General features: G+C 36.8%; 7 protein-coding genes and 2 non-coding genes across 13 annotated transcripts; 5 read left to right on the forward strand and 4 right to left on the reverse strand.

Annotated features, from left to right (window-relative positions):
* Window positions 1-5551: 5551 nt before the first annotated feature.
* Window positions 5552-8147, forward strand: IAA29 (indole-3-acetic acid inducible 29). The gene is made up of 4 exons (XM_059604360.2): window positions 5552-5944; window positions 6803-7050; window positions 7135-7225; window positions 7846-8147. The coding sequence occupies exons 1-4, from the start codon at window positions 5640-5642 to the stop codon at window positions 7895-7897; spliced, it is 696 nt and encodes a 231-aa protein (XP_059460343.2). The 5' UTR covers window positions 5552-5639; the 3' UTR covers window positions 7898-8147.
* Window positions 8148-9960: 1813 nt separating this feature from the next.
* Window positions 9961-23122, forward strand: LOC132189861 (uncharacterized). Of its 3 annotated transcripts, XM_088510352.1 has the most exons (21): window positions 9965-10145; window positions 10291-10492; window positions 12179-12376; window positions 12467-12623; window positions 12706-12777; window positions 12866-12937; window positions 13093-13164; window positions 13278-13349; window positions 13435-13506; window positions 13618-13689; window positions 13797-13868; window positions 15084-15155; window positions 15259-15330; window positions 15544-15615; window positions 16323-16391; window positions 17234-17299; window positions 17418-17462; window positions 19114-19178; window positions 21336-21712; window positions 22337-22532; window positions 22706-23122. In XM_088510352.1, exons 3-21 carry the CDS (start codon window positions 12292-12294, stop codon window positions 22885-22887), a joined length of 1962 nt encoding a protein of 653 aa, XP_088366478.1. In that variant the 5' UTR covers window positions 9965-10145; window positions 10291-10492; window positions 12179-12291; the 3' UTR covers window positions 22888-23122. The 3 variants fall into 3 exon arrangements, with proteins under 3 accessions (XP_088366479.1, XP_088366478.1, XP_059460660.2); XM_059604677.2 differs by having other exon boundaries at window positions 9965-10492; XM_088510353.1 differs by lacking the exons at window positions 21336-21712; window positions 22706-23122 and having other exon boundaries at window positions 9961-10492; window positions 22337-22419.
* A 610-nt stretch (window positions 23123-23732) lies between these two features.
* On the forward strand, window positions 23733-23813 carry TRNAL-AAG (transfer RNA leucine (anticodon AAG)). The gene has a single exon. It is a non-coding gene; the product is annotated as a tRNA-Leu (tRNA).
* A 69-nt stretch (window positions 23814-23882) lies between these two features.
* TRNAR-CCG (transfer RNA arginine (anticodon CCG)) lies at window positions 23883-23955 on the reverse strand. The gene has a single exon. It is a non-coding gene; the product is annotated as a tRNA-Arg (tRNA).
* A 4874-nt stretch (window positions 23956-28829) lies between these two features.
* Window positions 28830-31585, forward strand: LOC132189838 (ENTH/ANTH/VHS superfamily protein). The gene is made up of 2 exons (XM_059604646.2): window positions 28830-29249; window positions 29368-31585. The coding sequence occupies exon 2, from the start codon at window positions 29383-29385 to the stop codon at window positions 31324-31326; it is 1944 nt and encodes a 647-aa protein (XP_059460629.2). The 5' UTR covers window positions 28830-29249; window positions 29368-29382; the 3' UTR covers window positions 31327-31585.
* Window positions 31586-35825: 4240 nt separating this feature from the next.
* Window positions 35826-37575, reverse strand: LOC132190314 (Core-2/I-branching beta-1,6-N-acetylglucosaminyltransferase family protein). The gene has a single exon (XM_059605266.2). It carries the CDS (start codon window positions 37130-37132, stop codon window positions 35939-35941), a length of 1194 nt encoding a protein of 397 aa, XP_059461249.2. The 5' UTR covers window positions 37133-37575; the 3' UTR covers window positions 35826-35938.
* Window positions 37576-43810: 6235 nt separating this feature from the next.
* Window positions 43811-46171, forward strand: LOC132189003 (histone acetyltransferase). Of its 2 annotated transcripts, XM_059603468.2 has the most exons (4): window positions 43811-44271; window positions 44353-44467; window positions 44771-44885; window positions 45023-46171. In XM_059603468.2, the coding sequence occupies exons 1-4, from the start codon at window positions 44153-44155 to the stop codon at window positions 45895-45897; spliced, it is 1224 nt and encodes a 407-aa protein (XP_059459451.2). In that variant the 5' UTR covers window positions 43811-44152; the 3' UTR covers window positions 45898-46171. The 2 variants fall into 2 exon arrangements, with proteins under 2 accessions (XP_059459451.2, XP_059459450.2); XM_059603467.2 differs by lacking the exon at window positions 43811-44271 and having other exon boundaries at window positions 44278-44467; window positions 44698-44885.
* Window positions 46172-51646: 5475 nt separating this feature from the next.
* LOC132189522 (uncharacterized) lies at window positions 51647-54900 on the reverse strand. Of its 2 annotated transcripts, none has more exons than XM_059604264.2 (4): window positions 54511-54900; window positions 54231-54383; window positions 53639-54013; window positions 51647-52888 (listed from the first exon to the last, which is right to left on the reverse strand). In XM_059604264.2, the coding sequence occupies exons 1-4, from the start codon at window positions 54838-54840 to the stop codon at window positions 51770-51772; spliced, it is 1977 nt and encodes a 658-aa protein (XP_059460247.2). In that variant the 5' UTR covers window positions 54841-54900; the 3' UTR covers window positions 51647-51769. The 2 variants fall into 2 exon arrangements, with proteins under 2 accessions (XP_059460247.2, XP_059460248.2); XM_059604265.2 differs by having other exon boundaries at window positions 54231-54429; window positions 54511-54593.
* Window positions 54901-56138: 1238 nt separating this feature from the next.
* Window positions 56139-60492, reverse strand: OTP86 (Tetratricopeptide repeat (TPR)-like superfamily protein). The gene is made up of 3 exons (XM_059604908.2): window positions 57375-60492; window positions 57092-57148; window positions 56139-56456 (listed from the first exon to the last, which is right to left on the reverse strand). Exon 1 carries the CDS (start codon window positions 60487-60489, stop codon window positions 57628-57630), a length of 2862 nt encoding a protein of 953 aa, XP_059460891.2. The 5' UTR covers window positions 60490-60492; the 3' UTR covers window positions 56139-56456; window positions 57092-57148; window positions 57375-57627.
* Window positions 60493-60948: the final 456 nt, after the last annotated feature.

Genomic DNA, 60948 nt, shown 5'->3' on the forward strand with positions numbered 1-60948 from the left:
CATATGTTCTTAAAAAAATGTAGACAAATTTAACACAACATCTTGTCAGTGCCAGAAAAAAAAAAGTTCAACTGCGCAAAATTTAGTGTTAAGGCAATTGTGATAATGAAATCGTGTGTGAATGAAAAGAAAAGGCATCAACTTTGGCAAACACTTGAAATTTGTGGCATCTCAAGGACAGGCAAAGTTCAAAAGCTCAATCATAATCGTTGAACATGCAACAAAAACAAAACTATTTAGTAGTAAAAGAGAGAAAGAGAGAGAGAGAGTCGTTCAACGTACGAAATAAGGAAAGACGACTGAGAATTGTACGAATTTAGTAAAAAGTGGCACATACAAATATGATTATGTTCTGGCCTTGTGTCCTGACAACCCCTCAGCGACATGACGTTTTTGCGGCTGCTTGCGAGGAATTAAGCGAAACCTTTGATGGAAGGAATCTTTATACAGTTTCTATTGTGGACTACAATTTCAACTTAGACGATTAATCTTGACTTTCAAAATCGGAATCAAAGCTAAATTGAAACACTTATAAACATGGTGGGTCTTTAGGTCCCTAAAGAAGGAGGCATATGCTTTTTCTTTTTGCTGTTGTTATTGGTTACTTTGGGGTAAATAAATAGACCCGCTAGCGAACAGGCCGGCTTAAGCTCGGTTAGAATAAATTTGACTTAGTTTCGATCGGTTTCATACACAAAGAAAAATTTAAAATTAAACGATGTGATAGATCTGATATACAATTAATTGTACCTGATATGTATCAAAATGTTTTGATAACTATCTAGCGCGTGAATAAATAACAAATTAATTATTTTACGCTATCAAAAAAGTTGACAAATTAGGTTAGTATGCTACGTCAAAGCTATTAAAATCATGACACGTGCTATTCATAATAAAATGTCGATAAAAAGTACTCTATAACATAGCCTAAAACAACATGAAAAGAAAAGAAAGAGAAAATATAAACAAAGATTTACGTGGTTTAGCAATGTGCTTATATTTATAGAAAAGTGCGTCTATATTTCATTATTAATGAGCGTTACAACATAGCATACTTATAGGAGAAGCCTAATTGTACGAATGTATTTTGGAAAACCTCAAAATACCCCCAAAATTCCCACTTCGTGAAGCTCCATTCACTCCGCTTAGAATATTAGCTAGGCCAACCAATAGTATTTTAGTATTACTTTTTATGCCTGAAAGAATATGAGCTACTAATTCCAACATATATGCATATCTGGATTACTCTCGTGAAGCCAATAGGATGCCTCCATCTCTTAAAGAGCTTTTACTAAGAGTCTGTTTGGGATTGTTTTTAAGAAATAGAGTTTTTAAGTAAAAAAAAAAGCTTTTGAGTAAAAGCTTCGTTTTTAAGTTTTTGCCAAAAACAGGTTTTGACAATTTTTAGGCTTTTTAGACCCTTAAAAGCGCTTTTAATTTTTTTACCAAACAAAACTTTTTTCTTTAAACAGACTTTTTGAATATTAAAAACACTTTTAGGCTCCTTGAATACAATCCCAAACATGCCTTTAAGTCTTAGAAGTTATATGCTGCATGTGGCATCTTTTGGGTATATGTACAACCTGTATAGTTTAAGTTTACATATATAATGACATTATCTTTCACTTATGAAATAAAAGTTTTGGTATATAATTAGTAAATGTGACTTTGTAGTTTCAAAAAGAAAAATTATACATGATAATATTCCGTTGTGAGGGTATGAGATACTCAAAAGGGGAGACCCACCCCTCCATTGAAGGGATTGTCGTGAGGGTTTATAGGCCCTAATTAAAGAGTTCAAATATGACTTAGAAAATTAAGAAAGTAAATTGAAATTGCGCGAAATTTCATTATGTTTTATGTGTGCACTTATTAAGGAAATTAGGAACATGCAACATCAATGTTCCAAAAACATAGACCGTTGGATTGGAATAGGACGTGTCATATATAGTTGAGTGAATGAGGTCCTGTCACAACGATGTGTATGTTGAAAGGTTCATTGGATCGTGTCTATACAAAATTGGGTAATATTTGACTTATAGAGACATAGTTCAATGGTTCTTTACCACGTGCCCTACGTACGAAGAAAAACCCATTAGAATTCAATGAATGAGAAGGATGTTTTACCTATATATATATATATATATATATATATATATATATATATGTTACCAATTGTATTTGCACCATAGTTGAGTGTCGTATCCTCAAAGGCAATCCTCGTTTCAAAATAAAGTTGCAATTGCTTGTGATGCATCCATCTTTGTGATAAGACCTTACGAGGAATGTCTAACTTTTAAGAAGAGATGAATATAATCATTTAATTAATATGCTTAAATTTTCTTAATACGTAGAATATTTATTGAAGTAAGATGATGAATATTTGAAGGAAACGGAATTTCTTAAAAGCTTAAGCTTATATATAATAAGAGATTAATTTAATAATTTAATCAATATTTTAACATATTTCACTTTACACATTACAAGAATCAAATTTTTTGGTCATGGACCATTAGTAACGTGTATATGGTGTTAACACGTTACTAAAGTTTAGCAACGTGTCTATGGTAATGTGTCTGACGGGTTGTGAAATTGGACGTAACCAATTCAACTTTTGTAGCGTGTCATATTCTGACACGTTACCATTTGGTAACGTGTCAGAATATGACACGTTACAATTGATTGTAACGTGTTGTTTTCTACCACGTTACCATGTGGTAACATGTACATGTCAATTAATTGCTTCATATTAGTTGTGTTCTATCCACTTACGCTCTATTTGTTAATATATTTTAGAGGGTGTATATATAAATGTTTTGTAATAATAATAATAAAAATAAATAAATAAATAAAAAAGGTCTTGAAAACACATTAACAAGCACACCCGGCCCTACAAAATAGGATTGAAAGAAATTCATCTAATTCAACTTATTAAATTAACATATATATGTCCTTAAAGTAAAGTATATGACTTTTACATATACTTTTGATTATAGAATTAGCAAATCATGATTAAAATATATATTGATATGCATGTGGGAATCATGTATATAGGAAGACAAATATTATTACCATGGGGGCATGCATGCACTTTATGAATCATGATCTACTCACGCTGACAATATGGGGATGAGCTAGCTACATTGTACAGTGTTTAAATTGATGATGAACCGCCAGCTAAGGGGTTCCTCAATAATTAGCTTCATTTTTGAACAATATTGCCAGTTCGATCCAGTCATGGGTTCCACCACACGAGGGTGCATGAAACAAGCAGCACTGCAGCAGCTAGAACCAAAGTGGTCCAACTTTGTCTCACTGTATCTCGAACCACTCTGGTCTCGGTCTCCCTTCCGGGGCTACAACGCACGTGCCCTTCCCCACCATCACGTGCACTTCACAAGCTCTACTACAATTTACTCGATCTCCCATGGCGCCATTGCTGCGTCCTGCAATGTTGGAACATATACCAAACGTATAATTTTGCTGTTGGGTGTTCTGTCTATATATATATACGACATATATATATATAATATTCTCTCTCTCTCTCTCTCTCTCTCTCATATTATTGGGTTGGAATTGTAGAATCAACGTCCGACAAAAAGCATAGTTATTAATTTAATCTAAAAACAAAGAGTGCTTTAAAGTATCAAAAACCATTATAATAAAGAAGAAGATCAAAGGAATGTTTTAGTACCTATTATCATGGAGGTTCTTGAATGATAAGAGTGCATGCATCATGACGCTTGACGGGGGTCTGCCGACATATTGGGCATGTTTCTAGTTTGAACTATTCATGTGCAAACATGTAATAACTAATTATATTTATTTATTTATGTTTATATATATATATAATAAACGTGTTGTGCACTTGGGTTCATGTATATATAGGTTGAATTCATGGTCAACTTGCAGTTCTACAACTGCTTTAGCCGTTTTATTAACAGTGGATCATACCTGATTTAATTTTCATTGTTTATTAATTTTTGTGGATTTGATTTGGGTCCAATTAGCTTAGTTAATTAAAATAAGATCGGTTGGGATTAGAAGACGTGTCTCTTGTGTCTTGTTTTGGGACAAGTTCAAAGACCAATTGGTTTTCATTAGTTTTACCATATATATATATATATATATATATATATGATATGCTAATCGGAAATTAATTAATATATGATTTGCTAGCTAGAATATATTCTAACAGGCCAGGTTGCTTGTATTTGTAGAAATGACTGAAGCAAATCCATTAAATAGTTGGATATTGATCACAAGCACATATATATTCTCAAACCTTTTCAAGCTTTAAAGAAAATCTGAGTGTACATGTTTTATCATCTTATGTTGTTCGATCGATCTGTTCTAATTAATGTAGACGACTTCAGATGATCATAATTAATGTTCATATATATATATATGGCTAGCATGAGCCAAAAGATTAGAAATGTTAACCCAGTCCATATATGTCTTTTAGCATCCCAGTCATACATTAAAAAGATGAATAGTCAACATAAAGTGGGTGAGTTATAAAGAAGGTCCTGGATATAAAGTTCCAAGTTGATTTCTTATATATATTAGGCAAGACTGGAATTTATAAATAATTACAGGAAGCTTCAACTGCAACTTAGCTAATTTTTTTGGAGTGATAATACGGTTGTACGTGACCAGCGTTTTCCTTAGGTTGTACAAATGGTATCACAAAGACATCATAGATTAAAGGGGAAGAGACTGTGACACCCAACAATCTAATATTAGGAAGACGAAGAGTGCGCTTACATAGAATTAGGGTATGTTTGAGTGTACGTTTGAGAGGCTTAAAAGTGTGTTTAACACTCAAAAAATTAATTTTAAGAAAAAAAATACCCATTTGGTAAAAAAAAAAAAATTGAAAGCATTTTTAAGAATCCAAAAAGTCAAAAAATGAAACTTTTGCAAAAAAAAATTTCTTGACTTAAAAGCGTTATTTCTTAATCCCAAACAAATTCTTAGTGAATTACAAAAGAGCTCATAGGTGTTATTCAACACGATTATGACTCTAAAGAGGTCTAATTACAACTTGACTAATCTAAGTAATTGGTTAGTGTAAGTTTTCTCTTATTGTAAGAATGAAAATGAATAAAATTTGAAAATTAGTTTTATGAGATCTCAAATCCAATCTGCCTATTCTGTCAAGCACATGCGAAGGCAACATTAATTTGTTAATTAAGATCATATTGATCTACTAATCTACTCCTGGGGCAAATGATTTTCCCAAACTAAAATCACATTTAATTAAACAAAACATAACACAAGAGAGAGAGAGAGAGAGGGGTTGGGGAATCCGGAGGCAGAGTAGGTTAAGAGTTAAAGAGAGGGCGAGGTAGGCACGTTTGGTGTACCCTTTCCTCCCTTGTCTATATCACTGCCACTCTTTTACCCGACCCAACTTCCATGCTGTCCCCATCTTCCACTCGACATTCGTCATTTTCATCTCTCTCTCTCTCTCTCTCTCTCTCTGTGTTATAGACACTCACATATATATATATGTAAGTAGTATACTTCATGATCCCCAATAGGAGCTCCATTTACATTAAGCTTCATAGCTCTAGAGCTTAATTTCGTGGCTCCATATATATTTGATTTATTGTGTTTCCTTTTTGGTATATGAAATGGAGCTCCAGCTTGGCCTGGCCCTTCCAGTTCATCACAGCAATCCAGTAAAGGGTTTCGACCTAAATCATGAGTTTATTAATGGATCCAAAGAAGCGGCTCTACTCCTCAGCTCGGAGCCATGGAGCTATGGGGGTTGTTTGGGTACCCAAAAATGCTTTAAAAACAAACGTACTTCCGATGAGGCCTTTGGAATGATTGGAGACTTGCCACCACCATTCCCCCTCATGCTGTGGAATGGCCACCCAAACGAGGACGATGATCGCAAAGCCCAAAAGCATAGAACCTCTTGCACCATTCACAAGTAAGTTTATATATACATAAGTACTATATATCTTTATTTAAAGGACTCATTAATATTAATCAATATTAAAACTCAAATATAATAGAGACTTTGAGGAGTTCTGAATCTCCATATTCCATAATGTTTGCAGTAATTATATTTTTCTTTCTTTCTTTCTCTTATTGGAAATACAGCATAGATCTAGAGCTAGGTTTGTTCCTAATAATTAATCATCCATAATTTGGTTTTCTCTTGTTTCATTTTGTTGGTCGGATTAAATAAAATGGAGATGAACAATTTTATAGTTTAGATTAAATTTTACAGATCTAATAGTGTATATATTTCCCTGTGATGTTGCGCCATTCGCCTTAAACACAATTTTTCCCAAATAAAGGATATTATGTGTGGAATTGAACATATCTAGCTTGCTAATAGTGAATAGTGAATAGTTTATTAAATTTAATGAATCAATTGCGTTTGGTGAATTTATTTATTTATTACTTTCAGTTTAATTATTAAAAAAAAAAGAAAAAAAAAAAGGAACATTTGAATGATAAAGAATTTCTAGGAAACAGAATTGAATGCTCATTAAAAATCATGGAAAAGTTTGAAAAAGAATTCAAGCTGAATTTGCTTAATTAGACTAGTCTAGTTAATGCAAGGCACCCAACAAATAACAAGAGGCTTAATTAGTTTTTTGATTTCATGTTTACTTCTCATGATTTTGTTAATTAGAGAACGTAAAGCTAGAAATTACACTTTTATCCCATCAGTATTCCACGTACGGTGAGCCATTGGATGGTTTAGATTGATATATAGAACCTGAAAAACCCACATATGCATGAAATATTATTGACAATTAATTGTTTCAAAAATTAGGAAAGAATTGGAAGAAAATCATGTTGTGGGGTGGCCTCCCATTAAATCATGGAGGAAGAAACAGCTCCATCAGCATCAAGGAGGGCAGCAGATTAAGAATGACCCAACGGCTAGGAGAACTGGTGGATCAAACTCATTATATGTGAAGGTCAAGATGGAGGGGGAGGCAATAGCAAGAAAGATTGATCTAAGGCTCTATCACTCCTATCAGACGCTCACCAACACCTTGATCAGCATGTTTGCTAAATGTAAGTGAGCAAATCTCAAAACACAACGTCGTCGTTTAGTGGGTTAATTTGGTACTGATCTTGGGTTTTACTATATATGCGCAGACCCAAAAATGGATAAAGATGGTGCAACCTATACACTCACCTATCAAGATGATGAAGGCGATTGGCTGCTTGCAGGAGATGTTCCTTGGCAGTACGTATTTTCTCCGACTCAATCTATTAAAATAACATGTACACGTGTAAGGTTAATAGAGTAAATCGGAGGAATGAGAAAAACTCTGTACAAAAGAAATTATTTGTCTAGCATTTTCTTACCTGAGATGTGTTTGGTGTCATTTTTCTACATAATTTTCTTTTTTTTAAAAAAAACAAAATCCACCATTGAATCAGTTCTAGCATTTTCTTACCTAAGATGTGTTTGGTGTCATTTTTCTACATAATTTTCTTTTTTTTAAACAAAATCCACCATTGAATCAATTCTTCAATGGTGAATCTCTTGTACGACGAAGATGGACAAAAGATGTGTACTTAGGATTTTTATCTTCTTAGTTTCCTCTAATTATTACTTTTAAAGAACGAAATGGAGCCATAATATGAGAAATGCTATAAATTTCATTTTTATTCTAAAATGCTGACGTTGCAGTTTCATTGGTTGAGATTGTCAAGTTACCATTGTGGGATTGTTGTAGGAAAAAAAAAAAAATATAGTATTTAGCATTACTAGGTTGTTATTATTAATTCTGTGCTGGTTAATTTGTTTTTTAAAAAAATTATAAGGTTTATAACCCATTTTTTTATTATTTTATTTTGCAGAACTTTCATTGAGTCAGTGAAGCGTTTGGAAATACTAAGGACTGGGGGTTGAGGTGGATAATAATAATATTGCTATTGTGGATTTGATTTTTCTTAATTATGTAATAGTTTAGCAAAAGCATATTATGGAGATGTTGTAATAATTAAGTGATTGCTAAAAAATATATATATATATAGCTTCTGCTATATATCCAGCAGAAAAGGAAAGGAAAATGGAGAGACGAAGCACAATTGCTTGTTTATCAGCCATTTGTATTAATTGCTTGGATTTTAAGTAACCAAAAGAAAAACTATATGTGATGTTGAATGTATTTTTAGCTGTATTGTTAAGTTTGAATTGAATTCTATTCTCTTATATATATGAACAAAAAGAAAAGAGTAGAATGATGCTATTGTTCGAATTTTGTTATATGGACCTACATAAATCATATAACTATATATTTTATATTGCCAAATATGGTATGAGCGGTGTCAATAAGGTCGTTCATTTGCAATAATATGACCGAAGCATTGACACATCTCTGAAAGCACATTTTTGGTTATGTCACGTGCATAAAGTGGTGCGGGCTAAATATTGTGTGTAGAGACCGATTTAAAGGAAATTATTTATTATGATGGGTGAAAATAAAATTTGAGCTTTATATATATAAAATATGTGCAAGACCCCATTTTTTTTTTTTTGTTGGAAAAAAAATCTTATGAATTCATGTCACCATGTTATATGATTAAACCAAATCATCTAAGATTTAAGATGATGTGGTCCACAAATGTAGAAAAAAGAAATTAATATTGTTATTCTAATCATAATTGATGAAGCCTTTTTTTTTTTTTTTTTTTTTAATTCATTGGTAATTTTTGTTTAAAAAAAAATGAATTATAAATAAATAAAAGATGAAAAAATAACATTTATCTATTATAATATGATACTTCGCACAATCAATTTTACTGCATCAATCATGAGTAATGCTGAAAGTTTTTTTTTTTTATTATTGAAATTGGAATCCAAACTTGTATTACTCAAAAACGTTCTTGCTCAACAAGAATAATCTCCTAGATACATGTAAGGCATTCCAGAAACTAAGATTGCTCTTCATTACAACTCAAAGCAAACCTTGCAAGGTGGTGGGCAGCCTCATTGCCTATTCTTCTGACATGTTTTGCTTCCCAGTGACCTGCCGTATTGAGCAGGAACTTGGCCCTTTCCACTAAATGACCATAGCTCCCATGCAGGTCGAGTCTCATTGTAGAGCTTATTAGGTCTCTCTTATGTCTCTCCAAGAATGATGTAACTCTTAAAATAACTATTAAGCTTGTAATTGATCATTATTAGATTTTAATCAAAATTTTAAAAGCTATCTCATTTTTAAAGGAACACAAGAAAAACTTTTAAAATTACTCATCAATCATATGCCACGGTGGATTACATTATTAATGCCACGTCATTAAAAAAGAGTTTGGTGTGGGAGAGGTCGCCGCCCCCTTCTGGTCCTAGACCAGAGAATCAAAGATTAGCAAGGACTTTTCATAAAGATGAGTTGGGCCAAAAAGTTAGACCCGGCCCCAAAAAGATGCCATTTCTCCTTTTGCTTTTGAAAAAATTTGTATAATATATTTGGGCCATAAAGTTTCACTTGCCCAGTTGCCCTTATTAAAACAAAAAATCTTAGCCTATAACCCACTGAATAAGCATTTTTTTTTATTTTTACATGTCCACACAAGGAAAGTGAGAGCGAAGATTTGAATTAGTGACCTCCGCTTCACTAAGACGTGATCAACAGATGATTGAACTACTCCTTAGGAACACACAACTTTAATCTTAGCCTATAACCCACTGAACAAGCTTTTTTTTTTTTTTTTTTTTTTAAACATGTCTACACAAAGGAAGTGTTAGCGGAGATTTAAATTAGTGACCTCCGCTTCATAAAACGTAATCAACAGACTATTGAACTACCTCTTGAGAGCACTCAACGAGCATTCTAACTATAAATATGATTAATTTAAAACTAAACTTTACAATAGAATTGAAAATGTGTGTTTACAGGAAGTTTTTAGTTTTTTATATATTAATTAAATTTTAAATATTAATATATTTCTTATTCATTGGTCGATCAAAACTTCCTGTTTGTCCTGGCCATTGGTAACTCACGAACTCCCACTCCCCAGCTCTGCACCCCTCTTCAACTTCTAGTTGGCAGGTTTTAATTCAAGCTTTTCAGGATCTTGAGATTTTTTTTTTTCCCAATCTTTTGATCGGGAAAAAGTAAAATATTCGGGGTTTGAAAGCTCCATTTCACAAACAGGCAAGCTGTTTGATGCAATTCCTCTGAGAATCTTGAATATGTTTCCTCGCTAATAGGAGCAATCTCAACCGGACTTGGACCAGCTACCGAGACTAGAAATCATTTTCTTTAAATTTCTTCTAGACTATTTCAAGCCCTTATGCAGATTGATATATTTGAAGCAGTAGTGCAGAATCAGCTTCATGCAGGTGCTGTGAGTTGCTCTATGAAATTTGATAGTAGGACAGTGTGTTCCACCAGAATCAGATTGAGCAATCACATGTGCCACATATTCTTGCAATGGGCTACCATGGCCTTACCTACCAAGTTCTTGCATGCGGTATGAGCTCATGATGCAAAGTGCCAAGGTAAGAAGGGCGATGATATAGGCTGTATTAAGTGTTTCTAACTCAGAAAGTAGTCAATTGTTGTATTCAATTTGTGCAGCCTCGATCTACTTGCAAATTAATCATAGAGGGTTTGTCTTCTTTTGGGGAAAGCAAGATATCATATATGTTAATTCTCTAGATTAATAATTAATAAAGAAACCATATATTAAAATAAAAAAAGGTTGTCTTTATATCTATGTTTGCATCTTGCTTGGATGTTTCTGCAACGACCTTCTAGAGGAACCAGTCTTTTTATTGGCTAGGCACTAGGAGTCTAGGACCCAAACTTTGACTGTGACTGACATAAGCTAGTTTAGATACAGGAAAAGTTAACGTTAGCCATGAGAAATTAACCTTTGATTGGTAAGACTTAAGTTGACCTGCTCCAAAGGGAATTGAGAACTCAGCTGGATATGGATACTGGGATTGATCTAACGCGTTTCAGCAGCATGTTAGGTTTTATATTTATGTTGGCAAATTCATGCGTGAAAATATGGGGTATTTGGGTTGTAATTTTGTAGTATTTAAGTTGGGGTTGAGTCTAGTTTAAAAATTAGTTCCAACATACCCAAGACGTTGCTTGAATCACTCTCGACTCCCACTCGAGCGAACCAATGCGAAGCTCAAACCGTCGACTCTCACTCGAGCGAGCCAATGCGAGGCTCAAATTGAGAGTTCGCTCAACCCTCGCTCGAGCGAGTTTGCAGTAAATTAAGTGTTTCTATATGTGCATGACTTTTCATATATAATCCAGGTTTTGCTCATTCTATATAAGCCTTACTTTGCACAATTTTTCAAGTGAGAGTGCGGCTGTTCTTTGACCATGGAGAGAGTTCTACACTCCCTAAATCTAAACTGAAATACAAAATCTCTCTCTCTCTCTCTATCTTTTTTAAACCACAAAAAACCTTCAGCCTCTACCAATTTGGTAGATTATCAATGGAGTTTCGGGTTGGACGAAGCAAAGTAGACGAAATTATATAGAAGAAGACCAGAGTTTTGGAACCACTGTAGAGACAAATGGCCGGGTTGTTTGTGGAATTGCAAGTCTGTGTCTACACTACAAAAGTTTTGCAAATATAGATTGATTATAAGTATTAAATGAAAATTTCCTGGGATTGGTTGATTGTTGCTTCCAAACATCCTTTGTTTTTTACACCCCTAATGCTGGTTTGGAGTCGTATTGCATTTTTTTTGTCACCACATTTGGTGTACTGTATCTGTATGTGAATCCTGTGGCGGCCCATTTGGTCAGTGTCATATAATAATTAATTGACTCGTGGTAGATTTGCATATCTAGCATTGAAATGGATGTTTAACCATAAATAAAAGCTGATAGGTTACTGAAAAAATAAAAATATCCTTTAAATATAATTAATTAAATACTTTCAAAAAAAATTGAACAGAAAATAAAAGGAGAAAACTACCTCTTAAATATCATTTCCCATTCAAATGAACGGGAAATGATTCGGTTCAAAGATATGCCACCTGGACTACAATATGTCATTATATATTAAAATACTGGCAATTTTTCTTCGATAGCTTTGTTTAACCACCATTTTCATACAGTCAACGGAGACTCATAAAACTCGCACTATGGTATTATATTTGAATTTCAAGGTTTTGTTTTTTCTTCTTGTTTGATTGGGTGTTTATCATCTTCAGTTTGCAGCTGGCCATGTCCTTATCTGTGTCTGTCTCTCTCTCTCGCGGTTATTTCTGTGCGTGGCCCTGTCTGTGCATGTGCACGTGGGTGTTGCTGTTGCTGCTGCTCAGTAATGGAGGTGGTCTGGAGAATCTCTTTTCTTCTTCTCTGTGCTTTTCAGCTTGTTTCTGCACAACAAACGACTGATGCTGATGAAGGTTCTCTAGTTACGAATTTCAGAATCTTTACAAGTTCAACTTCATTTTACGTACCGGTTACTGTTTCTAACTACTGCTTTTGTCGATCAGTGGCTGCCCTCAACAAGATTGTAAATTACTGGAACTTAAGAAGCAAATTGAATCTTACCATTGACCCTTGTGCTCAGAGTGCATCATGGGCTCCTGAGAATGCAAATCCCCGTGTGGCTTGTGACTGTGGCGGCAACACCTGCCACATCACCCATTTGTAAGTTCTCCATCATTATTTTTCAGCTGTTTCATATACTCTTCTTGTGTTTATGGAAGTTTCCAATTTTCACTTGATGCAGGAAGATATATGCTTTAGATATTTCTGGTGAAATACCCAAAGAACTATTTCTGCTAAAGGAGCTGATGGACTTGTGAGTGATCAACTCTTACGCTTCAAGCACTCTTTGTTGCTTCTATCATTCTATGTGATTGAGATTTGCAATTTGGGTAATGATGCAGGAATCTGGGTCAGAATGTATTGAGCGGGCCCTTGCCAGTTGAAATCGGACAATTATCAAATATGCAATACCTGTGAGACTGATAACTGCTAAACTAACTTCTTATTATCGTACTGCTGTACAGTTATTAAGAATAGATAAAATAAATCCACAGCTTTTATTTATTTATTTTTTTTTATGTGTGAGATGTATTCATACTTGTTCTCTTTATGCTGAATGATTGAACAGTAGCCTGGGCATAAACAATCTGACAGGTCCAGTGCCTTCAGAGCTTGGTAATTTAGCCAAGTTGATTTCCCTGTAAGCACATAGATGCAGCTTTCAGATGCTCTTTAATGTTTTTTTTTCTTAAGCCTTCTGTGAATCCATTTATTAGAACTTAATTAATTTGTAAAGTTTCTATCATGTTACAGAAGTTTTAGCTCAAACAATTTCTTTGGACAATTACCTGTTGATCTTGGAAAATTGACCTCCTTACAGCAGTTGTGAGTTTTATCCTTATTTGCCGACCTTGAAGTAACATCTTTCTCTTGGCTGTGTGATCTCATTTTTAACCTGTATTCTTTTCAGGTACATGGATAGCAGTGGAGTGAGTGGACCAATACCCCAAGAACTTGCAAACTTAAAATCCCTTCATACTCTGTACGTATTTCTCTTTTCATTATAGTGGTACATTGTGGTTTTCAAAAATATCGAAGAGTTCAATTCTATTAGTCGTAAATTCATTTGTTGGTTGATTTTTTCTTGTTTCAGGTGGGCATCTGATAATCTCTTTACTGGAAAGCTTCCAGAATTCCTTGGGACTCTTACAGAACTCAAGGACCTGTATGCATGGAATTCCTTAGCATTACAATATTTTCAAAATTGGAGGTTTCATTTCATTATGGTATTTAACATGTAGTCTGTTGACTGAAGCACTTTCCCTTTCACAGGCGACTTCACGGTACATTGCTTGAAGGCCCAATCCCAAGCAGTTTTGGTGCTCTAATTAAGCTAGAGAATCTGTAAGGCCTCCTCAATATGAGCTAATATGTTTTGCAGTGTCTATTTTTTTTTTTTTTTTTTATACTTAGTTTTGCAGTGTCTTATGCATTACTAATTGTTGCTAGAAGATTTTATTTTTCCCTTGTACAAGCTTTTCTGGTCTTCTTTGTCATATCTATTTTCCCTACGTGTAGTTTTGGGGTGTGTGGTTGGCAGGGATGGAGAAGTGATGAGGCTCATAGCCTAATCACAAAACTATCTAGTATACAATCAGGATAAGCCATCAATTTTTTAGCCTCTGGCCATTCTTTTATAAAGCTTCATTTGCAGCCCGGAACTCCAGTGGCTAAAAGTTTGATTTGTGTGGTCTAATGAAGTCTAGGAGAGGTTTGAGAATGAAGGTTTTCTGAAAATCCTGCCTTATGATGCTTATATAAACCTTAAGAAACTGAGGTTGAATGTGCAAGTCAATTAGAGAAAAATTATATTTGAGGCCGTGACATTCGAATGGGAGTAAGTTTCGTTTGAATGCGTTCTAGGCTTTCATAGCTTATAGCATGCGGCATTCGAATGGGGAATGAATGTCGTTATGACCAGGTGTCTTGAATCTAGTTTGATGACCATGGTGTTCGATCCTTTCTTCGATCGTGATTGCAATCGGATGTCTATGTGGGTCCTTGTGAAACACTTTCATTTGACCGACTTGCAAATGGGGCTCTCAGTAGTATCTCGTGAAACATAGTGATTTAGCCTCATTAGAACTTGGAGCGATTGCCCTTGCGATCGAGCCTCTCAGGAGCTTGAACTTCCTTGAAGAGCTCCGTTTGATCGGCTTACGATCGGGACATTCTAGAACTCAATTATTGAAGTGTATTAGGATCTCATTCGAACGCCTTCCGATCAGGTTGCAAACGGCTTCTAATCTTCAGTTTAATCTTCAATCTAAGTACCAACTTAACCACTAAACCTAGACTAACAACCAAACCCGTTTTGACACTGATTTGTCAACATAAACCTAACAGGGTGAGAGATCTTATTGCTTTCATTGCACTTTAGACTGCATTTTTGCTAAAATACATGATTTTGAATAAAGTTTCTGTAGAATATACTGAATATTCACTTTTTGTCAGCTTGTCTTGTAGTGGTATTTGTGTTTATGCTTTTCATTTCTGATTCATTCATGATTATTTTTTTTGTACTAAATTGGAATTTCTGGTTTTCTTATGATCCTATAGGAGAATTGGTGATCTTAGTAAGGAAGACTCTACTCTTGATTTCTTGGAAAAGCAGACAAGTTTGTCCATACTGTAAGATGCTCTACATTTTAGATCTTACTAAACAAAAACTTAGATTTTTTCCACTAAATCTTTTATGTAGAACCTAGACAAACTTTCTCGACTTGTTTTGCAGATCATTGAGAAACTGCCGAGTGTCTGGTGAAATTCCAGAACGGATTGGCACATTTGCTAAGTTGCAATACTTGTAAGAAACATCATATGTTTGTTCATATGATCAGGCATTCGCTTATTTATGTTTCTTTGTTCTGTTTTTATGAAGTAGTAAGGGTTTTTTCACCTATTCTTTATAAAGTTTTCACGATTTTTGTGTCTCTAAAGGACTTTTGCTGATTTTTCGTTTTGTCTTTTAAGCTTCTGATTTCTGCCTCATCTTACTGAAATGAAATCACTCTGACAGGGACTTAAGCTTCAACAAGTTGACTGGCCTAATACCAAACTCATTCCAAGATTTTTCTTTGTTGCAATATCTGTAAGTAATTTTGGCTCTTTGACATTCCATGTTATAGACCAAACCTTTAAGAGAATCAAACAGAAATTGCTGGATTGAATGTTAGCATTTCAATGTTGTTGACTCATATATCTGACTTGGTGTGAAAATATGTTGAAATTCTCTCCACTAGAAAATCTTGATTACTATTTTAGTTCGTTCTATTATCTTTCTTTTATTCTAATTAGTTGAGGTGAAATTCTTAAATGAACATGTTTCCTACCTATTATCCTTGTGAGCAGCATGTCAGCAAGCTCAGTCATTTTATGGCAGTATTAAGAAATATTTTTTTTGATAAGTATCAGTATTAAGAAATATATTAGTACAGGACAACATAATTACTTTCCTACTTGAAAGGATCAATAATTGTTCGAAAGATGAAGCTAAAAATTCTAAATCAGGAAAATTGGATTCACCCAACATCTCTATACGTGACCCATTCGAACATATTTCATATGATTAAGTCAAATACATAGTCATATATTGGTGATGCAAGCTGGAACCATATCACAGGCTTTGTTTCTTTGAAATAAAATTGCATTCACTTTGACAAAAGATTCTTTGATAGATCATATGTTTTCGACAGTTTCCTTCCTTTGATTGCTAAAAGAGGTATACATAATTACCATGCATTCTATATTGTTGCTATAAGAATTTCCTCATAGAGATAATCTCTTCATATGTCGCAGATATCTTGGAAACAATAACTTGGGTGGACAGCTGCCTGAGAATATTACAAGTCCAATGCTCATTGCATTGTAAGTGCAACCTTCAACTTAGGCTTATCCCTTCTTCTCGTTTCGTATTAGATATTGCTGAAAGTATTAAATTATGTGTAGAGAATAGACATTTTTGTATCTCGATGAAGGCCCCACTCTTTTCTTTTCCATCTGGTAAAGGAAAAAGATGTCTTAAACATCAGTCACTGTTGGTCACGGGGAAATCATACAGTAGGAACCTGGCTCTAATTTGAGCTAGATAAGTTAAATAACCAAAATGAAACAAGTAGTTTAGTTCGAAATAAATTTGGCATTGCCAATTTATTCAGCAGTACATTTGACAGTGATTATTGCTACTCTGACTGCCAATATTGCAGAGGTGATGTCTTTAATTCTGCTTATGATGCTTTATAGGTGATTGTGAAACAGAATGCAAGACAATTAAGTCACTGTTAAGATTTAACTGATTTTTTATAGAATATTTCAAGTTCCTTTTATGAAGTCTGAGGCAGGCCAAGACCTGCTAAGGATAGATAAACCCAAAGGATTCAACCAAATGAATAGTCATGGGATGCCACTTTATGCTCCTTCATTAAGGTCTTGAGCTGCTATTTATGAATATTAGTCAAGAATGGATATCTTTTGACCGATCTATAATAAGTGCAATTTACTATAAATGCAATGCTCTTGCTAGGCCTGAGCCCTGTTGTAAGAAAATATCCGTCTTCTTCGGCCTTGGAGAAGGTGCATGAAAGTCTTTTAAAAAGATAAATTTTATGACCATAAGAATAAGCATTTAATGTAACCTGCTCTAAAGTTATTGAATCTTGTCAGAGCTTTGTATCTGTCAGAATACAATTAATACTCTGGTCTATGGACAGAGATGTCTCCTTCAATCCCATCACTGGCAATCTACCTCTAGATTTTGCAAGAGGAGGATTTTCAATGTAAGTAAATCTTCCCTTTTTCAGCTCATAAGTCTTCTTGCTTGATACTGTGATAAGGCAGAAGTACTGTGATCCTGTGGCATCCTTTAGCAAGAACTAACTACCTTTTCTTATTCAGGAATGTTATTGGAACATCCATCAATGCAAATAGTTTACTAGACGGGTAAGTTTTTTCTTTTCTTCAATGGTAAGTTAGTATTATAAATCAACAGTTGCTCCACTCTTACTTCCGTTTCCTTCTCATCAAGTTAACAGACCAATATCATCTTTGGAGACATTATGTTTGTATCTTTCGAAAAATACGATTTGGACCCCAAGTTGTTATTAATTCAGTTTACCAAAGACAATATTGATTAACAAAGTTATCAACTTTAAAACCAAACACCACATATATCGATACCAAAATCAAATCAAACATAAAACAAATCAATACAGAGATTTTGGTAACGAAATGAAACCACTCCGAAAACCAGCCAACTCCAAAAGTATCCACTATAGACGACTTGTATTACAAATTGTTTTTACTTAGTAAACTGACTCTGAAAACCCAATTCGTAACCCCAGCAAACGGCACATTCACTTCTCACTGCACTGGTTCCAGAACCTCTAGCCTTCTTCTATATGGATTACCTTCATGAATGAACCTCGTCCACTTCAAACCAAAACTCTGGTGGTTGTAGGCTTTTCTGTGGTTTGATTGGAAAAGAAGAAACCAGGAGAAGTTTATTATCTGTTATGGCTCAAGATTGATGGTAAACTTCTCTCATAACAAAGGAATATTGCCTGTATAGGTGTTTGAAAGTTGTAGGTTACGAGACTTATATAGAATGGGAGAAAACATGACTTTTTAAGCTGAGTTGGCTAGGGTTTCACAGTTTTCTCGCTGGCAGCGTTTGAGCGCGGTCAACCGTGGTACAACCTGGTGATTCTGAAACTCGTAATTTTATGCATTGAAGACTTTCGTTCGAACAGGTTGCAACCACTCTTGCAATCGTGCCTCTCAAAAGTTGAAATTTTGAAGCCTTGAAGTACTCGTTTGAATGGCTTCCAACCGAGAATCCAACTGAGCTGTTCTGTCCAGAATTTCAAATACTCCATTTGAAGGGCTTCCAACAAAGACTTCAACCGAGTTGTTCTGTCCAGAATTTCAGACACTTATTAACAGTCCATTTTGACCTAGTAAACATCAGATTTGTAAAATTTTCGTAAATACAAATTTGAAGTCCTTTGAATCAGCTTTCTAACCCACCAAGCTTTCCTTCATCTGATGTCGAAATCAAAAGATATGACTATTTTACTCCAGCTAGGTCTATGCTTGACTACATACACAAACTTGAATTCTTATGTCTTGGATCAACTTTAACACTCACTTAACCCTAGACTTAAAACTTAAATCAAAATATGTTTTAAGATGGATTTGCCAACACTAGAAACCTAACATCTTTTACATTAAGTGTTGTAACTTCTTATTGAAATGAAAGACTACAACATGTGAATAGGGCGCGAAGTTCTGAATATAGATTCCAAGCCAATGAATGGGATTTGCCAACCATGCAGACCATGTGAAAAGAAACCATGCAGATTGCAGTTTTATGAAATTTTCTAGTGCATTAACCATAATTGGACCTATTATGCCTACCTATTTTCTTCTTGCTTCATGCTTCATTCTCCAACTAGCTTTCTGAATTCTCCGGTTTTGAGCAAAAAAGACTGAATAATTAATGATCCTAAGGGTTGAATATATTCTGGTGAATTTATGATTCATATAATATTCCAGTAAATTTTTTTGATCATTTTAATGGTCATGGATGTAGGAAGGCAATTGGGATGCTGCAATGCCTCCAAGGAAGCGCCAAGTGCACTAACCAAGTTCCAGCCAGTGAGTAAATTTGTCTTCACATCATCTATACTGATTTGACCATCTTGTTAACCACTTGGATAAGTTACAAGTTTGATAAAAATATGATACATTATAAGAAACTTTAATTGGAAATTTTAGATCACATGTTGGGAGTAATGCTATACACCACTCCCCACCCCCCCCCCCCCCCCCCCACAAAAAAAAATGTACCCTGAAGCCTACGTGGCGTAGTCCTCCGTAGCATTTGGTGCATGGAGATTGATTTTTTAGTTTTGGGGGGGGGAGGGTGTTGATTAATAGAGTTACTCCAAATAAAATAAACGGCTGGTGTTTTTCATACTTCCCACTTAGGTTTCTCATTTATTATATATAGAAGTACAAGGTGCTAAGAGGTGACTCTAGCATAATGTCCAAAGTATTAGGTAACATATGGTTCTTTAAGAAATTTAAATCATACAAAATTTCACTAGACATTAATGAAAATTGGACATGGTTGACAAGGGGTGGGCGTGGGGTGGGGCAGATATCTGCCTTTTCCCCTACCTGACCCGCACCCTGCGGGTTTGGCAAATCCAACCCGCTATCCGAAAAAAGTGAATACTATCCGCGCGGGTTTGGGTTTTGCGGGGTGGGGCGGATTTCGTCATGGAACTCCATGAACGAACCTGGAGAGGTCTTTGAGGACCTCATAAAGCTCATGATTAACCCAGAAGATTAAGAGAAAAATATACACCAAAAAACAAAAAAAAACCCCCCAAAAATCAATACCGAAAAGAAGCTCAAGATTAACCCATAAGATTAAGAGAAAAATATACAAAAAGACCCAAAAATCAATACTTTAAAAAATCTCAAGATTAACTTAGAAGATTAAGAGAAAAATATACGAAAAGCCCAAAAATCAATACCCAAAGAAGCTCAAGATTAACCTAGAAGATTAAGAGGAAAAGATCAGAGAGAGAGAGCGAGACAGCAGAGAGAGTGAGTTCTGAAGAGATTCCGAAAAGATTTTGATACCCAACAGCCGAAGATTTCGATACCCAAAGATTTTAGTCAGCATGAAGAGAGCTCACAAAGCAGTGGTATGAGCTTTGTTGGTCCATGTTGGTCCACGAAGACGGAGACAGAGACTTTGCGACACAGAGCAAAGAGAGAGAGCGAGACAACAGAGAGAGAGAGAGGTGAGACTGAGAGAAGAGAGAAAAAAAGAAAAAAAAAGACAGGTACTAAGGGGGGGAGGCGGCTAGAGAAAGAAGATGAAAACTAGGGTTTTTTTTTTCCTTTTATTTGCTTGTACCCGCACCCCAAAATATTTTATACCTGCAACCTGCCCCACACGGGTTGGAAGAAATCCACCCCGTACCCGCAAAAAAAACACCTAAATCCGTGAGGGGTGGGGCATGGTGGGTTGGACGGGTTTTTGCCCACCCCTATGGTTGACTGAGGAACAGGATTCTCTCCAGTTCAAATGAACTGGAGAATATCTAATTAGTTATATTTGAGAGATAATTTTGTCTTTTCACTTTTTGGGGAACAAAAATACTCCTCAAATATAATTAGCTGGATACTCTCCAATTCATTTGAACTGGAGAGGATCCTAATTCGTTGACCGATGGCCCTTTAATTCACAAAGAGTATTCCATGTTTTTCTTTAAAATGTGGGGGCTTCAATTTATACTATGCTTTATGGTGCATGTTGTTTGCCGTCTAGGCACTTCCCTACTCATGTAGTAAGTAACCATTGCAGAGTGAGAGATTACAGACTTTGTAGTAATAATGACAGGTTTCTCCTGAAAAGCTTCTAGATCTTTCATCCTCTGTACATGTATTGGAATTTGGACCGCTTGCCAATTTGTTGAAGCATGATAGTTCAGCTATAAGCATTTCACAAACTAAAATGTAGGAAAACCATACAAAGTCAGATGAAACATTAGAGTTTCTTATGAATTACTACAACTCTATTTCTCATAAATGAAATGCTCAAATACACCCTCCTTCAAAATTCCATGCTAAAATCATGAATTGCAGTTCAAAATTATGAGCTTCAGTCTCAGCAAAAAGGAATGCAAACAGGGGAAAACAAGTATTATAGTTCCCCAAGAAGCAAGAAAATTGTTTACTTCCTAACTTAAGTTGATTTAGAAATTTTTAATTTTTGAGAACATACTTTTGTTTCAGCTTCATTTTCAATTAAATGTGGAGGCATGGATCAAATATCTTCATCTGGCGTCAACTTTGATGACGATTCTGAAAAACTGGGAGCTGCTTCAATGTACGCACACTCCAGTTATCAATGGGCAGTTAGCAACACTGGAATTTTTATTTCCAATCCAAATGGACCTATATATATAGCAAAGACCGATACTCAAATCACGAATACTTTAGATTCCGAACTGTATAAAACAGCAAGGATTTCACCAAGCTCACTAAGGTACTATGGCCTTGGCTTGAATAATGGGAAGTATGTTGTTGAGCTTCACTTTGCAGAGATAACAATGGATGATACTCAGTCTTGGAAAGGTCTTGGTAGGCGCTTATTTGATATTTACATTCAGGTATGTGAGAACATCTGATAGGGAAGGCAGACACACTTTTTTTTACCATAAATTCTGCAAAGTAGACAAAGATTCAATAAGATTGTGGTTAAAATCTTGTTTGAAGACTTAATCCTGTAATGGCCATAAGTATTGGTTCTACTCTCTGGACCTTAAAATATCTTAGCACCCTTTTTTTTTTTTTTTTTTTTCATTATGAGAAAGAAATCCAAGTTATGGGCCTGTTTCTAGGTAAAGAATGTGTAAACTGATTTCACATATGGAAACCTTGCACTTCAAAAATTCTTCATTATCTAACAATAAAGTATTGTGAGTAGTATAGAGCTCACCTATAAAACTTTTCATTACACCATTTTAATAGAACAATCATTTTGCTGTAGGTATTTAAGTGATACGTAGTCTGCATTAGAAAAACTGTCAATGACCCTTGTGTTTTTCATTTTAATTAATATGGAGCTATTTTTATACGAAAGAAGCACTTTTTTTTTTTCTTTTTTTGGTCTTTTTTGCCTTTTCTATAGGTTTCATCAATATGTTCTGCAACTTTTGATATGTTAACTGTTTAATTGCATCTCCTTTTGATTCCCCATTTTTGCACTCATGAAATGCTGCAATTGGCTTAAGGGTGAGCCAGTTCTTCAAGACTTCAACATTCAGAAGGAAGCTGGTGGATCCAAAAGAGCCTTGATCAAAACATTCGAGGCAAATGTAACAAACACAATCATGGAGATCCACTTCTTCTGGGCTGGGAAAGGCACTTGCTGCATCCCATTTCAAGGCACATATGGACCCTTAGTGTCAGCAGTCCATGTTTATCAAGGTTCTTTACTTCTTTACCACTAGATGACTACCTTTGATTATTCATATGGTTAGGAGTTTTTCTCTCGTATACTTCTTGTCTACTTGGCTTGCATCTTTGTGTTTTTCAATGAATTTCGATTACTTATAAAAATATATTCCTTGAATCAATTTTTTTTTTCTTCTTTTCTGTAGCCGGCGCCACGGATGCTGTCTCTTCTTCTAAACGGAACAAGAAACATGTCGGAAGACTTCTTGGGATAACACTTGGATGTGCAGCCGGCTTTTTGGTAATCTCATCACTGTTCTACTTATGGTGGGCCAAGGAATCATCTGGGCACATTCGAGTACACATAGCCTCACCAAGGAAGCGATGATTCCATTAAGATGGCCTCAGTGGGTGCACATCTTGGATGCCTCTTGTAAATGTTTTGGGTGCCTTTTTGTTTTTCAAGGACAAGTTTCCCTTAAATAATCCTAAAGCTTCCTAACCAAATTTGATGGTCCTATTAATGAAGGCCTTCTGGTTGGTGTGAAAGTTATTAAATATTTGGATAGGAAGACTATTGTGAAAATATTGAATGGTTTATGAAGTTAGCATCTTTGTTCTTATTGGATCATTCTCCAGTCTGCTCTTTTTGCTATCAATTGGTTGGCATTGAAAATGAGACAATTGACACAACAATGGGCCTTGAAAATGAGTTTCATAATGTGAAAATTTCACAAATATCAAAGGATTAAATGGTTATATTACAATCCCAACTATCCCACATGAAAGTATAATTTTAACTATATGTATGTAAGCTCTTAGTTACCCTCCATTGCAAGCTAGTTTTCAATGGTAAATTTTACCTAATATTTGTATTATTTGGTATTAGAGCTAAACACAACTTCACGTGTTAGAGCCACGAAGGAGATGCCATGGACTTTGAATTCAAAAGCGCAGTAGCATATTACAATTCTAAGTATTTCACATGATTTAAATGTAATTTTAACTATGTATACAGTCTCTCAAATATCCTTCCATGGCAAACTCCTTTTCAAGTGTGAGTTTTATCAAAGGCTTGCATCAGGTTTTCAACTAATCGACCTTGGAAACGAGTAACCTTTCTTAAGGTTGAACATCTTGCTTGGAACCATACAAGTTTTTAGGTTTTGGCATTGTGTAACTGGGACAAATTAGTTAATTATAATATTTAAGTGTGGAAATTGTAACAACAAGGTTGAGATGGCCGAGTTGGTCTAAGGCGCCAGATTAAGGTTCTGGTCCGAAAGGGCGTGGGTTCAAATCCCACTCTCAACATATCGTTTTTTAATTTTACTTTTTACTCACCAAAAGCTGCCAACTGTAAAGACGTTGAATATTAAAAAACGATCACGGTGGGACTCGAACCCACAATCTCCCGCTCCGGAGGCGAGCGCCTTATCCATTAGGCCACGCGATCAGTTGTTGCACTTTTTGTGAAGTTATATATAATATACATTTTATATAGTCTTTATTCTGTTAATAATACACTACATCGGGATTTTAATTGGGTATCAAATACTGCTGCAATACCGACACGTCAATATTATGAAATAATTATAAGATAAAAAAAATTTGATTTTTAACATTACTCAATCTAAATAGCCAATAGTTATTATTTGAGTAATATTAAATATTATTTTTTTTTTTTATCCCACAATACTGACATGATAGTCTAAACTAACTTTTGGATAAGTCATTGTCAAAAATAAAAAATTTAAAAATTAATTAAAACTCTCACATCAGCATTATAGGATAAAAATATTGTATACAACATTATTTTTATATTAACTATGGAAATTTGAAATCTAGTAGAGTCCAATCTCATCTTATTGTTATTTATTCAACATCAAAACCTAGTTTCTTAGTAAGAACCGTTAATTATTTAATTATTGTCTCTTTTCTCAACATTGAATACAAAGAAAGATCCACATTCAACAAGGAGCTACTCAAAGAAGAATAAAAGGTAGTTAGTCTTCTAAAAAAAGAACACATTTCAAGATACAAAGACCCTTTTGGACGAAAAAGAAAATAATATTATTTGATTGGCGACCCAATTGGCAATTATCACACCAAGAGAGAAAGAGACACAAACAATAAATTTTAAAATTAAGTAACATCTTTGAAAATGAGAATTTACTTTAAAATTTATTAATGCCCACGAAAAGAAAAGAAAAGAAAAGAAAAAAAAACATTGTGTGATTTATTTATTAATAACAAATTAAATAGGACTTAAAGAAGCAGCTCTTTGAGGTTTGAAGTGTCCACAGGCCGTGTCAAGAAGTGAGAAGGCAATTAGGGATTTCTCAAAAATAGCATAAAAATATTTGGACATTCGTTAACTATCATATAATAATTTACATTTTAATAGCTGATGTGTTACATCAATTTATAATATGCTTTTACTATCAAGGGTGGTGGTTCAATGGCTCAAGAAAATTTTCAAGTGATCAGGATATATATTAGGACTTGTATTCGAATCTCCACAATGAAAAATCATCACATATGCTGGATTAGTATTAGCTACCTTCGATTCCCATTGATGCACAGGTGAGGCTGGGTCAAGTTATGGTTCAATCGGATTTGAGAGAACACATGTGGCCCCTCGTGTGCGGCTCCTAGCGGACCACCTGTCTAAAAATATATTATCTTAGGTATAAATTTAAGAATTGACCTTTTGATGAACCCAAAGTTCCTAAGCCCAAAGCTCATGTTTGTTTTCTTCTCATACTAGGTCTTCCTTGTTGATCAAGTTGAGAATGCTTCCGAACACGAGGTTGGAGTAACAGCTCATCAAACTATACAAAGTGCACCATAAAGAATGGGAACACCCCCTATGTAACCCTTTTCTTATTTACCTTAAAATATATATATATATATATATATATATATATATATATATATATAACCAGTAATAAAGCATGACATGACTAGTTCACAAACCATAGAAATGGTTTTATTAAGAATTGGTGATCTTTCACACCATGAAAGATGACTTGTGAGTTGTTCTCAGATCGCCTTCTGCTTGAAGACATGTATCCTTGTAAAAGTTCATTACAAAACTTGTTCTTTCTCATTATGAACAGAAGCAGGCTTGAGGGACACAACTGAGAAGGACAGCATATTTTGGAAACCAACTCTCTGCTCTCACTAACTTTACTTTGGTTATTTGGAGTACTCTTAGGTGCTTCTTAAACCATTACTCGTTGTCTACAAAAGCGGGTTTTCTCCGCATACTAATCCACTGGCCCGAACTCACCAAACCCGTGACACAAGAGATTCTCTTCCACACCACTTCTATGTCACCTGAGCTTAGGGTGAAATGTGGGCGGATAATAACCATCTGCATATATAATTAAATTCATTAAAACGACGTTTTGGATTTGATAAGTTTATGTTATGTTAGGTTTTTTCAAGTATCATCTCAAAGTCATACCTCATGCCTCATTGCCATAACTCTTTCTTTTTTTTTTTGGCAGATTTGCAATTTATATTTTTTATATTTTCTGAATTTGTAATGTTGTTAGATTTCTCTACTAGAAAACTCTTATAAATGTTATGATTTAATTGTCTTACATGTTCTTCATTTATTATTATTATTTTTTCAAATATTCTTTCTCGTCACTAACCAGAGATTGATGATACAAGAAGCTAATTAACGTATGAGATGGAAATTTCATGAAAAAATGATTAGCAAGTGTGATCCGAATAATAATGTTCAATTATAGATAATTTACTAATTGTAATAATTACAACTTCAAGGTCCAAAATTCTCCTTACCTCATATGCGGATAGCAGATAATAACAACATTTATAAATTATTAACTACAATAAGTGCTTGAATACAACTATTAATTGCATAACACATATGCAAATGCAAATACCAAAAATTATTATTCACATTTCGCAGATGCAAATATTACTAATACTCGCATTTTCACCCCTAATAAGCGACTCTAATAACAATCTCTTGAGCCTCGGAGCTAAAGCAGAGGGCACAATAGGAAGTAGAGGAATGTGGAATAAGCCACTCTCAAACCCATCATCATGGACTAACTAGCGTAAAGCAATTGAGTAAGAACTTTTTGGTCTCTGCCAATCTGTTATATTTTTATTTTGAGCTGTTTTCTTAGATGAATTGACTTAATTCTTAGAGTCATCACCACCGCCAACCCACGCCGACTTCCTCCATTGTTTCTTTTTCATCTCTTTTGCAAGTGCTTCTTATCAATATTCCAGCATGATGAAAATTGCCCTAACATATGGTTTTTGCCACATCATCAACTTATATATATATATATATATATATATATATATATATATATATTTTATGTGTAACAATTGAGCTCTAAAACTGAAACTATCTTTTGTCTCCATGAACTACAACGTCTTAATACTTTTGTCCCCATAAACTACCAACTGTGACACTCGACCCCATGAACTACCATTTTGTGCTCAAAACACCCATTATGTCAGTTAAATGCGTTAACTCAGCCGGTCTACCAGTCATTTTGCCCCATAAACTACAATTTATTGTCACTTTGCCCTCATAAATTACAACGCATTATCACTTTGTCCCCATGAACTACAACGCATTGTCACTTTGAGCGTATGAGTTAACACATTTGACTAATGCAAGGCCAGCCCGATATATTTTGAGGCCTTAGGCGAAAAGTTTAAGTGGTGCCTTTTTTTTTCTAATTTATTATTTCAATATTAATTAAATAATATTGATTTTAATATTGATTATATTTTTATTTAAAAATCATTCTTCTCGCTTTTTGGGTTTTATTTAAGAATATCTTGATTGTTATTTGATTTCCTTATTTATTGATATCAATTTTTTAAGCCTTATTTATTTCAGAGTGATAGAGAATCAAATGATATTAATGCGTTTTTGAAATTATGGGCCTTAATTTAAGCATATATATATTGACTGTGTTTAATTATTATTATTTTTTTTTTTTTATGGAAACGGCAATTAGGTGTTGAATTTTTTATTTATAGAAATTGTTTTATTAAGATTCATTAATTGGGGGTCTTATTAAATTGAGGCATTTTTTAAATTACTTATCAACCATGATTAGATGCCTTAATTAAAGAATATGGAGGGCAATAAGAGTTTTAATTTATTTTATGGCAAATTTTTTTAATTAATATTTTTTAATTTGGGGCTTTATTAAATTGGGAGCCCTAGGCGACCGTCTAACTCGTCTAGTAGTTGGGCCGACCTTGGACTGATGAAAATGACCTTTGACTAAAGAAATTAGGATTTTGAGCACAAAATGATAGTTAATAGGGTCGGATGTCACAGTTGATAGTTCACGGGGCAAAGTATAATTTTCCCAAACTCAATATTGTCTAAATTTAGAGATGCAATACGAGCCAAATCTCCTCTCCAACAGATTATGCAACCGTTTAGCTAAACCATCAAACTCCCTCAACCTTAAAAATAGATTCATACTTCCTCAAACTCCCTTTGCTGTCTCACCGTCTTCCTCGGACGAAAGTCTCTCTCTCTCTCTCCTTTGTTTTCCCTTCTCTTTATATTTGTGCTTTGCTTTTTTTTTCCTTTGCAATGTCTTCGAGTCTGAGAGTACTCCTCCAGCTCACAAGGCCGGTCGGTAGCCAGTGTTGAAGGACGAATTGTCGTCGGCGAAGACTCCGGTGATCTCGATGATTACCTTTAATGCTGCTTGCTCCAAGGCAGTTTTGAAAAGCTTCAATATTGGGGTTTTCAGGGCTTCAGAACAAGGCTGATGTGGTTTGTTTTAAGGTTAGCCATGTCGTGTAATGTAATTGTGGTCTAATTTATAAAATAATTATATTCAAATTGGTAATTTTCTTTTTTAGCATTTTCTTAATTTAAAAATGTATTAACAATAACAGCCCACACTTCAGGTTAGGATCTATTTATAAATATAAATATAAATATAAAAAAAATCCTCATAGTTTTCCAAATAAAGTGTCAGACCATTTATTCACTGCCAACTCCCACCGACAAATGCCACACTGAAAGCGGAAACCCCATTGACCCAATTAACCTTAGTCTCACCGTATGTCCAGAACTCCGATCAACGTCCACGTGTTCATCCGATCAATCAGTCCAAAATCTAGAAATAAAAATGAAGTACAAAAGTAACAAAACCCCCAATGCTCGTGAGATGTCCTTATCAACGTCTACCGTACGCGTAGGATGTTAATAAAATAAGCAATACATGCACTGTAGGAGATCCTATCCCATCAATGTCTCTCTCTCTCTCTCTCTCTCTCTTCCCTAGTACCGCACACCAACACACAAAATATGTGCTTTCTTCTCTCGGACAGCGCATCCCTCCCGACGCTTCCGCTAAAAAAGTCCCGTTTCAGTCTTCATCAGATTCAGACCAATCCAACGGCGTAAACCCACTCCACGTCACCGGACTCCAATCCCCTATTTAAATCCATCTTTTTGGGCCTCTCTCCCATTTGGCTCCTCTTTTTCCTCTTCCAAGAGACAACCACACACAGAGAGAGAATCTAGGGAGTTGAGCGAGAAAGAGAACGAAGAACATATCGGAGACTTTGCATAATACGACGCCGTTCTGTCTCGATCTTATTCCTCAGCTGTCGCTTCAAGTCCATTTCCTGATCCAAAGTCGCCGGATCCGCCGTCTTTTTGACAGATCGGAGAGAAACCTCGCGCTCCCGCGGATCTGAAATTCAAAATCAACGGTGAGTAAATTTCCAGAGCCTTCTTTTTCTGGATAATCTTCGCTGAGCACTCCATTAATGAGAAAGTCTTCAATTAATTTATTACGAGCTTAATCGAGGAAAACTACTACTACTACAGCAACGTACGGTGGAGATGGCGCCGAGCACGATCAGGAAGGCGATCGGAGCCGTTAAAGACCAGACGAGCATTGGCATAGCGAAGGTGGCGAGCAACATCGCGCCGGAGCTGGAGGTGGCCATCGTGAAGGCGACGAGCCACGACGACGATCCGGCGGACGAGAAGCACGTGCGGACGATCCTCAACCTCACGTCCTACTCCCGCAATTACATCCACACGTGCGTGTCGGCCGTGTCCAAGCGCCTGGGCAAGACGCGCGACTGGATCGTGGCCCTCAAGTGCCTCACGCTCATCCACCGCGTCCTCAACGAGGGCGACCCGATACTCCAGGAGGAGATCCTCTACGCCACGCGCCGCGGCACCAGGCTCCTCAACATGTCCGATTTCAGAGACGAAGCGCACTCCAGCTCCTGGGACCACTCGGCCTTTGTCAGAACCTACGCGATGTACTTGGATCAACGGCTAGAATTGATTCTCTTTGATAGGAAGAGCGCTGGTGGTGGAGATGAGAGATTCGGAGGCGGCAGAGACAATTTCCGGTCACCGCCTCAAAATTCGAGGCCGTATGAGTTCGAAAGTACCAGCGGTCAGGGGCAGTACGGTAACTACGGGGCGATGACCACGACGAGACGGTCCCGTTCGTTCGGGGACGTGAGCGAGGCGGCGGATACGAAGAGGGGCCCGGCCACGGTGACCCCACTGAGGGACATGAAGCCGGAGAGGATATTCGGGAAGATGGGCCATTTGCAGAGGCTTCTCGACCGGTTTTTGTCGTGCCGGCCCACCGGTCTGGCCAAGAACAGCCGGATGATCTTGATTGCTCTCTACCCGGTGGTGAAGGAGAGCTACCAGTTGTACGCTGATATCTGCGAGGTTCTGGCGGTGTTGCTCGATAAGTTCTTCGACATGGAGTACCCGGATTGCGTGAAGACCTTTGACGCCTATGCGAGTGCGGCTAAGCAGATTGATGAGCTCATTGCGTTCTACAACTGGTGTAAGGACACGGGTGTGGCGAGGTCGTCGGAGTACCCGGACGTGCAGAGGATTACGGGGAAGCTGTTGGAGACTTTGGAAGAGTTCGTGAGGGACAGAGCAAAGACACCCAAGAGTCCTGAGAGAAAAGAGGTGGAAGCCATTCAGGCCACGGAGGAGGAAATCGAACCGAGTATGAATGAGATAAAGGCATTACCTCCGCCCGAGAATTATACTCCTCCTCCTCCTCCTCCCGAGCCCGTGCCGGAGGCTAAGCCTCAGCCTCAATTCACTGAGGACTTGGTGAATTTGAGGGAGGATGCGGTTAGTGCGGATGATCAGGGGAACAGGCTGGCCTTGGCTTTGTTTGCTGGTCCACCGGCTAGCAATGGAAATGGGTCGTGGGAAGCATTCCCATCAAATGGACAGCCGGAGGTGACCTCGGCTTGGCAGACTCCGGCTGCTGAACCCGGCAAGGCCGACTGGGAATTGGCATTGGTTGAGACGGTGAGCAATTTGTCGAAGCAGGAAACGGCCATGGGTGGTGGGCTTGATCCCTTGCTGTTGAATGGCATGTATGATCAGGGAATTGTGAGGCAGCATGTGAGCACTGCCCATTTGAGTGGAGGGAGTGCCAGCAGCGTGGCATTGCCGGGGCCGGGGAAGAATGCTACGCCTGTTCTGGCTCTCCCGGCACCGGATGGAACGGTCCAGACATTTAATCAGGACCCATTTGCCGCATCATTAACCATCCCGCCCCCATCGTATGTGCAAATGTCTGATATGGAGAAGAAACAGCATTTGCTTTTGCAGGAGCAGCAGGTATGGCAGCATTACGCGAGGGAAGGGATGCAAGGTCAAGCTAGTTTGGCCAAGATCAGCGGAGCTGGATACCATCCTGCAGGCCCCATGCCCATGACTCCATATGGAATGCCGCCCGTCAATGGAATGGGAGCTCCGGCCGGGTATTACTACGCTCCTTATTGATTTCACATTTTTCCCTAAATAGCTATAAACGACATCTCATTGTTAATTTCCATGTTCATTTTCTAGTGTTTTGCCTTTTTTTGGGGGTCAATTTGTATGATCTTGTTCCTGCTATCTATTGTGTATGAGAATGGTGGGAAGAGGCGCGGGGGATGAGTTGATATGATATGATAGTAGGGGAATTTGATGCAGCGGATGTGTAAACTAGTCATGATGTCTCTTTGCTTTCTGTAATATCAGATTTTTCTTGGAATCTTTACATCATGTGTTCTTTGTTTTAATTTACAACATGACATTAATTCCATTGAATATGATGAAACTTTTATGCTTTTTTTCTTTTTTGAGTTAAACAACAACGTTAGTTATTCACTTAATTAAGTAGAAGGGCAAGTCTCCTGTAATATGCCAAAGTTGGTTACGTTCATGGCCCCTGTTCTTGGGGAAGGGATTCTTCTCATCAGATTGGGTAAACTTGGGGACAACAATTCAACTTTACCACCTTAGTCAACCGGTTTAGGGAAGTTATAGATCCTTAGTTAAATTTGGGTAAAGATAGTCAATGGGCAGTTTTGGGAACAAACCAAATAGATAACTATACCTGTCATTCACTTTAGGTGCACTTGGTGTCTCGATGGATTTTTAACCAAATTTGGACAGATTCTAATTAAATACACTGTTTATTGAAATGATAATTTGAGATCAGATTCACATATAATATTATATAGGTTATAATTACCTGACTCATTTAATTAAACGGGTTAGACACTTCAACTTTACACACTAATTTTGTGTTGGGTTTGCGGGTCACATAAGAAATTGTTAACCTTAAATGTCTTGTATTGGTTTTGCAAGTCGTGTCAAAAATTACTAGTCTTAATTGGGTGTGGAGTTAATAAAAAATCTGGCCAACAAATTTTCTATTTAGAAACCCCATTGAAGACTTAAGTTCCTGCTAAAAGGACATGGGAGCAATAATTATATAACAATTAATCATGGATTAGCAAAATCAAGGGCCAAAATGCTTTTAAAAAAGGTCTAATTAACGCAGATTGAAATATCTAAGGAAAAGAAGAAAATTAATTGAGTATTAACATCTTATTACTGAGCATCTACAAAGTTTTGATGAATAGAAAGCAAATACTTTTTCCTCCACTTGAGAAATTCGCCCACTGGGGTTGTAGGGAATGAAGAATCCATAGCCCTATGTTTAGATGGGACATTGGATTTCATGTGTTTGTAGCTCCTCCACTGCATGTTTATTCCCCCACCAATGTTTATTATTATTACTCATAATCAATGAGCACCCAGAGATTCTGGCTCTGGTGCACCCAAAAGTCCAGCCAGGTCCAATGTTGGAACTGGGTGGGAGAGGTGTGGAGAGGTATTGCACCATGTGAAACATATTTTATTTGGGTCGGAAATGAACGGTCCAGATCATGACAGCAAATTTGAAAAGGAAAAAGAGCTGGCTTAGGTAGCTTATAGGGTGGTTGGACAACTCCCTCCACGAGTCTGTGACCTAAAAGAGGTGGCCGAACCACCGCCCAGTAGTTGGGCACCTCCTTTATCTTTATGAAAAATGAAAAGTGGCATGACGTGGAACATTAATGGAAACGTGAATCTGGAAGAAAAGAAGTGTCTTGTCTTGATGTTCGGGTGGGTGTGATTGGAAAGAGGGAATCCACACGATAAGTATCCAAGGCTCTGCGGCAGCAGTCCACACGATTTCTCACAAAACTCCATTAGGCTTTTATGAGCTCTTGACCCACCATTCGATCACTATATATAAAATATATATATCTTTTTCTAATTTTCTCTTTTTAACTTTAGAATGGCATCTGATATGACTTCGTGGGTGGACCTTCGAGATTGTCCATGTCATATTCTTGTAGGCCCCTCCAGATGATGATGCAAAAGCATGCTGCCATGCAGTCTGAATCCAAATACTAGATATAATGGCATGTAATTTTTAATGTATTTTGTAAATTTAATATAAAATTAAAGAGTTATAGATAAAAAATTTGATTCGTTTTAAATGAATTAATATCAAAAAATTATTTAAATAAATACGTCTCGTCAATCAGTAGAATGAATATAATAAACGGGTAAAGAAAGTAATATAATAACCTCTCTGTTTTGGTGTTAGGAGTTGTTATTAATAACATATTTATTAATATTAATGGTGGCTTTTAAGTCTAACTAATGGATTCCATCGTCATGAAGGTGGGTATGGTAATTTAGTAATGTAAAACTAGGTTAAAAATATTTAAATTGATGTGACCTTGCGGTCCAGCTGTGTATTGTTTTATGATAGTGGCATACAGCATAATTGTGAAGGCAGCTTTGAATAAACAAAGGGAAGTGAGAAGTCCAAGTCTAACGGAAAGCTCAAAATATCACAAGTTCCACCTAAAAATAGGTGTGAATGTAGATCAACATTGAAAGGTCAACTGAAGGTGTGTGGGGTCCTTGGGGAGGGCTGAGGGCAGGTCACCTGTTCCACCTCTTTATGTGCTGTTGCTCTATCATTTGATTTTTCTTTAATAATTCTCATTCTGGCATAGGGTGGAGCATATGGACCCAACACCAATTATGGGTCCTTTTGTTAAGTTATATATATGATAGGGTATTTGGGCATGATAGGTTCATTATTTTTGGGTCTAAGAAAGTTCATTTTCCTTAAGATGGGGTGTTCTCCGATGTGTCGACTCTCCTAGAGAGAGTTGAACGTCCTTTTGGAGTCGTCAACCGAATGTCCTCAGATTGAGGATCGGCTGCCTCATGGACATGTGGCAAGGAGATTAAGTTTCAGGAAGAACGATAGGATTACGCTGACAACTACATTAAGGGAAGCGTTTGCAGGCCACCACTCATGTCATGACGATTTGTATTGAGGGTGTCAGCAATTCATGCAACGCAATCCATATTGGCAGTATGTTTCCCATCACGATGTCTCTACGTGGCCGGGATTACTACCCCAATTTGAAAAGTACCATGTGGTCTAGAGTGTTGCATCCCCTTTCCTATAAACAAGAGTTTATTGTAGCAAGTAAATGATTTGAACCCTTACCATCTTTGCAGCTTTCTATTCTTCTCAAAACTCATTGACTTAAGCATTTGAGTGTTCTCCGTCGGTAGTTCCAACGAGTCACCATTGTTTGTTTCTTATTTTAATAGGTCTTTTCAACTAAATTACTGACATGCGATCAACTGTACAAACAATATGCATAGAGATGTCACAATCCCATATGACAATCAACTTTGGGTCATTAATTTTTTTTTTTTTTTTTTTGGGGTGTGTAGATGCTTTGACTTCGTGTATACAAAGAACACATCTCATAATTTTTTTTTATTCTCAAAGTAAAAATATTAACAAACAATCTAAAATTCAATACACTCAAAATTGTTTATGTCGCATTAAAACATCTTTAAAAATTTTTTATAAAAAAAACTAACAAACAAATAAAAAGGCCTCTCCTCAAGTGTAGTGAGAATCAACCTATGAGGAAGGCCAAGTGACAACCGACCAGTCCAGTGAAACCTATGATCCACATCAGTTGGACGTTTATATAAGTGGGCTTGAACCAGAAACTGCCATAGAAATAGAATGGACAATTAACTCATCAGTTTCTAATGTTTCCTTCATTTTCATTTCTCAACTAAAGAAAACAAACACATATTTATTATTTACTATCTATCTTCTAACAAATGTGATTGGGCTAAGTGTCCTATCAATTGTCGCTCTATCAATGATTACTTTATTATTCTTGACTCCATCCCTTGTCCAATTTTCTTTTCTTTGCTGCCTCTTTTCTCTACTTTGGCCTTTTGTTCAATTTTTCTTGTTGCTCTGTTTCTTGGCACATAACTATTATAACAGGAGTTGCTCGCAACCCAAAAATAAATAAATAAATAAATAAAGCCAAATATTACAGGATTCTGTGATCCTTTTTCTTTTCCATAATCAGTTTTTTTAAAAAAGAAATTAAAAATTAAAAATTGATGTCATTATGTGCTTCGAATATGCCATACACTGATACCAGATCTGGGACCTATCCTTGGGTTGTCAAAATCAATGCTACAAATCTGGCATCACTGTATTGCAAGTGCTTTAACTGCACCAGAGAGCTTCACAAAGACTATATGCAATATTTTTTTTCTTATTTGCATGTCAAATTTAACTTGTATTGAGACATATTCATAAGACTATATAAATCAGTCTTAATTTGACCTATTTAATTAAATATATTAAAACTTTTAATTCTAGCCCTTTAATTTTGTATTAGTTTCGTGTCAAATTTGAAGGTCATCTAAAAAATTACTTATTGTAATAACGCATGTGAGTTCGAATTATGTCGAAACATAAATATAAAATAATATAGATTAATCTTAACCCGACAAATTTGATTAAACGAGTTAAATTTCTTAACTCTAACTGTTTTAATTTCATATTAAATTTCACGTGTCGTGTTAAAAATTATTTACGCATTGTTCCCCGAACTAGCACTTGTCGGTAGACAAACCACCATTGGGCCTTTTTTTTCTTTTTTGTTTTTTCAAATCTCTTTACACAATTATCTGTTAAGATTCACAAATTTACAGCGACGCCATTCTAATCTTTGAATATGACGTCATTGGCTATTCTCATCAACGGTTGGATCGATTCGAAGGAGAACTTTCTCGCAAACAAAAACGGGTCGTGCCGTTTGGTCACAGATGAATCAGAGCCGTTTGTTCCATCATCGCCGTACCTAGGCCGGTCCTTCCTCAAAGACAAGATCAACTCGGGTTCCACCTCAGAGGCCCCGTACGTGCGAGGGTGACCATCGAACCGGCCTCTCCAGTCCACGTGCGTGAGCGTCGCTGGCACGCACCTCCGCGGGTCCCGCATGCTGAGCAGTGTGGGAAAGTAGTTCTCCTCGGGGTAACACGTGTCACACCGCACGCACGGCAGCCTGAACTTGGACCAAACCCTGCGGTCACACACGACAAGCCTGGCGTGCTTACGTGTCAGCACCCAAAACTGCGACCCTATTCGAAAGTCCTCCAGCCTCACCTCCGGCAGCATCGCGTCCTCCCCACGCGCCGCCCATCTACCATAAGCCCCACCCTCGTTGTTCAGGATCTCAATGAAGCTCTTCTTGGAGCTTATCAGAGTCCTGTAAGTGAAGTTGAACGAGTGGAGGGGTATGCAGGAGGGAGAGAGCAGGGCGAACATGGCATTGGAGGGGTCGTGAAGAAGAGCGTGGGCCAGCAAGCGACGCGCCGCCGAGGTGAGAGTTGGGGTGAATCGGCTGGCGGGTTTGGAGGGTATGACTCGGCCAGCAAACACGCCCGAGAATGGCGGGTTGTAGCGGTGAGTGGGATCGGCGTGGATGTAGATGTTGAAGAGGTTTTTGCTGGTTTGGTTGAAGTAGAGCTCCCAGAGCGGCGCAAATGGGAGAGAAACGGTGGTTAGGAACATGAAAGCTAGCTTTTTCGGTGAAGTGGGTGGTCTGGGCTTCGGATTCACAAGCGACGCAACACGCAAGAGTGGCTCGTCATCGTTTGGCGGCGGAGGAGGGGGCGGCGGCGGCGGCGGTAGTGGTAGTGCAGCGGTAGTACTGGATTGTTCGCGCCCCATTTCCTGGTTGATTTTGGTGCTGTGAGTAATGGGTAAGATAATGGTAGGTGGGTTTTCATTGCTATCAATGGTGATGGAGGTTGTGGCGGTGGGGGCGGCGGGGCTTTTGACGGTGAAGACAACGGCGACGGGTAAGCAGAGCAGCAGAGCGCAAAAGAGGGAGAGCGGAGTGGGAGACAGCATATTTCTCTCTGTTCAGAGAAAAAAAGGTACTGATTTTGACGCCGCGAATCCAGTGTGAGAGAGAGAGAGAGAGAGAGAGAGAGAGATTTGTAACTACTACAAAAGCAGTATGCTAAATCGACGGCGGAGATAGGCCCGACATTATTTTGAAACCCCCGCTAATTAAGAAGGAGTTTAATTTTCTCAATCATACACTATTGGGCTCGATGCGCTCTATTTACGATTGGGCAAAATGGACGGTTCGGATTAGAGGTGGACGAAAGTCACGAATATGTTTGACTCCTCTGAGTGGTCGGTTTCTGCAACGTTTTTTTCCGTTTCGGGTCACAAAAACGTGAAATGGGTTATTGGATAGCATGAACAGGTGGTGGGCATGCATGCAGATGAGGTGGGGGCCTCACATGTAATACGCATGGGTTGTAGCAGATTTGAGGTTCATTGTCTCGTCGCTCTCGTGTGTTGCACAAGCTAGTATGACAAACTTGCTTTGCTATTATTATATGATACAACAAATTCGACAACATTGTACTACTTCTTCTGTAGTTTCATCAAATCATTTCAATATTGCAGTGTTTATCCTGTGACTTCTTTTCCTTTACATTGTTTCAGGGGTCAGTTTTAATGTCAGTTATTCAAATGTATATGTCATGACACTTGTTGGGTTTTGTTTGATTACGGTTGTCAGTTTTTTTTTAAAAAAAAAAAAAAATTGAAAATTACAGTTTTTATCATGTGATTTTTTTTTTTTAATGAGTTTTTGTTGCTGATGGAGAAATTTGTAGGTCTTAACTCATTTTATAAAACTAGTTCAATAAGAAAGGGTTGCAAACTCCTTATAAACATGCTCCAAGGTCTTATCCACAAGCAATGTAAAATTATTCACCGACACTCTCATTCACGTGCAAGCCAGTATTTTTCTTGGTTATTGTTAGGGGGTAAGTAGTGTGATTGTGTGAGCCTTATTCATCATGTGGTGGACTCTGATAACATAATGAAATTTGTAGACCTAACTTATCTCATAAAACCGATTCAATAAGAGAGGGTTACCCACTCCTTATAAATATGTCCAAAGTTTTGTCCACAAGCAATGTTGAATTAGTGGCGACAAAATAAACTCTAGTCCCTTCAACTTCAATAGTCCAACAACCTCCGGTGGAACTTTGGAATTAAACTATGTTGTTTCCATGTACAACAATAATGAATGATATAGAATCGAGAAAAAAAAAAAAAAAAAAAAAAAAAAAAAAAAAGATTAAGAAAGTGTTGAGACACAATTTAACGTGGTTCAATAATGTGCTTACATCTGCGGCTGTGTTTTGCTATTAATGATTTAGGATTATATCATAACATATATATATATATATAGGAAAACCCTAAACCCTAATTGCTCTGTGATTGTCGCTATCGCAACGTTCACTCCGCTCCCGTCTACTTAGCCTTCCACTAGTGTTCTAATATGAGCAACTAGTTCCAACAAACTCCTTGTTATCAGATCTATATTTGATATTTATAGTGTTTTCTCTCCTGCGGTCTCCAACTTTGTTGGTTGCCATTACATAATACTTCTCAAGCAGGCTCATCTTCGATCTACATTAGAAACCAAAAATGTTGGAATGTAACAGTCTACATCATACAAACACATCAATTACAGCCACGTGATAATCTACGTGCAACTCATTGCTAAGTGAGTTTGTAAAAAAATCATTCATATTCCAAACATTTTCTTTAATTTAATGCTTAATCGAGCCGCAAGTAATCAATGGTGAATAATTGGGTTTATAAGTTTCCTAGTATTTGGAATCTTCTCTTTTCTTTTAGCTATTTCAGTTGACTGTTAATTTTGATTAACTATATTTTTTGGGAGTTTTTATGACAAACAAATAGTAAATAAAAACATGATAGAATAGTAATCAATTATTTATGTTCTTTTTAAACATATGGTCCAACCAATTATTCTATTTTTGTTTTCTTCCTCCTTAATGCCTTCATCCAGGGAAGCATATTGCAATCTCATAAGTCAGATACTTTTCTCTTCTGTTCATGGATTTAGTATCAACCATGCACGATTAAAGGTAGGGTCATACTTATATTTTCGGGCAATAAATTTACTTTAAGGACGTAAAATGGTTTTTAGAAAATAATTTTAGCATTTTATGTATTTACTGCAACGTAAAATAGTGATCAACTGAAAATATTTTTCTTTTTACCGAAAAATCTTTTTTAATTTTTGAAAAATCGTTTACAGTTTTCAAAATCGTAAACTATTTTTTAACTTTGAGCATATCATTCTCAAATTGACGGACCCTACCAAGACCAGTCCAAAGACCCCACTGGAACCCGCCCGGGACTTGCCCGGGACCCTGCTCGGGACCCACCCGGGACTTAATCAGGACTTGCCCAAGACCTGCTCGGGATCCGACAGGACTTGAACGAGACCAGCTCGGACCTGCCAAGGACCTGTTGAGACTTGACCGGGACCCCACTGAGACTTGCCCGGGACCCGCCCGAGACTCGCCTAGGACCCACTCAGAACCCCGCTAGGACCTACCCGGCACTCTACCGGACCCGCCCAGACCTGCCCAAGACTTGACCAAGACCCGCCAGGGACTTGCCCAGGACATCGCCAGGACCTGACCGGACCTACCTGCCACTTGAACGAGACCCACCTGGGACTATACCAGGACTCGCCCGGGATCTGCCCGAGACTTGACCGGACCTGCGTGGGACCTACCTGAGACTCGCCCGGAACTTGATTGGGACCCGCCCAGGACCCCGTCGCGACTTGACCGAGACTCACCCACGACCCGCTCGGGACTTGTCGGAAAATATTTTCGGCGAAAAACATTTTCCTTGAAAATGATTTCTTAAAAAACATTTTTCGGTACTAGGCATGTATGGAAAATCAGGCGGGTCCCCGACGTCATAAAATGTTTTTGGCAAGGAAAATTACTTCAATAAAAATATTTTCCGATGAAAACTATTTTACGTCGAAAGAAACATAAACCATTTTGTTTTGTTTTGATTTTTTTTTTTTTTTTTTTTTGGTTGGGGGGGGGGGGGAGAGTAAAGGAGAAATGCTTGAAAGGTCAACAAGTGGGCTATCAAAGTAGTAACAAAATTGTTTTGATTCTGTTTATTAATTTGATATTTATCTTTAGATTATAGGATTTTTTTTTTATTTAGTTTTAATAAATTAATCGATCATGTAATTTTTATATACATTATTAAAAATATATGTGATAAAGAAAAATTTTGTAAAACAAAAAAGTCTGCCCTATCCGATCAGACGAGCGTGAGGATTGAGACTCAGACAAAATCTATGAGATATATTTGCTATTGTAAGGTTTCAGTGTCTCTTTGTGGAGTAATTCTACATGTTCTTTTTGTGTCATTCTTATGTTCCTAAAGAAATGATGTGGCTTTTAAAATTACCGCTTGATTAAAATCCAATAATGATTAATCAAAAGACCAATGGTGATTTTAAGAGCCACATCATCATTGAAGGAACACAAGAATAACACAAGAAATAATTGTAGCATTACTCTCTTCTATCATTCTCCTTAAGTATATGTTTGTGAAAAATTGTATTGTTGAAATTGCTCTTTTATTGCTCAAACTTATAAATTTTTTAAAAAAAACAATTGCTCATCTTTATGGCTTGAAAATGTTTTTATATATATATATATTCTAAGAAAAATATAACATTTCATTAATACCATGAGCATAAAGCTCTTACATCACAGAGCGAAGCTCTGAAGCAGCCATAGCATAAAGCTACAAGGTTACTAGGTATAGTATAGTACAAGATTCGAGACCAATCCGCTAAGCCATGACTAAAATCAAATTTAATACTAGATCTATGACAAACAAACTCAACCAAATGCATGAATAACAATTATTCCTTAACCCTGAGAGCGGAAAAACTCTTGTGCCGAAACTCTCTCTCCTCGACTCGAAGGTCAGGATAATGATCACATCCACAACCCAAAGGTCTGGACCAAAATTAATTAACCCAAAGGCGACATAGATCAAGTGAGAGAGGAAATAACCTTATTATAAGCTGAACAAAATAGGGAAATTAAACAATACAGGTATAAAACATACGCCAAAACACAAATACAGAAGCAACACAATAGGGAAATAAGACAAGAAAATAAATAGCAAACTCCGATCACGCACACGCTGGGAACAAAAAATCGGAGGGGCATTGGAAGCTCATCGCTGCGGGGATGCGTCGAAAAACCCAGTAGTGGACCGTGGGCGGCGAACGGGCGCGGAGAAAGCCGGCAAAACAGGACCTGAAAACAACCACAAAAAAAAAAACAAAAAAAACAAAAAAAAAACCGGAAAAAACAACAAAGAATCACCAAAACAGGGAAAAGGAGCACTAAGCGGGAAGATGGTGGCCGGAAGGAAGCCGGACCCGTGCAGGCCGGAAATTGTTGCCTAAGGGGCGTGGGAGCTCAACGCGGTGGGGACGCATGAAAGAAACCCCTAATAGAGGGCAACGAAGCGGTGACCATAGACAAAATCCCCCAGCAGGGGGGGGGTGGTTCAAAGAAAGCCACCCACAAGCCGAACCCACCAAGAGCCAAAACAAGGCCAAGGAGTCCACTGCAAAAAATGAAGGCGGGGAAGTAGCAAAAATGGAGAAAACAGAAGGAGAAAGGAGCGGCAAGGAAAGGGAAGAGAGGAGGCACCAGGGCTATGGCATCAGGTAAATAACTAGCACCGGAGTGAGGAGGACAAGGGGAGGAGGGAGGCAGCCAAACGGCCAACCCTCCTCCCCTATGCGGCTGAGGGGTTTCACTTTTCTCTCTGGCGGCTAGAGAGAAAAGAGATGAAAACCTAATGAATTACGCTTTTTTTTTTTTTCAATTTTTTATTATATTTGTTGAGCGTTAGATGTAATACAGTTTTTATTACAATTTTTTTTTTTCTAATTAAATTCCTCAAATTTGACTGAACCATAACCTGACTTAGTCCTATTAGGACATTAATAGAAACCAAGATAATTTATGCTAATCAAGTATGAAGATACTCATTATGAGATTCGAGCACATGTCTTAATGCGCACCTAACCATTTAATTTTTTTTTTTTAGTCATTGAACTACTATGCTAGATGTTGGGTTTATAAAGGAATTATAATGAAAGTTATATAACTAAAACACTTTTCTTAATTTTTTTCATTTGTATTTTTTTAAGATACATAATAAAAATGCCAGCACAAGGTACTAATTGGTTTATTAATGTTTTTCTTTTGGTGGTTACCAACTTACTTTAAGGATAAATAAAAAAACACAACACAACAAAAAGGATTCCTTGAAACATTAGTTACATCAATCGGGCAAAATGTACGAGTTTGGTTCTTTGTATAAATTGGTGGTCGACTTTCATTTCTCCACCAGTAGTGAGATTTACTCCTGTTAAATGTAGCCAACTGCTCCAAAAATTGAAACTTTAAATTGTAACCAACCCAAAATTTATTCACACCCACAAATTACTTTAATCACCTAAAAAAACAAAAAACTTTTGTCATTTTATTTACCAAGGGGTTGGTACCGGTGGTAGTAGCAGGTATTAATTGTTTGACCCTTTTTTTAAGGCGGTTGAAAAAAATCACTAACATTTATAAGTGATGCGGTTAGCGGTTTTAAGATTTGGACCACTGACAGCCTATATATATACATAAAAAACTGTTGTTTTGGTGTTTAAATATATTAAAAAAATGCATAAAACTCTAAAAATGATGTCGAATGTAATAAAGTATTACCGTATAAACCACGTTGTTTTGATTTTTTCTAATTTTTTTCTTCTTTCTCTCTCTCTCTTTTATTTTAAAAGCGGTTAGCGGTTAATAGTGGTTTTCTCTTATTTAATAACTACTAACAGATGGTTATTAAATAATCACTAATTGTCAATGAAAACGGTCATTTAATTTTATTAACCACATAAACAGTTGCGATTCGCGATTACCGACAGCTTTTCAACCCTAATAAAAAGACCACTAAAAACTAATAGCTTTTATGCTAAAGATGAATGTTACTTTTTCATTCAAAAGATGAGCAACCATGTTTAACAAATATTAGTGTGATGCTAATGAAAATATCAAAGGGTTGATTAGAAGTAGTGAGGGTTTGTGGGTTGCATCATATGTCTCTGTTTCTGCCATTGTTACAGTTTGAGTAGAGGTTGGGGTTGCATAAAGACCACCGACAGTGACCGAATTATCAAATCTCTCCCACTTTCGCGACACGAATGGTCAGGAGGAAGAGAGAGAAGGGCAGAAAGCTATACGACAAAAGCAACAGGGAGAAAGGGACTCTAGGGGTTAGGGGAAGCAGGCATGTGGATGAGTGGGGGACACGCCAAACTCATCGATTAAACCCTTTGAAATAATTGAGTTTTTTTTTTTCCTTTCCCAAAGAAAACAACAGTAAAAGATAAATGCAGATATTTGTGTATAAAAATACAAAACTAATTATAACTTAATCTTTTTAATTAAATGAATTAATTTGTTAAACCTCATTAATTTTATATTATGTTTGTGGGTTGTGTCAATACTTGTCAGACTCTTATGTGGGTGTGAAAGTTGGATTATATGTTACCAATTTTGACAACTTTAGCAGAAAAAAGAGAGGAAGAAAGAGAGAGAGAGAGTTTGTTTTATGAATAAGAAATCCAAGAAATGAGATATAATTGAGTTTGATTTCCAAAAATAGACAAATTATTCAGCTTGTGACAGCAAAGAAAGGAAAGAGCAAAACCAGAGAAAAAGCCAAACCCCTCCGGACTCATTTCCCCGCTTGCTTAAAATCCTGGTGGTACTGCATTTTGTTCAGAGTCTCAGAAAGAGTCATAAGTAGGAAGAAAAAGCAAAGAAAAAGAGAAGAAACCAGAAACCACTATAACTTGTCAAACACCTTCTTGGGTCTTTGTTTCTCTCTCAAGAGACAGAGCTCTCCACCACCAACCCCCCCCCCCCCCCCCCCCCCCCCCTCTTCTCTTTTCTCTGTTCTATGAAAGAACTTGTGAGGATGCCTAGACCAGGCCCAAGACCATATGAGTGTGTTAGGAAAGCTTGGCACAGTGAAAGGCACCAACCCATCAGAGGTTCTCTCATTCAAGAGATTTTCAGGTCCACCACGCTTCTCAGAATATCCATATTTATGTAAAGGTATCTATAAACGCATCTAATCTCTGCTCTGTGCCTGCTTAGGGTTGTCAATGAGGTTCATGGCTCAGCTACTAAAAAGAACAAAGAATGGCAAGAGAAGCTCCCTATTGTTGTGCTCAAAGCAGAAGAGATTATGTACTCCAAAGCCAATTCTGAGGTACAATACATGATTGTCTTCTCTTTTGATACTTTCAATCAGAAAGGGGTTTTGCATACTTTCCATCTACTTGCTTTCAAATATTATGTTTTTGTGTGTGTGTTTTCTTTTTTCTGTGAAGAAAAAAGAAGAAATAAAATCATTTGGGACCTAAACTATGTTGAATGTAAGATTGAAATTTCTAACTTCTTTTCATTTGCTACATTTTTCTTGGCTGGATAAATGTGCAGAGCTTGAGCATATATCTGGGTTTAGTTCCCTTGTTTTTTCAAGCTCATCTTTTGGGTCCTCTTTCTTGCTTAGGCTGAATACATGGACCTTAAAACACTGTGGGAACGAACGAATGACGCCATTAATACAATTATTAGACGGGACGAGAGTACAGAAAATGGAAAGCTTCTCCAGCCTTGTATTGAAGGTAAGCCCATTGCCAAGGATGTTGATATTAGTAAGCATGTGGTTACCATGAATTTAATTCTCCTTGCTTTGTGTCTAAAATGAGTGCTAGTAGTAGCTTATAGTGTCTGTGTGTAATTCTTTTCCTGCATCACTCAGCTGCTCTAAATTTGGGCTGCACGCCAAGAAGAGCATCAAGGAGCCAACGGAATAGCATCCCAAGGTGTTATCTGAGTCCCAGCACTCAAGAGGCCTCTGGCGTTTCTCATGTCACAGTTGAGAATTCTAATCAAGGGGCTTATACTCCTACTTCGAAGTATATATCTCATTGTCCAAATTTTGTGAAACCCACTACTCTGATTTCTACTAATCCAAGCCCTGTTGCCCTGAACAACGATTGTGCCTCTAACAAGCCTCCCTTTGCATCTGAGAATGTTCGGCCATCTAGTAATAACCACCCCAGCTTACCTATGGAAAACTATCCGGCATCAAACTTTTATTCAGTTTATCCTTTGTATTATGGAAATCGCCAACAGTTTGAAGAACCTTGGCCTGGTTTTGCAATTACTAAGTTGACTTCTAACATTTTGGAGCCTGCCAAGATGGGTGTTGGGAGCCGCTTTTGCTGTAATGTAGATGCTTCCTATACGATGACTGAAACTAATACAAGGAGAACTCCTGTGAACACATTTAATAGTGGCTGTGATCTATCATTGCGATTGGGTCCTGTCCCTGTTACATGCCCGAGTGTTGGAAAGAGTAATCTCCAAGATGTTGAAGATGTTGGTTCTGGTAGTGGTCAATCACCACAGGCGGATAAAAAGCTCTCTTTCTGTCCTGGGGGAAATGCGTATGGACCATCAGACTCCTGTTCAAGTAAATGGAGTTTTGAGGGTAAATATTGGAATGACGAAGCAACAACGAGAAAGCGAAAGGCAGATTTTAATCAGCCTGCGGAGGATCAGCAATTATTTTGGCAGCCAAATCTTCCTTGTAGTCACTTAACTGGAAGTATGAGAAATGCAGGTTCGTAGACTGACTCTTTGCTAAAGTGTGTTGTTTCAGATCTTGATGTGGAAGGTTTCTCTAGCAATGTTGATATGGTCAAATTAGATTTTGATGAGTTGCTTTTTTCCAATGATGCAACAAAGATTGTAAAAATGTAAAAAGACTTAAGTTTTAAGTTAGATGTACGTGGACAAACTAACTGAAGAGGCTTTTTGATATGCAATGTACAAAAGAATCTTTTGTGTGACTGATGCTGGTTCTAGAACATGGAAATATATGTCATCTATCCTTATTGACTTAGTTATATCCACCAGATGAAGATTTTGCTTTGACAATAGGACATAGGAAGATAAATGAAAAAGTGTGTGTGTGTGCGGGCGCCTTGGTGTAAAAGAGAGGGTGATCAAATTGAAGCTTTTCTCAATATCTGACATATATTCATAAGTGGGTTATCCTAGCAGTTTTGGCTGGGTAAAGTGCATAATTTTGATATCAAACTACCCAAAGCAGAAAGGAAATTGGAAAGTGGGGCAGGTTTATGCTTCTGGTGGAATTTGTTATGAAGTGCGTGATCTGAATGGTGGATTGGGGCTAACATGGAGAAAAGAAAATTGGGTTTTCGCATTTCGCACCGCCATTGTCGGTAAAGTCGAAAATTTCACATACTTATTTCGCCAACTTTTTGTTCCGTCACCGAATAGCGGTCGGTAATGTCAGTTCGGTAATATCGGTCGGTAATGGCGGTTGGTAATGTCGGTAAGTGAAGAAATTGAAAATTGGTTGGCAAAGTTGGTTAGTAAAGTCAGTTCGGTTAGAAAATGTTATTCTGCCTACCGATTTGAGTTTGTCGAAAATAGAAAAAGTCCACTGCCTACCGCCCATCAGTTAAGCGGTGTCGGTATGCGGTTAATTTGCCCAGGCCTAATCAGCATGCTGTTAAATTGATTATAGGACTTGTAGAAATGGGGGAGGAGATGTGCAGAAGCTGTTTCCTTGGCCATCTGAAATAACCTAGAACATGGTGGTGGCAGGACAAATTTCTGATCTAATACCACTTCCTGTTGATGGGTATGTTGTCGTTCTATTAATGTCTAAAGCTTTATTTGAATTCAGGAAGTCCTTGAACTTTACTGTCGTGTAAAACATGTTGTGCCTTCTAAGAAATTTTGGACCACAGTAGTTGAATGGGGGCGTCAGTGTCATGGGCAGGCAGTTCTTTTTAGATCTTTTAGTTTGTGTTTTTAGTTTACTTGTTAAAGAAATTTCAGGAAATTGCTGTCTGCATTGCTAACAGTTCGGCCAGCAAATCTCGGACAATCCAACCACCTGATGGGATGGGGGCCATGGGGCAAGTGGGCTCCATAGAGAAATTTGAGTATGAGTTGAAAATTGCTGGGATTCAGATTCAGATCCAACAAAATATGTTATGGGGTTAGAAATTTGCAAGTCAGTTTTGGTGTAGTTGCAGACTTTTCAACTATCCCACGGAAACTGTTAAACCCTAGTTATTCATTTATCATAATGTTTCCCTTCCTAGCTAGTAGATGAGGGTCCACACCACAGCTTCAAGCCTTCAAGGCACATTGACTCATATGATAATAGGATTTGGATAGAGACACCTCCCTGTCCCCCACTCACATAAACAATATCAGTGTCTTTCTTTAGGAACAGAAAGAGATTGATGAATGGATGACACTATAGGGCTCCTTGTTTTCTACATTATATAAGAGTTGAATGGTGCTAATCTTGTAACGCCCATCTGCCATTTGTGGGGTCAGAATAGTTTTTTCAACGAAGTCCGTGATATTTATCATGTCGGCCACTAAAATTTGGACTATCATGTAACAGTTCACGACTTCACATAGCATTTATTTTCATATAATATGAAACGGCAATTGAGTTTGTAGGATATAGATTCTCAATAATTTTTTTGTCCGACTTGTTAGCAATTCAAAAAGTAAATATGAAAGAATTCATATGAGGTCTACCTACCTAAGCAAGTCTTGAGCAGCCCATTTCTCTACACGGTCAAGTAGGATTTTATCAATCTGGAAAGCAAATTGTTATGAATCTAGATCCGAATTTGTAAGAGCTTTAGCATCAACTTTTCTCTCTTAAATTTTCCTTTAAATTAAGGAAACCAAGCTACTTTTTACTTTCATATTCAAATACATTTCACACTAAAATAAATAGGAAAATGCTTATGACATAAATTTAAGGAAAATCTAAGATATACCCATTTAAATATTGAATTGATTTCATATTCTTTCCCTAAGCATTTTCCTATTTTACAACTCTTTCTCAAAAAGAGAACTTTAAAAAGCATGTTTGGTTAGGCGTTTTGGAAAGTGATAAGAAGAACAAAATAAAATAGGTGAAAGAGATTGAAAGGTTAGTGGTGATTAAAATAACAATTTTTGCTTCCACCATGCGAGTATTTCATTGGGACCAATTAACAAATCTTAAAAATTAGATGCAATGAGTTGAGAGTAGACCTCTCGATTAAGAATAATGCTTTCTGTAGGCAAGGAATTTACTGTTAAAAAATGTCAGCAATTACTTTAAAGCACAATCAACCTTAAATTTGTGCTAAGTTTTTATTTTTTAATTGAATAAGAAAGAGGTTACAGGAAATGATCATTTTCACTTCTGATCCAAAAGGAAGGAGGGGACGATCATAAAAACGAAAAAGAGGTGGGCTCCACAACAATAGACCAAAAACAAATTAAAGCAGTGTGAAAATAATTACAAAACAAAGAAAATATGACAAACAAATGACCCGGTCCTCTCAAGGAGCCGCGCAAGACGGTTTCAGAAGCAAAAAAGGCACAAATTAAGGCGAACATATTTGTGCTAAGTTGGTTGAACACTATTCTAGTATGAGTTTGATGAACACTATTTGGGGACAGATTTTCTCCAAATTTGGTTTTTTCAACTTAGTTTATTGAACTGACACGTGTCAAAATGTTCATGAGAATGACACAGTGGTAGGATTGAAATTAAATTTATTGTAAAAATTATGGAGGCAATTTGGCTTGGGTCCAAATAAGACCCTTAAATCGGTCACAAACCATTAAAGAGGCATGTTACACAACAATCTTTCAAATATTTTGTTTTACAAATTTAACCATTAGATTTGTGGACTCATTTAAACTCTACACAAATTTAATGGTGAATTCATCCATTTACTATAGAGATGGTTAAAAAGAAAAAGAATTCTATTGTTTCTCCTCATTAAATAGTAAATAAATTTTATGGTAGCTGCCATTTTTCAACTAATAATGCTGTTTAATTTCCCTGACATTTTCAGAATATAATGTTACAAGACCTTGCTCTTATTTATAGTACTTATATATATATATATATATATATATATATCAATTACTTTAAAAGCTATTTAATAAAGGAAGTAATTGAGCTATTTAGGAAAATAATGTTTAAATGCTTGAGACAATTCCAGAAATCAAGGTTTCAAAGGTTTATAGGTAAAGAAATCTGGTGTGTCAGTGAAAAAGGAGAAAATAAATAAATTAAAGGTAAGAAATATAATGATATTGATAGCTACCATTTTTAAACTACTACAGTCTACGGCTATTGTTTCTCAATGCATGTTTTCCTGAATGAAACATTATAGTGTGATTTTGGAGTCTGATCAGCAAGGAAACTAATTATTGTTGTGATCAACCACTTTAAAAGTTATTTATTTTAAGGACTTTTGACTTATTCAGTTAAAAAATAGAAATGCTAGAGCATCTCTTTACTTTTTTTAAAAAATAATAAATTAAATCAACTATTAAATTTATAGGACCTACCAAAGAGAAAGTGGATCCAATCGTTAAAAAATCATTGGTAATCTCTTTAGCAAAAAAAAACAGTCAAAAGAGTAATTCTAGGAGGTCTACTTGTGTCCTACTAAGAATGATGTGGCTATTAAAATCACCATTGTGCTTGTGATTGATCATTATTAAGTTTTGATCAAAGAATGATTTTAATAGCTACATCATTCTTAATAAGATACAAATAGGCCATTTAGAATTACTCCAATCAAAATTGTCTCGAGTGAAAAAATAACCAAAATTCTCTTACGAAGACAATCTTTTTTTTTTTTTTGGTAACCATTTTCTTTTTTCTACTGAGTAAATAAGGCAAAAACAATATTTGTTTTGATTGCATCAGCTATCAAGCACTATTTGCTACTTAGAGAATATTCAAAAGAAAAGAAGTTGACATTCCAAAAAGTAATACACTATTGGATTTTAATAACGAAACTTTAAATCTCAAAGAATGTCCTCTTAAATCTCTAAGGGTTGAAGCTAAAAAACATCATTCTAAAATTCTAGTGGTGGGAACTTAAGGGTTGCAAGTGAAAAACATTTATTTTTTATTTTTAATTGTGTTTATTATATTTTTAATTTGGCCCCTATAATTGTAAATTTCTAGCTCCCGCTACTGTTAAAATAACCGCCCGCTAATCGCTTAACCGTCTTTGAAGGCTGTTAGAAAAAAAAAATTGCTAACCGCCTAGGGCAGTACGGTTAGCGGTTTTTGGATTTGAAAAAACCACCAACCATTAACATCTAAACGTGCATATATATATATATATATATATATATATATATATATATATATACATGAAACGACGTTGTTTTGATGTTTAAATATATAAGAAAATGTATAAAACTCTAGAAACGAAATCATAGTAGGGTATTACCGTAAAAACGATGTCGTTTTGATTCTGATTTTTTGATTTTTTCCTTTTAAAAAGCAGTTAGCAGTTAATTCGATTAACGGCCTAAACGGTTGCGGTTAGTAATTTTACTTAATAACCACTAACCGTAACCGTTTTTTCACTTCTACATAGCAAAAGCAGAAATCGAAAAGAAGATTCGTGTCTTGGATTCACTTGCTCAACAAGCTACGAGTAGCTATGAAAGAGAAAACTTGAAATCTTGTTGCTTCAAAAACTGGAAAAATAAAAAGGCAATAAAGTTTTCCCAAAGTTGGAAAAATCACTAAAAGATGGAGAACTAGAGAAAATATAGAAACCAATAATGCCAGAAATAACTAAGAATCGTTGAGAAAATTGAATTAGAATCGTTACTATTAAGATTCCCCCTTTTAGGGTCTACCTCGGCGGAGGAGGTTGGAAACACCATTTATAGATGGGACAACTTATGTCCTATTCTCATAATCAACCCATTGTCTTAGAACAAGATCCTATTCGCACAATCATTCCATGTCTCTTATAACAAGATATAAGGGAGGATATTTGAAAACTGTGTTTTTTTTTTTTTTTTTTGAATTTTTCATCTAGAACTCAATTTTCAATTTGATCAATTTAAATTTTCAGTTTACCCAATTTGTAATGTTTTTCTTTAATCTTTCAAATTTTGAATTGTCCTCTCAATTTACAATTGGGGTTGCAATGTCCCCCTTCCATTAAAAATTCCAGTTAAGTCAAATGGCAAGTGCATCAGGTGACCCATACGTGATGTTAAAACGACCATTATACCTCATAAAATTTATAAAAATATAAATACATCACTAAATAAATAAATCAATGAATCTGTTGTCACCCATGGCCTGATCATTGGTTTGTTCGTTGGTTGCCTTTCCATTTATATGGGTTTTTTTTTTTCATTTTTTAATTGCATTTCCATATTATAAACAAACAATCTGGCCCCAAATTATTTGTGAAAAAGTGAGTATGCTACAGTAAATCATCAGTCTGAAATTATCAAACTGCAAAACATAAGTTTCATAGAATACTTTGACTTGAAAAGCATTCTAATCTGCCCAGAAATGCTATGATTTCTCATTGAAACAACTATCTAATCCAAAAAGTGTTCCAAAAAACACAAAAAAAGGTATCCAACTATACCATTCACATACTTATTTCTACATAAGATCGCCGCTTGAAAAGAGAGAGTACGTGGAAGAAGAAGAAGTAGTAGATGAAGAAGAAGAATGATAAGGAGAAGAGCAAAGGTGGAACTCAATCTGCAGCCTCCGGTGGAGATGGTTAGAGACTCCACCCTTCTCTTTCTCCTCCTCCAGTTCCTGAAGAGGAATGGCAGCTAGAAATCTCTTGATGAACTCTTTACAACACTCTTTGCCAATGCACACAGTCTCTTCACTTCCTGTTTTATACATCAAACTTGAATCATCAAACTTTAACATGTATGCCTGGTTGCAACCCTCAAAGAGCCTCTCACCCAAGGAGTCAATGATGTAATAAGCATCAGCCTCTACCTTCAACACAAAGAAATGGTCATTCCAACTCACAATGTATATACATGGTTGATCATAATCTTTGTTGTTAATGCTGCTACTGATCTTATTCCAAATTGCATCAAATGACATGGCTTCCTTCAAGCACTCGAACTTCTCGGGGCAAAAGAACCCGATAAAAGATTTATCTCGCAAGACAGAGAGCGGCCTAAGGTTTGCTTTCAAGACTGTTTCAAGATCAAAGTGTTTGTCAGGAAAGGATTGCATGTAGGTGTCATTTCTGCAGAGCTTTTTCCACTCAAGGGAACCTTGTATGATGAGCCTATCGAATTCGGATCTTGTCGGCATGTTTTGGTTCGCGTGGAGCCGGTGAGCAATGACGGTAACTAGTGCAGTGCAGGCACTCTGTCCTGACGCTCTTTCACTCCTTTGGTCGAAGGACGCGAAGAACACATTGGTTTTGAGCTTCACTTGCCCATCTCTGCTGACGAGTTCCTTTACTTTCCAGTTTCGTCTCCTGCAAGTGTCGTCTTTAGAGTCTAGGTTGAATGAGGGATAGAAATTCCTAGTAATGTTGTTGTTTGAATTGTTTGGACTTCGGGCAGCAAATGTAATAGAGTCCGTATGGGAATCACTCGCCCTAGCAGATCTTGGGCAATCCGTCGACTTGTTGGAGTAGGTGTGCCCCATAGAGACTTTTTCACATTTGTTGCCCGGATTACTAACAATTCGAGCAGCAATTTGTGGATTCGGGTCCGATGAAGAGGATCCAGTAGCATCTCTTCTCTGCATGTATGTTCATGTTCATGACTAACATTAGATCTCAAAAAAAAAAAAGAAAAAAGAAACCAAAGGTCATTGATCTTGCTATAGATACTGTATGTTTGTTAATGTGTTTTGGAAGTATTTTGCGTAATTGGTTTTAAAAAGTGTTTTGATGTGATACAAAAGATGAAAAACTCTTTTGTGTTTTAGGTTGTTTGTTAATATCTTTAGCTTGATAACATAATAAAAGACATAAAACAAAGTCGTTAATAAACATGATGTAGTAAAACCCTCTTACACAGGAGCACAAAAGCACTAAAGAAACCCTTTTAAATGGAAAGTGGGTTAATTAATTTTTCTAGTTCACTCTCTATCAATGGCATCACTCATCATAACATTAGAGAGGGTGTTTTTCATTCATTTCAACAAAAGCATGAGACTCTCTTGTAAATTCTCTATTAGCTATTATAGAAGAAAATGAAGATTAAATTTATTATATTTTTATCAATTCAAAATTTTAAAATAAATGATAATTTAACATTCCTATCAATTAAAATTTTTTGAGCACATAATTCTTGAAGCAACCAAGCTGATATTAGAATAGGCAGTGAAATAAAGAGAACCTATTTTATAATTCATATTAACTTTTACTAATCTAATTAACCATAAAATAAATAATTAAATGAAACCAAAATGTAATATAAATTATAAATCCCATGTATTTTTGCAACTTTATTCAATATGAAAACAAAGAAAAAATAAATGACATACCCGTACGGGACCCGACCTCAACGGCTCTACTCTTCTTCCCTTTGATCGACTTCTCTTCCACGAGAAAAAACCCGTTTTCCGAGCCGGGTCCAACTGAGTACCCGAACTCGGGAACGATCCCAACTCAGCCATTGAACTCGACGCTACTTTGCATTTGTCACCCGTGGACGTGTTAGTGGACTCACTCGAGCCCGCCCAGTCAAACACCGTAGAACTCACTTCAGCATTCTGCTTCTTCTCCTTCTTCCTCCTCTTAAGGCTGGTCAAATCCTTGACCTTTCTGAGTAACGCGTTCTCTGAGTCACACTCGGCCGAGTTTAGACCGATTCTAGACGAGTCGCGAGCATCTCTGACCTCGACAAAGCTCACGGAGACCTGCACAAACCACCAAACTTACCGCTTCAACAATCAACACCAAAAGACAAGGTCAACTACAAAGTGGGTCCTACAATCAACTGCTCAAAGTTTATAAAAAATTAAATAAAATATATAAATATTCAAAAATGCCTTCTTCTTTGTCGGAAGTATCATTTTACAGACACAGAGTCATGAGAATTAATTGAGGAGTAATAATATATAAGTGGTGGTTTACCGAAAGGGTGGCGTCTGTGGCAAAACGACCGTTGTCTAAAGTCATGGGAAGCTTTCTTTCGATCCGAGTCGCCTTCTTCGAAGCCAACTCCGCCAAGTTCAACGACGCTTTTCCCAGAACCGCCAATTTACCCCTCGATTCTCTACTCTCTCCCTTCATTATCACCCCCAAAACAACAAAAACTCAAAAATTCATTTCCCTTACAAATTAAAAAAAAAAAAAATCAAACACCAATAAAGATCTCAAAAAATTCAAAAAAAAAAACCAAAAAAAAACTTACATATAAGACGTTAAAAGTGACAATCCACGGACCCAGAGAACCGTCCTTGGAAACAGAGAAATTGCAGACACTTTCAAATTCTTCGTCCCATTGAGCGGATTTTCCTCGTCTCAGGCTTCTTTGGCGGGTGTGATTTCTTTGGCACGTAGATGTTCGATAAAATGGAAGTCGAGCTCCAGAATTGGGGCCTTTCCATTTGATCTCAGCCGCCAAAATCTTACCATTTTCTACCTTTTCCTTACAGATCACTTCGAGCTTCAACCTGTTCAGCTTCACGTGCAACTTCTTGGCCCCCCCACCAGCTCCCATCCATGGCGACCACTTCATCATCCCCTTTTCTTCTCAAACTTTCAAAAATACGAGACCCTCAAAACCCATCTACAGAAAAATATATATAGACTCGCGAGAGAGAAAGAGAGGGAGGGGAAGTCACGCCCGCGTTTCCGTGTGAGCCACCACACGCGCGTTACGTGGCTCACGCAGCTGGGAAAAGCTCGTTTGGATCTCACGTGTCTGCTATTTCACTATGACGTGGCAAGTGATTATTGGTTGAGTTATTGTGGAGGTGTGTTACACGGTAGACAATAGATGAGCACCCTCTAGTCTCTACAGTAGCTCGTGGGTTATCGTCACAAGAGGATATGTGGAGCTGCCACGTCAACGCGGACAGCCAATACAGCACGTTGAGCTACGCGTGAAACTACCGAGTGAGATAGGGTCTACCGGTTACGGTGCTTGCTTATCGTCACGTATCAATGACAAGTACTTGGGCCTTGTTCTCTTCTAGAAATGCATCGATAAGCCCAGATGTTGTTAATGGGCCAATTTTCTGATCCAATAGTTTCTCTCTGGGGCAGCTTTCTCATGCAAACTGAGGAGATTTTTGGCACCGGAGGAACTCACCAAAGTTCAGAGATACACATGGCTTTGCATCCGCTTATGCTTTTTCTTTTTAAAATCTAAATTTTAGCCAAAAAATTCATTTTTTTTAAAAAAAAAGCTTTAATTATCTAATTTCAAAAACTCTATAAGCATTTCTCTATTCTATTAAAATATTATTTTTTTAAACATTTATAGGGTTAAGTTTAACTAGGCAAAGTGGTTCACAAGGGATACCTCACCTTGCCGGTGGGTCCGCAACCCCTCCTCTCCTGCCGGTGGCTCACAAGAGACCTTGGCCATGCGACCCACCTAGCAATCATCTCTATTTCTTTAAGTGATATGCTGATATAACAAGAATGGACATGTGACAATGTTTTATTGGTCTTACGTGACAACCTGAACACGCGACACAAAATTAGTAAGCTTTTTTAACAGAATATGGACCAAAGGAAAGAAAAAAAAAAAAAAAAAAAAAAAAAAAAGAAAGAAGGAAAATGGTAAAAAACACAATTATTGTTTTTGTCACTTTGAAAATCCATGGAGTTTGATAAAAACGCAAAGCATTTAATATAAGCATGACAAATGTGAAAGAGAAGACTTTCGTGAGGAGTAATTAGATTTCTCTTTCTTGATGACCAAGCTCTGGAAATTTTCAACCTTAAGATCAAGTTTTCAAGATGACCTAGTGCATATTTTATGTATAATTTGATGCCAATTTTCATCAAAGAGCAGCTTTTGGAAGTGTGCTTTTAAGTGAAAATCTTATCCACCTCTTTCACTGCCTACTATAATGACCTTTGGCCCTTCCATTTATTGTATTCCACTTTGAAAGTCAAATATAATTTACTAATCACACTGCCTATCTTCCCCTTTCCCTGTATTGATTTAAAATAAATAAATAAATAAAAAATCACTACTGCCTGTCACCATGACTTTTAGCCCTTCCATTTGTCGTATTTCACTTTGAAAGTCATGAGTATAATGTAATGGTGATCCACCAGTAAATGTAAGAGAAGTTTGTAACAAGCAAAGAGTATCAAAGACCCATTGGCAATGGCAACCACCTGAAAGAGCAAGCAGGTTTTAGTCATGAGCCAGTACAAAGATGTTAATATAACTGCAACTTAAAAAAGGTATTGATCAACTTTTTTTTTCTTTTTTTTTTTAAATACAATTACTTGCAATTTATTAAAAAAGCACAAAAAGCGTAGTCCAAGTATATAAAAAGTATACAAGAGATACATCCGACTATTAAGTAAAGTTAAAAGAAGAATCAAAAGTTTGTCAATCAATACAAAGAATGTGCTAGTTTGACTATTCTCATAAGGGTCCAGAAGGGCATTGAGAATATGAATGAGACAGCAACTGCTTATCAACAGGCTGCAATGATGAAAATTGCACTAAAAGTTAATGAATAGACATGATGTAGGAAGCTACCTCATGGACTATACAATGTTGTAAGCATTTACATTCGCAGAACAGTAATCATAGTTAAAGAAAACCAATCCCATTAGGTTCAGCTAACCATTGGATCTTGGTCAATTTGAAGGACTAAGAGAAAATCATTACAGACGACAATCTCTAACAAGAAAGAACATGAAGAATGCTTCAAACTAGATACATAAAAGATCAAACAAATACAAAGTAAAACCTTGGAAATAATAATTCACTTAATCTACTAAAGATTTAGGAAATATACCCCAGATGCAAGGATCTCAATCGCAGATAACAAATTTGAACCAGGGTTGATTCCATCCTGCACAGAAATATGCAAAATATGAGTTCCAACAACCAATAACACAGAAAAATAATCTACATTCAGACACTGACATATGACATGCAAACCTTTGTGACTTATGAAAAAAAACTTTTAACACTTTAAACATATTCAAAGACCTTGTTTTGCTGCTGATTTCAACTTTTCAATATCTGTCACAAATGCTTTTCCCACAACAAAAGAGAAAATATGTGTTTCAACTAACCTGTGATTCATCCAAACTTTTTAAGTTGGTCAACAAGCTCAAAATCAAAAAACACTCCAAACAATCACCATTGAGAGCCCCACAGCTGTTCAGTTACTTGAAAACAAGCAATATGATGCACTTTTCAAGCGGCAAACATATGGAACCATATCTCTTCCAATTTACAATTTGATATGATGATGATCATCAGCAGAAACGAACCAAAAGAGTCTCTGAAAAAGTTCAGCTAATATCATTACAGATGGTTGTATTATCACCAATAGTCTCCACAAGAACAGACCCCTTTATCAAAGTGATGGAATCTGTTGGCATCCCTTACAACAAGCTCTCTTTCAAAGAATTTTGAGACTAGCTTACAAAAAATGTGGCAATCACCGCAAACCCGAAGATTCTTTGTGACTCGAATAGGGGTCCCATCAGGAGTTCCAAGTAGTCCATAAGCAATGGCAAGCCTTTCACTATGCTCATAAAGCATCTGAACTTTTTGTTCTTCCTCTACATTGTGCAAAACATATTTGGTTTGAGCCACATAACCTCCTTCCCTCTTCAAAGTTTCTGTAATTTGAGCTAGTTTATTATAAATCTCATCAGATCGAGGATGAGATTTGTCCCTTGCCATGAAAATATGGATCTTATTACCAATCTCAACCCAACTACATCCAGGATTTTTCTTCAACCCATTTCCCTTCATTCTCTCTCTTACTTCTTCAACATCCTTCCATCTTCCACTCGCAGCAAATACATTGGAAACCAACACATAATTTCCTGGATTTTCTGGATGCAATTCTAAGAGCTTTTGTGCTGCAATTTGTCCAATTTCTTTATTTGGGTGAACCCTGCAAGCCCCAAGGAGAGCACACCAAACTTCAGCAGTAGGTTCAATCTGCATACTTTCCACGAATCGGTATGCCTCTTCTAAGCAATTGGCACGCCCCAAAAGATCAACCAGACAGGCATAATGCTCAGGCCACGGCTCCAAATGATAATCATATTGCATAACTTCCAGAAGTTCTCTACCTTCATCGATCAGTCCTGAATGACTGCATGCATAAAGAAGTACCAAAAAGGTAATATGATCAGGAATAATGCTTTCACCCTTCATCCTATTGAATAAATCGATTGCTGCTTGGCCACGGCCATGCATTCCATTTGCATTAATCATACTTGTCCACAGAGCTAAACTTTTTTGTTTCATACAATTGAAAACCTTATAAGAGTTCTCTAGATCTCCACAGCGGGCATACATATCGACAAGAGAGTTTGCAAGCGATCCCTCTAAGATGAAGCCCTTCCTAATCAGAAATCCATGAATTTCTTTTCCTTTATTCAAGGCAGATAAACTAGCAGCACCTGAGAGTATGCTCACTAGAGCTATAGAATCAGGTTCAACATTAGTTTCTTTCATCAAGTAGACAAGTTCAAGAGCCTCATTTGCAAATCCATTATGGAGATAGCAAGTAATCATGCTTGTCCAAGACACAACATCTTTAAATTTGATGGATTCAAACATTCGTTTTGCGTAAACAATGTTCTCGCACTCCCCATAGACAGCAATAAGTGAATTCTGTAGTTCAAGATCAGACACACCTCTCCTCAAAATGTAACCATGAATTTCTTTAAGGTAAGAAATGTTCTTTAGGCCACCACAAGCCAGTAGGGTACTTGCAATCATCATTGCATCAACATCCATCCCTTCCATCTGCACTTTCAAGAAAAACTCTAAGGCCTTCGAATATGCTTTGCTCTGAGCATATCCAGCAATTATTGTTGTCCAAGAAATGAAGTCCTTATCAAGCATCCTATCAAAAGCATGACCCATATAGCCCACATTGCCACACTTTGCGTACATATCAATTATTGTATTCCCAATCTGCAAATCAGAATCAAATCCATGTTTTATTGCATAAGCGTGAAGTTCCCTTCCCTTCGATAAATTCCCCAATCGACCAGATGCTGCAATAACATTTAATACTGAAACCTGGTCAGGTTTTCTATCAGCATCCTGCATATCATGGAATAACCTTATAGCTTCTTCATATAGGCCATTTTGGACAAAACCAGAGAGAAAAGCATTCCATGATATATAATCTTTATCATCCATCTTATAAAAAATTCTTGCAGCTTCATTCATTTTACCACATCTTGCATACATAGTAATCAAAGCATTAGCTAAATAAACATCAACATCATGACTAGCTTTTAAAATAGCAGCATGGATCTCCATACCAAGTTTCACAAAGAATGAATCCTCACAGGCTTGAAGGGTAGCAACAAAAGTATACGTGTTCATAGCAAGACCCACGCTCTGCATATCTCTAAAAAGTCCTAATGCCTCTACAGATTGTCCATGTGCTGCATATGCCGAAATTATACAATTCCAGGACACAATATCATCCTTTTCGGTCATACGGTCAAATAATTGCCTTGCCCCATCAAGATTACCGCACTTTGCATACATCGCAACAATTGAATTGACAACAAATACAATACAATCATATCCACATTTGATAGCTAGACCATGAATTTCAGTCCCGCAACGGATGTTATTAAGTTCACCACAAGCTTTTAGCACAGAAGGAAAAGTGCAAGAATCAAGTGGAACTCCCGAGACCCGCATTTGTCTATACAGTTTAAGAGCTCTCAGAGGTCCCCCATTTGAAACATAAGCACCAATCATAGCATTCCACGTAAAAATGGTTCGATGAGACATTTTATCGAACATCTTCTCTGCACTCGAAAGAGAGCCACATTTCCCATACATGAACACAAGCCTAGTAGTCAAAAACACCGAGTCACACACAGCATAAGACTTTATCATATGGGCATGCACTTGTTGCCCATGTGAGAGAGCTTTCTTAGTTGCACAGAGCTCAAGAACTGACGAATAAGACTCCTCCAGACAAAACGGAAGTGAATTTTGTTCAATGAATAAACGAGTTAATGTTTGAAAAGCTTCTTGAAGGCTTGCTTGCTTACAAACCTCTTTGAGAGAATGAGTTTTTATGGGTTTTTGGCCAAATTTGGAGATTTGGAGCTGTACGTTTAGACGTGCTTTCTTCAACATGGGGTAATTTGGTAAGGCAGAAGGCAGTGGCGGAGCCACATGGAGACCCATCGCCCCTACTAAAGTTTGAAAAACAAAAAATTAAGTCGTATATAAACGTATGGGGGGGGGGGGGATTTTGACGTCTCCCTCTCCGTCTTCTTCTCTCTCTCGGATCAAACACACGGTATAAAGGAAGACAATTTTTAACATAATCGCGAACTCAACACAAATTTAATAATTAGAAGGTTGTGATCGGAGGACTTGACTGGTTAAATTAATTGAGTTGGTTAGAATTGACCAATACAATTTTATATACATCTCGCTACACAATCCAAACACTTATATGGTAATCTAGTCCGTTTGGGATTACGGTTTTAATAAGTGCGGTACGATTTTAAAAGTTTACGTTTTTGAAATCACTACTTTTTAAAATTGTAAAGGTATTTGGTAAAACATGTTAAAATTTTATCAAATATTTGTTATACGAAATCTTAATTTTGGTTTAAATTCGCACTTTATCAAAGAAGC

The sequence above is a fragment of the Corylus avellana genome, chromosome 9 (assembly GCF_965113065.1).
Source record: "Corylus avellana chromosome 9, dhCorAvel1.hap1.2, whole genome shotgun sequence".
NCBI classification, from domain to species: domain Eukaryota; kingdom Viridiplantae; phylum Streptophyta; class Magnoliopsida; order Fagales; family Betulaceae; genus Corylus; species Corylus avellana.

Excerpts from the sequence above, each read along its gene's own strand:
- IAA29 (XM_059604360.2), top strand. The coding sequence starts at position 5,640 with ATGGAGCTCCAGCTTGGCCTGGCCCTTCCAGTTCATCACAGCAATCCA. Across the intron at positions 5,945-6,802 it reads ACCTCTTGCACCATTCACAA|GAAAGAATTGGAAGAAAATC; the intron begins GTAAGTTTATAT and ends TTCAAAAATTAG. Across the intron at positions 7,051-7,134 it reads GATCAGCATGTTTGCTAAAT|ACCCAAAAATGGATAAAGAT; the intron begins GTAAGTGAGCAA and ends ATATATGCGCAG.
- LOC132189861 (XM_059604677.2), top strand. The coding sequence starts at position 12,292 with ATGGAGGTGGTCTGGAGAATCTCTTTTCTTCTTCTCTGTGCTTTTCAG. Across the intron at positions 13,350-13,434 it reads TTGACCTCCTTACAGCAGTT|GTACATGGATAGCAGTGGAG; the intron begins GTGAGTTTTATC and ends TATTCTTTTCAG. Across the intron at positions 13,690-13,796 it reads CTTACAGAACTCAAGGACCT|GCGACTTCACGGTACATTGC; the intron begins GTATGCATGGAA and ends TCCCTTTCACAG.
- LOC132189838 (XM_059604646.2), top strand. The coding sequence starts at position 29,383 with ATGGCGCCGAGCACGATCAGGAAGGCGATCGGAGCCGTTAAAGACCAG.
- LOC132190314 (XM_059605266.2), bottom strand. The coding sequence starts at position 37,132 with ATGCTGTCTCCCACTCCGCTCTCCCTCTTTTGCGCTCTGCTGCTCTGC.
- LOC132189003 (XM_059603468.2), top strand. The coding sequence starts at position 44,153 with ATGAAAGAACTTGTGAGGATGCCTAGACCAGGCCCAAGACCATATGAG. Across the intron at positions 44,272-44,352 it reads CTCATTCAAGAGATTTTCAG|GGTTGTCAATGAGGTTCATG; the intron begins GTCCACCACGCT and ends GTGCCTGCTTAG. Across the intron at positions 44,468-44,770 it reads ACTCCAAAGCCAATTCTGAG|GCTGAATACATGGACCTTAA; the intron begins GTACAATACATG and ends TTTCTTGCTTAG.
- LOC132189522 (XM_059604264.2), bottom strand. The coding sequence starts at position 54,840 with ATGATGAAGTGGTCGCCATGGATGGGAGCTGGTGGGGGGGCCAAGAAG. Across the intron at positions 54,384-54,510 it reads TCACTTTTAACGTCTTATAT|GGAGAGAGTAGAGAATCGAG; the intron begins GTAAGTTTTTTT and ends GTGATAATGAAG. Across the intron at positions 52,889-53,638 it reads TGAGGTCGGGTCCCGTACGG|AGAAGAGATGCTACTGGATC; the intron begins GTATGTCATTTA and ends ACATACATGCAG.
- OTP86 (XM_059604908.2), bottom strand. The coding sequence starts at position 60,489 with ATGGGTCTCCATGTGGCTCCGCCACTGCCTTCTGCCTTACCAAATTAC.